The 72,089-nt window shown below is 39.3% G+C and overlaps 1 protein-coding gene across 1 annotated transcript; it reads left to right on the forward strand.

The window, feature by feature from the left end:
- The first annotated feature begins 19,970 nt into the window (after positions 1 to 19,970).
- On the forward strand, positions 19,971 to 40,490 carry ALX1 (ALX homeobox 1). Its single transcript, XM_083179662.1, has 4 exons — positions 19,971 to 20,202; positions 22,311 to 22,615; positions 30,609 to 30,737; positions 39,543 to 40,490. The coding sequence occupies exons 1-4, from the start codon at positions 19,971 to 19,973 to the stop codon at positions 39,861 to 39,863; spliced, it is 987 nt and encodes a 328-aa protein (XP_083035788.1). The 3' UTR covers positions 39,864 to 40,490.
- The last annotated feature ends 31,599 nt before the right edge of the window (positions 40,491 to 72,089 follow it).

The following is a 72,089-nucleotide window of genomic DNA, read 5'->3' on the forward strand; positions in this document are numbered from 1 at the left end:
CACAGTGCTCCCATATATCATAAGTAATCTAGGCTCAGTAGGCTGAGAATGTGTTACATACTGAGTATGACTTAGCACAGTGCTCCCATATATCATTAGTAACCTAGGCTCAGTAGGCTGAGAATGTGTTACATACTGAGTATGATTTACCACAGTACTCCCATATATCATTAGTGATCTAGGTTAAGAATGTGTTACATACTAAGTCTGACTGTAGTACTCTCAATTATCATTAGTAATCTAGGCTCAGTAGGCTGAGAATGTGTAACATACTATTGATTGTAAGCTTGCAGCAGGGCCCTCCTACCTCCAAGTCTGTCTGTTGTTACCCAGTTTATTTTATTACAGTCTACTATTGTAAAGTGCAATGGAATCTGCTGTGCTATATAAGAAACTGTAAATAAATAAACTGTAAAAAAAAAATACTGCGGACAAGATGTAATAGGGTGCAATTTTTTAGACAGCTGAAAAATTCCACCAAATCGTCTGGAAATCGCACATGTAATAGGATGCAATTTTCTTATTACAATTCTACTGGAGAAGATAGACCTGGGGACCCAGGAAAGGTGAGTTTTTGTATGTTTGCATGTGTGAATTTTTGCTTTAAGACCAGATTCAGTCATTGGATCTCGGTTTTCATTTTATTCTAATTTTAGTCATGAAATAAACTCATCGACTACTTTCAGTCATCATTTTTGTCGACCAAACACTGGAATGGAGATGGCTGAGAAGTGAGTTAGGAAGCCCAGTGTGTCGCTGATTACAGTATTCAAGGCAGGGAATGGTGGGGGCATGAGAATTAGAGAGAGAGATATATACACAGAAAGCCAGGGTGGGAGTAGAGCGGGCCTTGTCTGGGGGAAAAGAGTACTTTGTTTTTCTTAAATATTGAGTTTCAGGAAGACACAGGAGAACACAGATGGAGCAAGATCCAGAAAAGAGTGGTGAATACATTTCTGTATCATTAGCATGAACATGGAAGCAAAGACCAAAGTAATTTATAAGATGGCTAAGGAAGATACAGAAGGGTATCAAGGCCAGAACATTGAGAAAACCCTATGAGAAAAGGAAGGAAAAGGGAGGTGGAATGGATTTAAATTTGGGGAAAGAGTGGATGGACAAGAAGGAAGAGAACCATGAAAGGGTTCAGTTACAAATCACAGCTTTGGAGCAAAAGGGGGAGGTCAATGATGGCAGGTGACTTTGAAGCCAAAGATTATAAGAATAGAGATCTGGCCTTTGGATTTGGTCATGATGTCATCAGTGATCTTAATGAAGGCAGTTTCAGTGAAGTGAAAAGAGTGAAAGTCAGAGGAGTGTGGTGAGGAAGACGGTGAGGTTGTTAAGGGGTAAAAAAAGAGGTGAGGCAGTAGTTAGCAAGGAAGGATGGGTTAAGAGAGATGTTTTCTTAAGAAACATCAATGCAAATAAATACTTGTTTAAGTCTGAGTTGCATGTAAAACATAGGACCATCCACCTATATTCTGAATTTTCCACATAGCCACAAGCTTCTGTCTTGAGTGAGTAAACACCATCAGTACTAGCTGCATTTTCAGTAGCCCCATCCATGGTGCAGATCTAACTAAAATTGAATGTATATTTACATGAGCTCAGAGCTGCGTGGCTAACACTTTAATCAGCTGGCCATGTAGTAATTTATGTGGCCACAGATAGACTATGTAATTTGCTAGCCTGCTCCATGTCAGACAAGACATTACATTCACTGACCCACAGGTCTGAGCAGCAGGAAGAGGGGGCTCTACCACATATTCCTTCTGACTTTCCAGCTGCCTGAATAGATTGCAATGCTCACCTGCTGTTAGTGTTATGGATGCCAATGGCTCTCCCGGTCTCGCTTGCTTGATCTTAGTGGGCTGGAAAAGAGGAGACAGAAGAATAGGAGGTATAGAGAAAAGAACACCTTATGTAAATAAACTAGTAAACACCGGTGGAGTTTTTCCTCATGTGTGACAGGACATTTGGGAGGCAATTCCACTACAAAACCTATATAACTTAGTCATTACTTAGTAATAAGCTCCATATACATTGAATAACACACTGTTACATCCTACATAAGATGGTTCATGCAAAACCAAATATTAAAGCAGGATTGGATGAGATACATCGCATACGGTCCTTTGCCATGCAGTATATTGCATGCAATCCCAGCCAAACCTACCCGGCTTGGAAACAATCCTTCAGATTGCTTCTCCAGTTGGGACGACTTGGAGGCTCCAGTGTGATGCGCAGGGGACCGCACATCGAATTGGACCTCCTTTAATTCACCAGCAATGTTTCATGTGATTGATTGCTGCAACGTCAGAAAAAGAGCACAAATTGCAGGTGAATTGCATAGTGTATGGGGGCCTTCAGTGTTACTGCGTGGTAGTAGTGTTACTCACTTCCCTAAATCACAGCTGTATTGTGTACTAAGAATTGTGCTTTAATTGTGTTCTATCTAGTTCTGTGTACCTTGTACTGTTCTAATGTGTGGTATATGTACGGCGCTGCGTACCACTTGTGGCGCCTTATAAATAAAAATCTAATAATAATAGGTCAAATGCACATAGGTAGTGTTACATGAGTAAATTATTCTAGCTGATAACTGCGACTGCTAGCACTGGCTATTGGATAGTAACAGTGTAGTCAACTCTGAATACTGGTCAAAATATGCATTTATGGCCTGATTAAGAATTGCTGCAAAGCAAATAAGCAAAGCAAATAAGTACACAACAAAGTAAAACTGCTGCTGGTGGGGCTGATATAACATGTACATAGAGATTAGATTTGGGTGTGGGCTACATGCAAAAGCAGCCAGTATTTACCATGCACTGAAAAAATATAACAGACCCAGTGGGTCCCAGTTGTGTGCTTTCTTGCTTTGCTTGCAACTCTTACTGAAGCCTGTATTTCCTAACAAGTAAAGCATCTGCAATCGCTGCCGTTTTAAGTGCAAGTCTGAATCAGGCACATTGTCTTTTATGTATTTTTTCCTATTAAACTTAATCTGATTTTATACACTGTTTAGCACTAATATATATATATATTAGAGGCCTACATGTTTACTTTTAAGCTTTTAAGCTGTACATTTTATTGCCATGCCAACAATAATCACACAAAGTCATTCTGAAGCAATAGAGAAAAGCTGTAAAAGCGATTAAACGAAAAACAGAATGACATGTAAGTATGTCAGGAAACCATATGTGAGTATAATCTACATGTAGCAGGACAGCTTAAATGATGCATTTCATATTTTGTTCTAAGTGTTATTTAAGGTCTTTGATGTATAGCATGTGGCTGTTATGACATCAGTGGTTGCATGTCAACTAAGACCACATTGAAGACATGCAGATTTTTCTGTTCTCTATAGTTGTTGTTTGGTATCATTCTATCTTTTATGTAATTTCTGAGAGGATATCCTGGAAACCTAGACTCTAGATAGGGATTAATGAAATTAATTATTAACCCTTTGAGTGCCTTTGTCAAAATAGGTGTGAAAATTGCCAAGAAAACATTTTTATTCATCATAATGGCCTGCAATGTTCACCTTATGTAAAAAATGTAACCTAATTTTACACAACAATTTTTATTTGAATTTACATAATAAATGTCAGGGATGCTGGCATTTATAGTAGATATTTTGTGCATCTCTCACAGAGATGTTGACATTCAAAGGGTTAAAGCACATAAAAGCAGATCAGGTGTTCTTCCCATGCATGACAGGACAAGGGGGGGCTGCAATTTTCTGATCCTCGTGTATATTAGTAAATCACCCTGAATTTTGCCCAATATCGACTTTTTTTTTTCTGTCAAGACCAAAATCATTAGCTAGTACATTGTATCATATAAATGAAATGTGTTACATTTTATACATAAATACATGTCGTACTTACATTATAATCTACTGTAATCTAATCTATGTGTGTTTTATTTAACTATGAATCTCTGTCTATACATATAATTTACCACTTCACTCACTTCCTGTTCTGGATGTGACCACAGTTCACATGTTCAGGAGAAAGTTAAACAACACCACACAAAATACAGATGGAGCCGGCCTTATTCATCGCCGGCGCTCGCCAGATCCTCTCCTCTGGCGAGTGCCGGCGATAGGGACTAGGATGCGCGTGCATCTCACGCGCACGTGCATCCCAGTATTACAGTGGCTGGGCAGCATGTCCCTGCCCGTCTCCGCTTCAGGGAGACGGGCAGGGTTTGGGGGGGTCGGGGCGGCGAGGGGGAACGGCGGCGGCGGGGACCCGGGGCAAGCTTGTGTGCGCGCGCCCCTGGCGGGGGCTGGCGATACTTTGGCAAGCCCCTGCAAGAACTAGGCCGGCTCCATCTGTATATTAAAAGTATTTGGCTGTATATAACTAAAACTGGGTACATAGTATACAATTATCTGGTAGATAGCTGAGATCTTTATGATCAACCAGAGAATTTGTGTAATGTGTACACATGTACAATATAGATTTATCACAAATGTTTTAATCGCATGATTGGATGTTCAAACATCCAGGATGTTCCATGAGGAAAACTGTGAATAGCAGTTGAAACGTCCATTGGGTCCTGTGTGTATACCTTTCCATGCCTTAAATAAATCTACGTTGGACTACTACAGTGTGTGCTGGTTCTTCTATCCTTCTGCAAGGAGGGTGAGTGCTACTATGCTTCCACATTACAGGACTGTGCACCACAACCCGTGAGTTACATCTGCATTACCTATTATTCAAAAACTGAGTGCTGTCTTACATGATATATATATACATATGGTCAAATGGTGGGTGTGTTAGCGCTGAAGTGTCCGTATGTGCGAATGGATTCCAGTAATACACCTGCACACATGCAAGGGAGATGATTACACCAGAGTCTATAGTCAGACTGCAGCTTCCTTCTCATATATGAGGAATCCCGCGTCCAAGGGATTAGGCAAATCTGGGAGGAACAAGAAGAAATGGGAAGGAGCGCTTCCTGGTGTATTAAACAAGATTTTATTGTACATAAAGGAAAAACAGGACTCCACGGTACTTCACAGTAATGCTTGTACCTGTAAAAACAACTCTGTGGACTGGTTACCACACGGCTTGATAAAACCAAATCAGGCAAATACAGCTCACTCGTAAGGTCAGCTCCATGTCCAGAGCACCTCCGGTAGAACAAGCGCTGGGTTGCGCTGCAGAATTGGGATGATCCGGGGTCAGGAACTGCCAACAGGTGAGCAAGGCTGGTGAGCGTGTTAGGCCACGCCCTGGCGCGTTTCATCACTTGGACTTCATCAGAGGGCGTGGATACTACCAGCGCTGACCAGCATTAAATACTGTCCATCTGTCAATCAATCAGAGGGGCCGGGCACTATGGCTTAAAGCAATACTAACTATATCAGGGAAACTGCTATGATGCAGTACTCATAGTTACATAGTTACATAGTAGGTAAGGCTGAAAAAAGACTTGCGTCCATCTAGTTCAACCTGGTATAGATATCCATTGCTGATTTGGTAGGTTCTGGTATTTTACAGACAAATTATATTTCTTATTTGTACCCATGGATGTTTTTCTCCAGTAAATGTTTGTCCAACTTTGCCTTGAACGCATTTAATGAGCCAGCCGTAACCACCTCTCTGGGAAGAGAGTTCCAGAGTTTGACTGTTCTGACTGTAAAGAAATTCTTTCTACTAGCTGAATGAAATCTTTTTTCTTCTTATCTATACTCATGCCCTCGCGTCCTAGATTCCTTTCTAGTAGAAAAGAGGGTGCGTGACAGTTCCTTATATTGGCCCTTGATATACTTGTACATGTTGAGCATGTCCCCCCTTAAACGTCTCTTTTCTAATGTAAATAGTCCCAAATTGCTTAATCTCTCCCCGTAGCTTAAATTCTCCATTCCCCTAATAAGCTTTGTTGCTCGCCTTTGGACTTTTTCTAATTCTATGATGTCCTTTTTATAGTGTGGGGCCCAGAACTGTACTCCGTACTCTAGGTGAGGTCTCACCAATGCTTTATATAGTGGCATAATTACCCTTGAGTCCCTAGTTTCCATTCCCCTCTTAATACATGCCAGAATTTTGTTGGCCTTTTTTGTAGCTACATTACAATGGGCACTACATCCTAGTTTGCTGTCTATTTGGACTCCTAGATCCTTTTCATGTATGGAATTACCCAGTTCCTCTCCGCTAAGGTTGTAACTTGCACACTGGTTGTGTCTCCCAAGGTGCATAACCTTACATTTATCTACATTGAACCTCATCTTCCATTTTTTTGCCCACTCATCTAGAATTGCAAGATCATTTTGAAGCATGGTGACATCTTCTGATGATTTGATGACTTTGCTAAGTTTTGTATTGTCCGCAAAGATGGATACATTGCTGAGTAACCCTATCCCAATATCGTTAATAAAAATGTTAAACAAAATGGGCCCCAAAACCGAACCCTGGGGCACTCCACTTAGTACCGGTATCATATCTGATACGGCACGAGCTAAAAAATAACACGAGCTAAAAAATATATAAAAACACTGTAAAACACAAGGTACATGACCTCGGACTATACATGTCTGGCTAAATTACACATACCAATAGCCAGTGTTTAAGTATGTCACAAGTATGTCGTATTTTAAATACAAACAGAATGCGCGTTGATTATAGAAAAAAATCGACACAACCGATATTACTTATTTTTCCATATGAATACGGTATGTGTATATATAAAAATTTTATGTTAAAAAATAATTTATATCTAAATTCTGAAAAGGGATGGCCAATAGATTGATTGACACACAATACACAACAGTGTCACAATTAATGGTGACACAGTCGGGGGAAGATAAACAGTACTGATTATACGGAACCAGTCAATGCAAATGTTAAAAGAATATATATATATACATAATGAATCACCATTATATATATATATATATATATATATATATATATATAAATATATATATAGAGAGAGAGAGAATCGTAAGGAGGCACTCCGACAAATTGCTTGTGGTAAATGTAAGAAACACTTGTATCCTCCGGTGCCCTCCTGGCTGAGCCTTGGCTGAAATATGCAGAGGGGGGATGGCGGCACTCGGAAATAAATAGAGACCACACTGGTTTACCAGTATATATATATATATATATATATATATATATATATATATATATATATATATATATATATATATATATATATAGCACTAATCCATGGCACTCACATTCCTTGATTTGAGATGTAACAAGGTTTGTGACTGCATTGTTTAAATAGAAATCACAGGAGCTCTACACTCACTATATTAAATAACAATAATAAATAGGGTAGATTTAGTTCATGTATTGATCAATGAATTTTAAGCCCGCAGCCCTGCAAGGTACCCCACATAGTTTCCAGAGTGTCTGCACTCATGATAAAATGTTCAACGTTGCGTGGTGCACCCACTGGAGATGTAAACATCCAAATTGAAGAAATAGCAGGGATGGGCTCTAACCAAAGTATCCAAATTAAAAAAAGATTATTTTTTACGGCACAGTTGGTCGATGTTTCATTCCCCTTAGCGATTGCCTTCAGGACGAAGAGTTAACACCATGCGCTGCTATGTGGATATTAGTGATGAAATAGCACCTTGCTGAATCAAATGTACACTGGACACACTGTGTAATTTTCAATTTTTATGTATAAAATATTAGCAAATTATTGAAACAATAAGGCACATAAAATGTAGCACATATAAATCACAAATATGTCATGTAAAATCAATCATCTAATAAAGCACGTCTGTGGGATTACTCCGTTCAATAATCAAATTTGATGGTAGCTGGTAATGGTTAATAGTCGGGGTTAATGGTCAAACTGAGTGAATGGTAAACAAAAGTTACTCAAGCAGATTTAGGGTTAATAGAGCAGAGAGTTATTTCACGCACTGGGCCGGTTAGCATGTAAGCAGTCCACGCAAAGTAAGGAATTTTTCACGGCCAGTTAATGCAATGACATCACAATATAGTTGAATTAGATGTTTAGATATCTCACCCTCTGATAATTTGTAGAAGAGTGTAGGGGAGTCCAATGGAGTGCAGGTTCAGCTTTGTGCTAATAGCTGTAATGAGGATCCCGGAGGTGCTCACCTGTAATTATGTTTTCGGTGGCCGGGAAGCTTCCCTCCAATGTAGGGTTGTGGGGGGAGGCACGGGAGTTCCCGGAATGAGGGTGATCAAACCTGCAAGTCGGAGATGGTAGATTGCGGGGAGACTGGGAGAGATAGCCGGGTATATTCCTCCGGCCGTTTGGTAGTGTGGGAGCGTGGATGGTAGTCGGATCCAGTGGCTCACATGCACGAGGGAGCCGGGTGGCAATACCAACAGTATCAGCAATTGGATGGTGAACAGAGATCTTGACGTGCAGCAGAAGTGGGCGTCAACGTGTTTCGTTCCTATAACAACTGGGAACTTCAGGACAACAACATCATGAGCAGCAGAACATCAAAGAGCAGTCCAAAGAGAGGGATGTTTGATGTTCTGCTGCTCATTATGTAAGATCTGTAAATAAAAACCTTTCTTATTTGGATAATTTGGTGAGAGCCCATCCCTGATATATATATATATATATATATATATATATATATATGTAGCGAGTAGTCGGCACTTACTCTCTGTAGTAGTGTGAAGGTGCCCGGAGGGGGTATTGTAATAGGAAGCAGAACACCGGCACTCACTCCTTTCAAAAATAATTTCAAGGACACTCAGAGGTGCATTTTGCAACGTTTCCGGCTTTTTTATTCAGCCCGTCGTCAGGCAGTACAGAATCGATTCTGTACTGCCTGACGACGGGCTGAATAAAAAAGCCCGAAACGTTGCAAAATGCACCTCTGAGTGTCCTTGAAATTATTTTTGAAAGGAGTGAGTGCCGGTGTTCTGCTTCCTATATATATATATATATATATATATATATATATATATATATATATATATATATATATAGGAAGCAGAACACCGGCACTCACCGGCACTATATATATATAGTGTACGAAGTGCTGGCACTCTGTCCTTCCAAGGTCAATTACCGAGGTGCAGGAGAGGTAGGTATCATAGACAATGAATAACCTGCACCCATCGGGTTTCTTACTGGATCAATAATCACTCAGACGCAGAAGCTTTTAGGCTTAAAAGCTTCTGCGTCTGAGTGATTATTGATCCAGTAAGAAACCCGATGGGTGCAGGTTATTCATTGTCTATATATATATATATATATATATATATATATATATATATATATATATATATATATATATATATATATATATATATATATATATATATATATATATATATATATATATAATGTACAATACCCCTAAATGCACTATGGATAATAAACCAGACAATGTGGCAGCCTTACTCACTGGGATTCCCTATTGGATAAGAATCAAAAAAAGTAGTATACAGCAATAGTGAGTTGATGCCTCTGTGAAGGCCTGTATATCAGAACCAACACGCAGACACTGGAGACTGACACATCATTCGGCCTTGGGTGTACCTTGCAAAAGTGGACTTCCCACAACACAGACATTTTTTTCCATTTTTTAACCCATTGGACGTAATCTGAACGTCAATGGGTCAATAAAGGCTTATTTCCAAGCCCTTCTACTAAAGGTTTTGAACCATTACCCCTGAAGAAGTCATCTTTATGATGAAACGCGTTGGTTCTCTTTCCATCCTGTCCGAATTGAACAGAAGTTACAGTGTCTGATGTTTATTGATTTGAATATGTTTTAATAAAAAAAACTGGTACTTGTTTAGTTTCACGGCGGCAGCATGGCTGCGCGCTACTTTTGGGTTTGGCGCTCAACAAACTTTCTAAAATAAACTAAATAAACTCCATGCAAATGTGGATAGTTCATACCCCCACTATCCACGTTGGCATGGAGTTCATTGTAGATAGCGTGGCGAGCGTAGCGAGCCACCAAACCCGTAGCGTGGGCGAACGAAGTGATTTTTTCATTGGGTCAGAAAAATCTGTCGCATCGCATTGCATGCCACCAAATCGCATGCGATGCGATGCGACCAACCCGATTTTTACATTGGATCCAATGTTAAATGGTCCCTGAGACCCGATTTTACATTGGACCCAATGTTAAATGCCCCCCCCCAGACCCCATTTTTAATTGTATACCTACCCTGATGGGTAATTACTGTCAAATGGCCCCCCATTGTTAACGACACGCCACGATCAACGCCAACCCGAAGCGTGGCGAGCGCAGCGAGCCCGCGAGGGGCGGCGGAACAAGTCCTCCGACCTTTTCATACCCCCACTATCCACGTCGGCATGCAGTTGATTTTATATAGTGTGGAGAGCGCAGCGAGACACCGAGCCCGAAGCGTGGCGAGCAGACGCGGAATACGAACCCGAAGCATGGCGAGCACAAAGGATTACTTAATATGTATTCTGCGTCCCCTCGCGGAGCTCGCTGCGCTCGCCACGCTTTGGGCTCATATTCCGCGTCCCCTCACGGGGCTCGCTGTGCTCGCCACGCTTCGGGCTCGTTGGCTCGCTGCGCTTGCCACACTATATAGAATCAACTCCATGCTGACGTGGATAGTGGGGTTATGAAGAGGTCGGAGGACGCGTACCGCCGCCCCTCGTTGCCTCGCTACGCTCGCCACGCTTCGGGTTGATGTTGATCGTGGCGTTCCGTTAACAATGGGGGCATTTGACATAATAATTAACCATCAGGGGGAGTATACAATTAAAAATGGGGTCTGGGGGGCATTTAACATTGGACCCAATGTAAAATCGGGTCTGAGGGGCCATTTAACATTGGGTCCAATGTAAAAATCAGGTCGTTCGCGTCGCATCGCATGCGATGCGTTCGATTTTTTTTTTTAAATCGGTCGCATCGCGTTCCATCGCATGCCTTAAGTTAAGGCATGCGATAAAACCATCTGGCGCCCAGATATTACACAAGTACCAAAACTTTTTATATATTAATAAGTGTTTACACAGAAACAATCATCTATTAAGGTGGTGGTAGTGCACTTCTATTTCTATTTAACTTACCTTCCACTAACAGGGAGGGCTTTTAAAGTGCAGCTGTTCTATGTAGCGCAAACAACAGTCTATTTTTTTCCCATATCTATCTATCTATCCACATATATTTAGTTATTCATGTGGCACTGAGAGGTTTTAGTGAAAAACATGTCTTTATTGCATCAACGTTTCAGGATCCTGACACAGAAGACTGGATCCCCAAAACGTTAATGCAATAATGGATCCTGACGCAGGAGACTGGATCCCCGAAACCTTAATGAAATAAAGGATCCACACATAAAGGATCCTGACACAGTATGCGTAGTATAAAGGTGTTTGTACAGCTTTATCGTTTTGTGAGCAGGAGGTGAATATTGTAAAGCATTCTCACTTTTCGCATTTATGATTGTCCATAGGTACATTATTTACGGAATACATATAATGTTAGGTAATTATCTATGGGGTACCGTTAAATGACACATCCTATTTTGAAAAAAACTATATTAATATAAAAAAAAACTTTGGATATGAAATGAGCGCTTATGGAACCCCTGGGAGTTTATGGAATACATCTATGAAAGCAATGTGTAGATTATTCCTAAATTCAAATAGTGAGACATCAGGTTTGTGAACCCCAAGCGAGTCCCTTTGGTTGATTTCTACATATCAGATGGATGTCTGTATATTTATGTTCTACTGTAAGGTGCGCTCCTGCGTTATTATTCGCCTTCTGTGAGCTGTCTATTCAGATACTATTCATTCACATATAATTTGGGATATTTGCACGCTAAGCATGCGCATTGTTATCACCATAGCCACTGAAGGCCTCATATGTAGATATATAACCATACAAATATTAGGGATCATAATAGTGAATATGATATGAAACTATCGCTCAAAAGTCTACTTTGATGCTAGAGTTCTGCGGTTTGGCCACTGAGCCAGCAAACAAGTAACGTTACACGTTCATCAGTCATATAAGCGGTGCTTCGTCTCTCTCTAGAAAAGCCACCAGCAATCCCAGCACAGAAAACCAGTGACCACTTACCATACAGCGATGCAAGCAGAGAACCAGTGATGACAAGTTACCATACAGCGATAATACCAGCTCAGATAATCAGTGACAACTTACCAAACAGGGATACCAGCACAGACAGTCAGTGACAAAACCATGCAGCAATCCCAGCAGAGAACCAGTGACCACCTACCTTACAGCGGTACCAGCCAGGAGAACCAGTGACAACTTACTATACAGAGATCCAAGCACAGAGAACCAGTGACAACTACCATGCAGCGGTACCAGCTCAGAGAACCAGTGACAACTACCATATAAAGATCCCAGCATAGAGAACCAGTGACAACTTACCATACAGAGATCCCAGCCCAGAGAACCAGTGACAACTTACCATACAGAGATCCCAGTACAGAGAACCAGTGACAACTACCATTCAGCGGTACCAGCCCAGAGATCCCAGTACAGAGAACCAGTGACAACTTACCATACAGAGATCCCACACCAGAGAACCAGTGACAACTTACCATACAGAGATCCCAGTACAGAGAACCAGTGACAACTTACCATACAGAGATCCCAGTACAGAGAACCGGTGACAATTTACCAAGGAGCATTCCCAGCCCAGAGAACATAAAAACATGTAATCGTTTTTATAAGAAAGGAGCTTTCCAAGGCTAAATCTCAAATAAATGACAAAACAATTATATTTATATTTTATTTAACTTTAAGATAACTTTGATGTTATTTAACTGACACCAAGGCTACACTTACAGGAAACCGCTTACATATCAATGTGACAACAACAACACTACAACAAAATGGTTTATTAACTGAGGCTAAATTATAATGGCCATTTGTTGTATATTCGCTTCTTTCCCAGCATGCATTGTATCCACTTGAGTAACTAAGTAAAGGGGGCTAATATTTGCATTAGGAAATATTAAATGGAGTGTAAAATATATTTATTATTATTATTATTATATTATTATTATTATTATTATTATTATTATTATTATTATTATTATATAATTATTATTAAAAGTTAATTTGTGTGTTAATAAAGTGCTGTTTTAGTCCATTACGTCAAATACGTCAGCCCTATATTAGTCAACTATATGAGCTATAAATCATGCGAATACTTATCAACTCTTCTATTACGTACATTTGCCTTGGAGGCGTTAGTATACAGTTTTATCATTTTGAGAATTGATGATTTAAAGAAAATCCCTTTATTTGTATATGGAATATTTGAAAACATTTTAAATATAATTTTATAAAGATGTCTGAAAAAAAAAAAGAGTTTACGCTAATAATATTCATTTTGCAGTTATGAATATAGTACTACAGTATTTCAATTACCTATAATTAACAAACAGTTGCCAGAATGATTGTCTTTAGATAAGCAGTTATTCTGTATATGGTCATACACTAGTGGCCGCCTAACTGTAATGATTAGGTGAAAGGTAAATAAAAGGCGATTGAAAACTGATAAAAGTAAATGAAACGTATTCAATGTAGACCTAAAACGTAGTTCAACGTCTTGTAAGCATATTATTATTATACAAGGCAATGCTTTATTTAAATAACATATGACAAAGCTATAAGATTGAAGTCCCAAACTTATCCCATAAATTAGCTGGTGAATATGTACTGTACAGGTAACCCAGCTATAGCTTTAGCAGTGATGTCATTGAATTATACTGTGTAAGACAATGGTTACAACTTTAGTGTACCTGTAAATAACAGTTTCATGTATATATGTCATTTTCCTAATGCAAAATCTAAGTAAAGCAATGACAGTACTTACAGGGACACCGCTGTCACCATGCACAAGTCAATCGCTTTGTGCGTGAAAACAGAGATGTTTCTAATTTGCTCAGTCTGTCCCATCTCTCCGGATAAATTGATTTGTTATAGTTGTGCCAATTGTACTCTCCCTTGTGGTGGTAATGGCTGATGCTATTCTAGCAAAAGAGGGAATTTAATGACCATATCTTTTCCTGGTTTGTATAGGCATACTTGAGTCTATGTTACTGTTATAGAGCATTGTTTATTTCACTACTATTAAGTGTGCACTCTCTTTGCAATACCCGGTCACATAGCACTAACATGCCTCTATATGGTCACTCTCTTACATTTAACAAAATGAATGATGCAGTGTAATGGGCACATCTGATGCTTGCAGTAAGTTAGCAGAACATGACTGCTGTGCCTTCTTGTCCAGCCTAGATGGACGTGTTATCACCCCTGTGCAGGCAGTCAGTGGAGACTTCCCAGCAGTGTGCTATGGTTTGTGCAACCTCTAGTAGTCCCGTCACTAAATAATAATAACTCACTAAGTAGCATCTCAGTGGAAATCTACGTTTATTTTGCCAGACCAATATCGCAGAAAGAACGCTCTATTGAGCCATGGATCTGGGGATTTCTCTTGTTTGCCAACATCAACATTTACATGGAAAGCTTAAAATGTGTTGTTTTCCTAAGAGTGCAGGGAAAGCAGTGTGGATGGGACTGTAGCTTCAGAATAGAGCAGTCAGGGTTCCGCTATTGCTGGGACCTTGTTCACAAAGAGACAAAGTGGGAAATTTACTAAGATGAGACTTCTATTTCACGTGGGTTGTTGCTATGGGCAACCAGATACTATACATTAACTTCTAGAAGGTGCTAAATAAATAATTAGATTCTGATTGGTTACCCATAGCAACATCCAATGTGAAATAGAACTCCAATTTTAGTAAATTTCCCCCAATATAACTGACTGGCTTCTCTCATATCTAACAAATGTATTTAGATCTGTTGCTACAATGTGTTGTATATCAGTACTGCGATTATATGAGATCAGATCCTTACATGGCACATACATCAAAATAAGATAAAATGTAGAAGGACATTTTTAACATTGAATTAATTTGTTGCAAATGATATATATTGACCTATGACACCCAAAATTACCTTCCTAGTAGAACATCATTAGGACTCTTCCCATATTGTAGCTGGTAAGCAGATAGTGCGCTGTCCACGTCTTGCCGACCGCAGATGTCCTCTGGCAGAATGGTACAAGACAGTTATCCTCTTTTGGAAACTGAGGGGAGCCTTTATATTGAATAAGGTCTTTTTCACAGGCTCATCCCAGAGGAAACGCAGGGATTTCTACAGACCTCATCAAGGATAAGGCGCATACCACAGAGAACAACATCAAAAAGTTCCAGCCCTATCTGGAAAAGGGTGACAGGAAGATGAAATGGTTGGAGATAAATGGCTTCAGCGACTGTGCCATGTGTGGTTGGAATTAGGGGAAATGACTAGAGCTCAGTTTACCTGTTCCTTTTTTACAAGAGCAAATTACTCCTTAACAAGTCCTGCTTGTGATATATAGGGCTGTAATATTTTATAAGGGAAATGAAGAGATCACTTTGTATTTATTGTCTGAGTAAGCTGTATTTTATTAGAAACACTATTTAATGCCCCACATCACAGCGTCTCATTGCTTATACTAACAGTTTTATAGCATTTACACTTAAGCAGCTAATAGTTTGGGAACTTCCACATAAATACAATTTACAAAGAACCCAGAATTACTTGCCGTGAGTGCACAATGAAACGTTATACATGGTCTATGTACTGTATATACAGATTTGCACCAAACTTTAAAACAATGTGGTATTTTTATTACAAAAACAGTATTGAATGATATATGTTTTACAACTGTCAGTAACAATACTACAGTATACTCCAGTTTGTAGTGGTATGTACAAACTGGGGGCAATTCTTAACATCCACCGTCGGCATTAATAATATAATGCGGATATTTATGGTCGTTTATGAGTTATAGGGATACAGAACATGAAAAATGAGTTACTTGGCTATAGTATTTGGATTAAATAATGTAACTCGTTTTATATGGTTAATTAAAATCCATTTTTGTATTTGTTGACCGATAAAAATGTACTCAAATAAATAAAAAAACACCTTTAACATGCTAAAAGAGTAATAGAACATTCGTTATTTTGTTTCTAGATATTTCAATACTTGTTACATACTACTTGCAAGCATGTATATTTATTTAATTAGACTAATCGTGTAATTATTTAAAAATAATAATAATCTGCATAAGTGCGGCACAACATTCCCAGCTACACGTGCTGAACGCTCCAGACCTTTAATACTGTAATCATAAACCTGTGGTCTTACCGTGCTGTTATCACATCATCTATGTACACAATGATAAAATAATATTACATTAAGATAGTTAATTAACTGATAATGATTCTGCAAAGCATGAGTGGTAGCTTGATTTAGATCCAAAAGACACATCCTATTGTTATGCATGATGTACGCTGTAGTTCAGTAGAACTCTCTGTTCTGTGATTGTAGGCTGTATTTCAATGGAGAGGGAGAAAGCTACATAACAGTATATTGCATGGGTCTTCAAACTGTGGCCCTCCAGATGTTGTGAAACTACAAATCCCAGCATGCCTTGCCACAGTTTTAACACTCCCTTATAGCAAAACTGTGGCAAGGCATGCTGGGATTTGTAGTTTCACAACATCTGGATGGCCACAGTTTGAAGACCCATGTAATGTATAATAGTATTGCTAGGAGGTGTATGCTCCCAGACAACTTTCCAATGACAAAGCAATAGAAATGCGTGTGTGTGTGTGTGTTCAGCAGGTTACTGCTCTTAAGGGGCTATGCATTAATACAGTGGTTCCCAAACTTTTTTGAATCACAGCACCCTAGAGTATCAGAATGTTGTTTTCGGCACCCCCAGGCCAAAAGTTTATTATTGCCAAATTTAGAAATAAATATTAAATTAAGTAATTTGTGTTTTTAGTTCATCTGAAGTTTTAATTATGGGGTGAATAACAAGATTTGCCTCTGTTTCTTCACATATGACTTGCAGCCAATAGCACTAGTTTTGCTTTTTGCGTTGACCATAAATAATTTGAATTGGTCCTGGACCACCAACCCAAGGCTCCCCTGTAAGTGTCCCGAGGCACGCCAATGGGGCAGGGGGCACAGATTGGGAACCACTGCATTAATGGTTTTATGTCCAGTTTTCTCAGCCTATAACTGGGGATTTAATATCTAGAAGTGGCAGTTTTGCCTTCATAAATCTCATTTCTAGAAGTGAGTGGTTAACTATAGCGGTTTATGATGTACACATTTGCCAGTTTATCCTACTTTTACATACTGTATCATATCCTATTTCCAGAAATTCAAGGATTTCACACTCATTGATAGAACTGGGAGATCATTTGGATATTACTGTTTGATCTCCAAAATGTAGTCACCGCGTTTTAACCGTATGTCTAACCGTATGTGTAGGGCGATCCCTCAGATTGAATCAATACAGTTCCAAAATTGTACAAAATTGGACATTTATTTAATTATTTTTAAAATAAAATTAAAAGTCTGAAGCTTCTGTCCCTCCTAATAATCTCAGTACCAGAACTGGAATTTCCATTAAAGACCACTAGAATTATTTAACAGTCTCCCCGCTCTATTCTTTTCCCATCTTTTCTGCTAGATTACCTAATTTCAAATAACGGCGATGTACCAAGGATGGCGAGTTCCGCTGAACATTCTGTTACATTGTACAATTGGGTAGCACTCACTGTGGTTAGATTAGTCCTGTTATCATGTACAATGAGGTGAGAAGGGAAAGGGCAGGGAACTCTCTATTTTTCATTGACAGTGGCACTGATAGGTTTTCATCTTAACCCGATTAATCATTCCAATGATTAATTACTGTCTGATCCTAGAACTGGATCTATACTTTGTCAAATGCTTATTCCTAAAGCCAATAAATCATAATGATTGAATATTTTCCACAGTGAGCAGAAGCACTATCATATGAGATCACATACTGTATGTGCGAGTGTGTATACAGTACAGTATGTGTGTGTGTGTGTGTGTGTGTGTGTGTGTGTGTGTGTGTGTGTGTGTGTTTGTGTGTCTGTGCCACAACGGACTGTAGCAACAAGCTTGTCGGTGCTGCGGTCCCTTAGCATCCCAAAGTGTGTGCTGCATCTTGGTTCCACTTGAGTACCCTGCATCGATTAGAAAGATTTGCTCTTCGAGATAATCATTCAAGAACACTATATGTAACGTTACATTGTAATCGGTTGGATACAATTTCCTAAAAACAAAAACAAAACAGTGAAACACTAGTTGATCAATAATATAAATATACTGTTAAATATATTGTTTATAAATCGTTTGGTTCAGAAAATCCACTCGTATTAAGCACTAAACTTCTCATTTCTAGAATGTTATTCCTTGGACAGGAATACTCACAACTATCAAAGGTAAAGTGGGGTCTGGGCATCAGCTTCCTGCAGTTTACTGGATCCCTTGTAAATCTTGTGGCCTTATTGCGATAAAAAGTCACTGTTGTGCTTCACACGTGAAATGCCTTGTAAATGACACCCCGCCTTTCAAGGGAGAGATTTATTTAGCTCTCAGGGGGCAGCGACTGTTATACCAGTCTGACAGCACCAGGAGTTCAGGATAACTCAGTATTTGCGTATAAGAAGTACTGTATCCATAGTAAGGATGGTCCCAGATCCTAGATCATATATATTGTATAAGGTCGTACTGTAAAATGTTCATCAAGCCACCGATATATTATTCTGCATTATACAAAAAATTCCAAGTTGATCAGTTCTTTTGAATACTGCAGTTCCACTACACAGATATCACAGAATTCTCTACAATAAATACATTAAAGTGATTATTTAATAAATGTATCTAGCGATATTTAAACTACAATGATGGATCACAGTAAAGTCTGTATACCCGGATTATTCATCCCATTGGCAAATATACTGTTCACTCCAATGATATGCATCGTACATCGTATATTGGCTCAATACTACAGTGACAAATAGCAGAAAAGTATACTAACAAACAACAACAAACAATATTTACATGGAGTTTAATGGTGATGTGTGAAGTTCTGCAAAGTCTTCAGCATATCGACAGACAGGCAGATGCACCGATATTCAGACGTGCTGACCTGTTTCAGTGAATACAGCGATACATATGTATGTCTTACCATAACAATCCAGAGCTGATTTTCTCGGGTTCGAGGAGGATGACAAAGCAGCATTAACTAAAGTAATATCTGGATTTTGTAAAAAATGAATGAAGCACATAACAGCAAATATATATAATATAAAGCCAGATTGCTACAGTATGTGTTGGCATAACAATGTGGGTGCAGATCTGATCGTCAGAGACGTTTACCAATAGTAAATATACATTTGGTTTGACCACAAAACGTAAAATATCGTTTCAAATATTGTAGGCGATGTCATTGTGGTGCTGTCTGGGGATTATGCTCATTACTGATAACTAGGACTGAACAATAATGCATGTCCAGTAATGAGCTGTCTGATTTAAATGACATGCTGGAAAATAGGAATGATTTTAGTAATAAAGGTTTCCTTTTTTTTTTTTCCAGAACAGCTTTTGGCTGATAGAAGATCAGACTGCCCTGGGATAGCAGCCTTGAATCATCCCCTTGTTTGGATTCCAGTTAGGGCAGGGCTGGGCAATTGCGGCCCTCCAAATGTTAGTTAACTACACATCCCAGGATGCTTTGCATTAGTTTTGCTATGTGACCATGCTGAAACTGATGCAAGGCATGCTGGGATGTGTGTTCATCAACATCTGGAGGGCCGCAATTGCCCAGCCCTGAGTTAGGGGGTAGGGGAGGGGTGGAGCTATACATCTGCCTCTTTCCATATTCATTAGCAATGGGAGGCTGCTCCAATGCCCCTGCAGCGGTGCAGGCTATAAAAGCACCTTCTAATCCCCCCTCTTAGTCAACTACAAATTAGCAGGCTCAGAGGCTCAGGCGTCTCCCCAGTCTCCATCCCATTATATATATTATATATATATATATATAGTACCTATGCTGTAAGCGGAGCCTGCACAACAAGCTTAGATGATTATGGATTTTCTGAGTGAAAAGTTTGCCCTGAAGAACCAGAGCAGCAAGAACACAGACTTTTACATGGGAGCTGGGGGCACATTGGAGCACGTTATGGAAACGTTGGACAATGACTCCTTTTATAGCAAGAACTCAGCCAGTAAGTGTGTGCAGGCCTTCAGTGCCATACAGAGGAATGAGCATCATGTGCGGATAGAGCGGAGTTCCCCTTGCCAGGACAGCAATGGTAAGGGTTCACCCTCCTTTCTCCAATGTGACTGCTACACCTACTGCCACAGCCTAATGGGAGCTGGCAGTTAACGGGTCACACTGAAATGTATGCTAGTCTTATCAACTAACTGTGACTGTCCATAATCAAGAAATAATATATATATATATATATATATATATATATATATATATATATATATATATATATATACCCATATCATGTATATCATAGCTATATCTATAATCTATCTATCTATCTATCTATCTATCTATCTATCTATCTACCTACCTATATATCATGTTAATTGTCTAGCCTTCACTTTTACGGTTCTACGTGTAATAAACCTGTAACGAGAACCAGCAGATAGTGGCTGTGTACAGTCTGTAGCGTACCAGGCAGCAGGACGGCTGCATGTCATTAAGAAGACACTAGCCAGGTAATGGATTCATGTGTCTTTGTATACAGTATATTCAGAAAGGCTTACCGGGGTAGGAATATTGCCAGGTCAGAATGGTGGTAAAATATAGGCCTCCATCACAATGAGCACAAAGCATCCCTGCTGGTTGATGTATAATAGTCCAGATTCTTAAAACAACAATATATCCCATTAATGGTAAACTGATGCACTGACACCGTATAGCAATTTACCATTGTTCCTACCTAATAGTATAGTAATATGGGAGCATTATACAGTGTCAGCTAGGTAATCTAACGCACCACGGAGACAGAGAGGGGCGCAAATGTCTGTACATAAAGAAATAAGTGTATTGTCCTACTGATGCTGATCATTGTGCATACTTGTAATGCATTGATCATTTTCTTTGGAACTCCTTATAATCGTTAATGCTGTATCTCCAATGTCTAGTACATGTAACTACATATTAAGGATTTGGTAGGCAGAGCTACTTTGCGGATAATTAGAGGATAATCTTCTCATCTTCTCATCCACTTTATTATATTAATATGGATCTCTGTGTCTTATCCGATTTCTGCTGCACCCATACTGTACCAGCTGGAGACTGGTCAAAGCACCGAGTACTCCACCAGCATTGTTCTTTACACAGTATGGTCGGGGTCGCTTGTCCAGAAGCTCGGGATGTACAGTATATTGTGTTTCCATCTCCCCCCCCCCCCCCCCCCCCCCCATTAATACAGGCCTAGTATATATACTGTATACTGCTACCTCCACCTGGATTGTTACAGTTCATCTGTTAGTTCTCTCTACATTGTATTCATTTAATATGTTAGCATTCAATAGAACTTCTTGTATCCCCACATTAATAAGCGCACGCCCACTGATTTACAGTATAAGAAGCATTATTTATATTTGTTCATATCAACTCTACAGGTAAATGAAAGCTGTACACATAACTACAGTATACTCAGCTGTACACATACTACAGTATACTCAGCTGTATACAAAGGCTAGGAAGAACAGTATTACTAGAACAATCAATCACATATACAGAAGATATCTTCCATATCGAGCAAATCAGCCTGGATTGAGATTGAAGATCAAGTTTGAGCATCACATCTTATCTACATAATAATTCAGTGCACAGCTACAGACCCTCTCCACTATTGTAGAACTGCAAGTCCCAGCCTAGCGGCTACAATTCCCAGTCCTACTAGTCACAAGGTCCCAGGCTGTCTGTAGCTGATGCTGTAGCTGTTCCCTGATTATTTTCACTCAGGCTACAAGGGATCATTGGTAGCTTGTACCATGCTGTATCAGTTACCCAGCGGCCTGACATACCAGGGAGAGTGGGGCTTGTTATTCTTACTGTACTGTACCCCCATGTGCCCATCAGCAGCCCTCTGCGGGCACACACGCTACACAGAACACTGTATAGCAGGCAGCATACTCTCCCCCTGGTTAGTTTATTAGCATTGGTGATGTTTGGAGGGTTGTGCATTACATAAAGTGATACAGGAATAACTTTTATATTAATAACACTTAACAATTCGCAAATAGTACTTGTAAGTGAAAGCGGCTAGGGGTATAGGATGCCGGTGGGCCTTATATATAGATGTGCAGCAATAATGTATAGATAGTTTGGTACAGTATGTTAGTAATAACATCGAGTCTGCTTAATGTATACCGGGCTCCCTTTCCTTTCTAGTGAATTATGGTATCACCAAAGGGGAAGGCCAGCCTCTCCACACAGAGCTCAGCCGGCCCATAGAGACCTGCTGCAGTCTGCGAGTGTCCCCAGTGAAGGGAATGCAGGAGAAGGGGGAGCTGGAGGAGCTGGCAGATAAGTGTGACAGCAACGTGTCCAGCAGCAAGAAGAGGCGACACCGAACCACATTCACCAGCCTGCAGCTGGAGGAGCTGGAGAAGGTCTTTCAGAAGACACACTACCCTGATGTCTATGTGAGGGAGCAGCTGGCATTAAGGACGGAACTCACAGAGGCGAGAGTACAGGTGGGGGACACATTGTGGATATACTCTATCTTCTATAAACATATAATTACTGTATATATATATATATATATATATATATATATATATATATATATATATATATATATATATATATATATATATATATATCACTAAGGACGGAACTTACAGAGGCGAGAGTACAGGTGGTGGACAGTCTGTGGATTAATTCTATCTATCTAGCACATATATACTGTGTGTGTATATACAATATACAACTGTATCTATCTATCTATCTATCTATCTATCTATCTATCTATCTAGCACATACATACAATATACAACTGCACATATATATATATATATATATATATATATATATATATATATATCAACATCTATTTAATGTGTGTATATATATATAGAGAGAGAGATAGAGAGAGAGAGAGAGAGAGATGTATAAATATTGGAGTATAAATATATATATATATATATATATATATATATATATATATATATATACATATATATATATATATATATATATATATATATATATATATAATTAAGGGCAGAACTCACGGAGGCGAGCCTACAGATGGGGGTTAGATTTGGGACTGATTTATTTTATCTATCTACTGTATATATGTTTATATAAATAAGTATATATATATATATATATATATATACATATACAGCATGTGTGTGTGTTTACTGTAGGTTCAATAATGACAGCCTGTTGTTATCTGTAAATGAGAAGCCTTTCTTTCATGTACCTGTGTGTAAGTACACATATATTAACTGATTTGGACTCTAATGCTATCTATGTATACAGTAGTGTTATTGCCAGTTAGATGTTAGTACATGACGTACCCGGGTTACGGGGTTAAGCAGTGGAGCAGTATCACCTCGGTGCCCGGCCTGCCTTTGTGTGCACACTAATGCAGAGCAATAAACATGACACATATGAGCCGGCAGCTAATCTCCCACTAATAGTAATCACAAACCCGAGCAGCTCAGTGTAATGGGGGATTTAACTGACTACATGTTTTCCTGTTTTTAATTTTATATTAAAGGCCATAAGGTGGAACATGTGGTAAAAGTTCATTCCCGATTTGCCTTGAAAATAATGATCATTAAAGATAAAACAGAGCCGTGGCCAGCGTTGGGGCCAGCGTTGGGGCCAGCGGTGTACTCGGGTTATAGGGCTGTTACTAATGGTTATTGTTCATTTGATGGTAGAATTATTTATGGGACACGAATCTTTCATGATAGAAAGTTTATTTAGCGCTTCAGTCCCCCAGCACTGACAGCATTTCGGGGATAATTGGTTCCATACTTTTAAGTGAATATTTTACACTTTTCCTATAAAGAATACAAAAGTAAATGTAATAATAGCTATATAATACTCTCTGGTGTCTCCGGAATAGAAAGACAAATAAAACAATTGATACAGTACAGATAAAAAACACAGGGCATGGGTAAATCATTAATCGTATAGGAAGAAAAGTGAAAGCAAACACAGGGAATGAACTTTATATGGGATATGGTTGCTGTGTGCTTTGTTTTATTCCCTAACACACAAGTGGGGTCACTCAGGAATGAAGGGCATGGTGTACCGATGGAGAAGATGTACACGAAGTAGCTTTCCCAGTATCGGTATAGAAAATGTTCCACTCACAGTACTACAAAGAAGTAAAATCTCGAACTCCGCCCTTACAGTCCAGGAATTAAGGATATCTATGCTTAAGCAAAGGGGATTTCATTAGTACATGCGTCAGTTGGATTTAACTATCTGTACTCAAGCATGTATATGCTTATAATTGGGACTGTATTGGGGGAGTTTGGGAAACTCTGGCATAGGCAATAAATAAGATTACAATTTAAAAAAAAAACTTTTTAATTTTATAGTTTCGTTCCTGGCTAAAGCATCATAGATTATAGGATAATAATGACAAACCTGTATTGTGGGGGGTCATGAAGCTTAAAACATTGGTGCTCTATCTATCTATCTATCTATCTATCTATCTATCTATCTATCTATCTATCTATCTATCTATCTATTTATCTGTCTGTCTGTCTGTCTATCATTGCTTACATATCTATCTATCTATCTATCTATCTATCTATCTATCTATCTATCTATCTATCTATCTATCTATCTCTCTCTCTCTCTCTCTCTCTCTCTCTCTCTCTCTCTCTATCTATCTATTTATACATACATACATACATACATACATACATACATCCACACACACACACACACACACACACACAGTGGTGCAGTTTGGTTACCGAGGGTAAGTCCCATGATTAAATATCCATGATGATAGCAAGGTCCTGTTATATTTTCCAGCTTTTCCATTTTGCACAATTGCACTGTCAATGCTGAACCCTTGAAATATAAAACTGGAACTACAGAAGACCATGATTCCTACATGTGGAATGTATTTTTAGTTCCCATAGATTGATGATGTAGTATGTTTTCATATTATAGATTCTGAAATTGTTCAGTCATCTAAAAGGAATGTCTTTGTGTTAAACTAGAGAAACATACTGGCATAAAAAATGCAGACATTTAGACCAGGAGTGGGCACTCATGCAGTTGGGAAGCCTTATACCCAGGGTGCCCTGCTGGTTTCTGATTGACATATATATAATGTTGGGATAGGTTCCATAAGCAGTGGTCTCCATAGTAATACAATGTACTGTATAACATATACCTGCACCAGACTAGATTACCCATAAAAGTGCCCGTTTCTTTTGCAGCATATCATTAGATTTAATAGTACCCTCCCATGCATGCACTGAGAGTAAACCTGAACCTAATTTATCTCACTAGCTGCCTTTCCTGCTTCACATCAGTGTAGTAATTGGCACCCATTTAAAGGAGATTGTCAAGGTCTTTTACCCCCAGAGAAAGAGCCTCATTACTAAATTCTCCTCACTTGTTCTATCCCCAGGGGAGACTGCAGGAAATATTTTTTTCCACCCACAGACATGATGAATACATTTACCGAGCTGATATTTCCCCTTCTATATCTACTAGGCATGTATTTCCATTTGCCAACACATGTATTGTCTCGTGGTAGCAGTAAATGTGCTTATTAAGCTGTTTGAAGGGGGAATATTGCTACAGTACCTGCCTGGCTAACTGTGAGAGCTGATGCTGGAAATGGCCCACATGGTATTACCATGCTGTGCTATGTGTACCTTAAGGGGAGATTTTTTTTTATTATAGTTTACAGTTTTGGGCTTTGAACTTAATTGAGTTATTTCCTACAAACTTTTTCAACAGCAATTCTTCCAGATTTATAGTTGTTGTAGGTAAATACATCATACCAATAAACCAAATTCAAATGGAAGAAATCTGGATTCTATTTATTTAGCATGATGCAGGCTGTGACAGCTCCACATGTAGGGCCAGAATGACTAACTCACTACCACGGTGGTGCTAAGGGGACACAATTGGCCATATTACTGCTATATTAGTCCATTGACTACATATAATGTCTAGGCACAGGTTCTGCTCCAAAAATAGATTTTCCTATATAACCTTGGTTGATTTTTTCTCCTGGTTGATTTATGGGTATTCAGTGTCCCTAAGCTATGTCCCTGTTTTTAAATGTGTATCTAATGCATTGTGTTGTATCAGTGAAGCTGGCCATACATCTGAAAGACCTGCACATGCTCTGATCGTATGCAGGTCTTAAGCGCGGTCTAATGAGCTATTGTATCTGTTTACAACCACAAGCCATCCTGACTGATCATATGTACAGCACATATGATCAGTGGAGCGACCTCTCCACCCGCGGACTGTGCATCGTATCGATATTCCACATGATGTGCACACAATCGATCGCACAACCCCTCAGAATTGTACGTTCGGGCCTGAGATTGTTCAGGTGTATGGCCAGCTTAAGATGCACTTTCTTTGTGTGCCTGGGCTACTTGATTCCACATATTAGAGTTTTGGATTGCTGATTTGCACAGAACATGTATGAACTTAATACAGGTTGAGTATCCCTTATCCAAAATGCTCGGGACCAGGAGTATTTTGGATAAGGGATTATTCCGTATTTTGGAATATTTGAATATTTCAATTATGTATTTTGAAGTATCTTGCATTTATGCTGCATAAACAACCACATGAATTACACACAAATATATTTTATTTGTTCAAAAATCAAGGTTTCAAAACATGAAACAAGTTTGTGTACTATCTCAGGCACTGAATTTGAATGCCAAGCAATAATTGTCTTGTACATATATAGTGCCAGTTACATATCATTCCCTCAGTAGTGCTGTTACAAATGTCCCCAGTGATTTTTAGCGAAAAATTTTATTTCACTTTCTGGAATGTATGGTTTTCGTAATAATTTGGATAACGGATATTTGGATACGGGATACTCAACCTGTATAGGCACCCAGCAATTTCTGTATTATTATTTTTTATTTAACTTAATTTTAGTTTTCATAGACTCGGTGCCTTCAAGAGGTAGAATATAAATAAATAAGTGCACTATATGATACGTAAAAAACATAATTACAGCATATGACTTGCTTGGACTACAATAATGTTGCTATCGCTGTAGAATGGCATGTACAGTATAGTAACCTTTAGTTGGCTTGCCAGCTATGCCCGCTTGGTCTTGTCGCTCCAAACTTTTAATTCTATTACAATATTTTGTTTACAATTATAACATTCCAACCGAATAGCCTGCCCCAGAATAATATAATAATAATAATAATAATAATAATAATAATATCAATACTACATCTACTAATAATTAATAACTATAATTTATTAATCATGTTGACTTATTGTAAACGGTCTTTGGTAATCTTGTTAGGGTGCTTGGTAATATTATCTGGTCATTTGCGATTTCATGATAATTTAATAGATTTCAGCAATAAAATTGTGCTACTACAGTGCCTAAATGCTTGTTGCAAAATTCTAATTATATAAAAATGCAAGGATGAATATTGCAAATTATATGAAAAAGATAATGAAGCGAAAATTGTGATTTTTTTAAAATAAAAATGTATTTATTAACAGTTTCTTATATAGCGCAACATATTCCACAGTGATACAACAAACTGGGTATTTACAGTCAAAAGGTATGAGGGCCCTGCTCGCAAGCTTACATTCTATAAAAATGGCAATGACATGAAAATAACATCTGCTTTTCACGTCTATAACATCCTCTTTCTCTTTGCACATTTAGGGTGGATCTTATAAAATATTCTAAGTATATTTGCTTTGCAAAATTATTCCAATACAATTCTTGTCCCAAGCTTTATGTCAGTTTTGCTGCCAAGTTATTATTAAAAACGTATCATTGGTTCTGGAGTGCAGCAAGGTGTAAAAACTCAACACGTTTTCTTAATAAAAATTCCATTTATATCAATATTTTTTTATTTGATACATTGACCTTATCAGCCCATTGTTACATTAAAAAAGGGTACAGAGGTAGACTCCACTCAGAGACATTATTTGAGATAGATTATATGTTACTGTAACACAATCATTTTGCTACGAGAACTCATTGTTGTGTAGAATGTTTGTTAGACAGACATTTCGTTTCTGAACATGGAATGTTCTGTTTTCATATGAAGCAGACGTAGCACAGATTTCTCTCGTATGCTGGCACAGCAGGGGACCTAAGGAGACGTTATGAATTTAAGAGGGCAAAGGAAAATCATTTTTTTAACAATATATACATTGTTAGATATCATTAGGGGGTGATTTACTAAAGTGCCTAAAATTTGCCAGCATTATGTATTTATGTTAGCTTTTATCCTGTCCAACCTTGTTTAAGAAAAAATAAAACAGCCCCTGTTGTCCCCAAACATATACTTATGTCCGGCAAGCTGGGAAAATAATGTGTTTTACTAAGCCACTTCCAATTCTTGGAAGGTAGATGAAGTTACTGTATATACTCTATAGGAGAAGCCAATTATTGCAATTTCATTTTAAATTTAAACAGACTTTTCACCCAGCAGTTCACATGTAAAGGAGGAGATATATCAAACCTTGTACAGACATAAAGTGGAGAGACTAGGGCCAGATGCACTAATCTTCAACAGTGATAAAGTGGAGCGTGACAACCAACTAACCAATCAGCTGCTACCTGTCAATATTCAAACCTAGCCTGTGACATGGAAGGTAGAAGCTGATTGGCTGGCTGTTTATCACTCTCCTTTTTTTAAAAATCACTTTTGAAGCTTAGCGCATCTAGCACTTAGTGAGGGTCTATGTACTAAGCCTTAGAGAGAGGTAATGCAGAGAGAAATAAAGCAGACAAAGATAAAGGCACAGCCAATCAGCCCCTAACTGTCACTTAAAACACAGCATGTAACATAACTGTTTGGAGCTTATATATTATCTCTGTCCATAGTATTTCTTGCCAAGGCTTAGTAAATAGACCGAAAAAGTACCGGCTAATCAGCTGTGTTTTGAACATGACAGTTAGGAGCTGGCTGGCTGGCTGGTACTTTTTCTCCTGACACTTTCTCTCTCTCCAAGGTATATTTCCAAAATCCCACAGTACCAACTACTCAGCTTCTGTCATATTTTAAACACAGCCTGTGAAAAGGCAGCTAGAAGCTGACAGGGTTGGTAGGTTATCTCTCTCTCTTAAATTTGATACAACTCCCCATGCATTCGTAAGATGACAGCTGCTGATTGGTTGGTACATTAGCTTTCTCCCTTAGGGACAGATGTATCAAGCTTCAAAAAGAGATAAAGCGAAGAGTGATAAACAGCCAGCCAATCAGCTTCTATCTGACATGTTACAAGCTGGGTTTGAGAAATGACAGATAGGAGCTGATTGGCTGGTTGTTTATCACTCTCCACTTTATCACTTTTTGAAGCTTGATACATCTGGCCTTTTATCTCACTGAAACCTTTAATAAATCGCCCCCAAAGTCACATAGTAAAACAATTCATGGTGAGAGAAAATATGGTCTATTTGGATGATATCTAGTTTTCCAGTATCCATGCTCTTCCATGTCTCCTGATGCCATTGTAATTCAAATTAAATTGGTTTTGTTATCCATTGTACCTCTTCCAGGACTCCTGTGAGAGATGCAGGGAGTACTGTACGTCATCTATGTGCCATTTTGGTTGCTTCCATGACTTTGTCACATGGGAACATGGCACTTGGACACAGTCCTTTGATGTGGTTTTTGGTGGAGGTAGACATGAAGGAAAACAAAGAAAATGTAATGTTTAAAATAAAACAGATATTGAAAATCAACAGGACAAAAGGACAAAAACAGAACCTGGTTTTGGTTCTGTTTGACAGCATGTGGTTTGGAGAGTGGTCACCCGGGTAATTGGCCAGAGGTTAAAAAAATCACTGGTTGACAGGATGAATACATGCAGTAAATTCAGTCATCATCTGCAATTTCCTCCTTTTTTGTTGAGTGGATATTATAAAAAAAAGTTTTGAAACGGTTTTCACTATCAGTATTTGTCATTTCCAGATATTATGTAGGAAATATAGGGTGAAATTTAGTAGGGTGAGAGATTCAGAAAGTGAGAGATTCGGTAAGAAATCTCCAGTTTTTTTTACAGTGGCAATCATTTACACTGCAAAACCAGTTTGAGTTTGCAGTGTAAATGATTGCCGCTTTAGTGTAATTGTCATTTCCATTGAGCTGCTAACGTAATAACTTCATAATTCTTAACTGCAAAGAACTGCATATACTATATATATGTTATTTAGCTAGAATAATTGAAACATACCGTCATATCTTGCCTGAGGGTACAGCTTTACCAAATTGTCCAAGAAGTTTTATTTTCACAAGGCACCGTTTGTGGGAGCTGTGGTTGTACATATAAGATTGCCAGCCACAGCCAGCCACCTGAAAACTCTTGGAGAAACACATTTTGCCACAACTTATGTTGTCCTATGGTTTAGCTGTGAAAAGGTAAATTCTCCAGTTGGATTCAGTTGTAAGTTAGTGGTTAATATATATTACATTTATCATGCATGATCTTAGTGAGACTTTTGTGTATCTTTTTCAGGTTTGGTTCCAAAACCGCAGAGCTAAGTGGAGAAAGAGAGAACGCTATGGTCAGATACAGCAAGCCAAAACCCACTTTGCTGCCACTTATGATATCTCAGTGTTACCCAGGAGTGAGAGTTACCCACAGGTAATCAAAAATAATAATAATAATAATAATAATAATAATAATAATAATAGTATGAAGGAATGCATGTACTTTATATGCTACAGAACTACTATGTAAACTATGTGAAATAATAATTTAAATATAAGGCTCCAAAATGGAAAACAGCAGAGTATAAACTGGTATAATCTGTGCTTTATTCTATTAAAGCTCATCAACATTTATTATAAAAAGTACACAATTAAAATGTAAAAAGGTTACAATTTTTTTTTAAATTGTCAGCACAGTGGAATGCAGTATTTTTGTTATTAGACTGAAGGGAATGCTTAGGGTTTTTTTTTTTTAAATGTAAAATGTGATTTCATCCTAGTGATTAGGATTTAGTCAAACAACTGTGAGGTAAATTTACTAAGGCTTCAAAAAATAAAAAGACGCAATGTTTCCCCGAAGTGACCAATCAAATTATGATTATCATTTCTGTATTGCATCCTAGAAAATTATAGACAGAAATTTTCCCCATGAGTCTAAATTCAGATTTTGACACAACGGGGCAGATTCAATTGATGGAGGAAAATCTAAAAAAACTCTGAGAGATAGTCTTGCTCTGGGAGCCTGATAGCACCCAATAATGATTAATTAAGCAATTGGAAACCTCCAATTAGCTTAATTAGTCTGTAATTACTCATCTTCCAAAGCGGTGTTTTCTGCATCCACTGTTGGGTGCCTGGTCTACTGCAGCAGTAGTGATTATGTATTTGTGTACAGTATGTGTGTGTGTTTGCAAGTGAGAAGTTTCAGCAAGTGTGTATCATACTGCTTTCACATTGCAGAAATGGGTAATGACACGGTATTCTTAAATGGGACTTTAAAACGGGTCTGAGCCTTGAGACCTTTCACATTGCAGGTGAAAACCGTATTCAAAATAATTTAATACCATTCAAAATTCAACCCGTTTAACCCCCAAGGGACACGTTTCAAGCCATTGAAATAGAGCCATTCACACTGCCTAAAAAACAGCTTTAAAACGTGTAGGACTCTGCTTTTTAACTGTGTTGAAATACCGGTTATCTTTAACCGGTAAATCAACTTTGGCACTTTCACATTGCAGCCTTAAACGTTTTAAAATGGGAAAAAAACGGCAATATACCGTTTTAAAAGTGCAATGTGAAAGGGGTATCAGTGTGTACGAGTCAGTGTGTGAATGTGTGTGTGTGGTTTCCCATTAATAGTGTACTACACCCCCCTTCAAGATGTAGTAGCTCGGAGACCTACATTTCACAGAAGCACTTGCGCCTCCCAGCAGCCCAGTTTTGGATTACCGTCGGGATGCATGCATCTGATACCTGTGATTTCCTGTATTTAGCTCTGTTGCTGGATGCAGAAGACACCACTTCGGAAGGTGAATCATTTCAGACTAATTAAGCTAATTGGAAACTCTATAGGAGACCACAGGGGTCTTAAAACAAGTCCCAGTGATGTTTCCTAAAACTAACAATTTTAAGGAAACACCAGACTTGATCTGGAGGCGCAAAAAAAGAAAACGCTTTGATTTCGATAGAGATTACAGCATCCCATTTTCAGTTCTGCAATTGAATACCAAAACCCAGCTTCTGTTGGATAAACTCTGCACAACAACGTTTTTCAGTTTCTCTCTGATAATTAAAGCCCCTTTCACATTGCAGTTTTAACTCTGCATATTGCCGATTTTTAACTGCTTTAAAAGCAGCTGCAATATGAAAGCTCCACAATCAATTTACCTGTTACAAAATACCGGTATTTTGAAACGTATTAAAAGCAGGATCTTACACATTTCAGAGCCGTTTTCCCTGCAGTCTGAACAGCTCAGAAACAGTATTAACTACAAATGATAACCACACTTGATCCCTGCCCACAAGCAGGAAAAAAACATTTAAAATGACATTGTATGGCTTTCTATGGGTGAAACGGGTTGACTCTGAAGGTACAAAAACTGTATTGAAACTGCAATATACCAGTTACAACATGCAATATGAAAGGGTTTTAACTGGCTTTTGACCCGTTTTAAGACCCGTTTACAAAAACGGGGTGAAAGCAGGTTTTTGCAATGTGAAACCAGCTTTAATCTACTACATAGGTAATACTTCTGGCTGCAAAAGGAATTAACATGATTTAATCAGTCAGGCCGCTGTTAACTCTTAAGTGTAAATTTACCAAAGCTTCTAAAAACAAGTAGAGATGATGTTGCCTGTAGCAACCACTCAGATTCTCGCTGATCACTTCTCTCTTGCATCCTATAAAATGATAGACAGCATCTGAATGGTTGCTATGGGCAACATCCCCCCTTTTCATTTGTAGAAGCTTTAGTAAATTAACCCCTTAGTTAGTTCATTAGGACTGAGACACACTTCAGTATTGGATTGCTCCATGCTCATTTACTTACACATGGAACAAAACTGATTGTATTTACTCTTTAGCACTCCAGTGCTCCATACCTACCTCTCTTGTGGAAATGGACAACTGCAATACAGTAATAGCAGCAAAATATCTTAGCACCTGTACAATGCCAGTGACTCAGGGCCTGGTTCGGAGGTGGGCCCAGGTGCTTTTGCAACTGTGTCTTTGTACATAGCGGTACTGCAAAAACAATCTAGTAACGCAGCCTCTGGATTATTTGCAGTGATGCCCACTAGCTACATCTTGAATCCACTGCTCGCTTACAAAGACACAACATCAGTTGCACATCAGTCACACCATCGAACCTCTGAGCAACCCTATGGTTGCTTAGTATATCTGTCAGAATTAAGTCAATGCATGTTCATTTTCTTACAAAGATGCTTTTGTTGGCTGTGGCATGCCCACAAAACTGTTGCGACACACCTGTGTCTAACTAACCCTCTCCAGTTATCACTCACTGCTGCATCAAACTTCACTTTCCATCCACCATCATCTGTCATTTAGGTACTCTTTACCTAGAAGGGCGCCCATCGTGGCCATCTCGGGCATTGAATGCACTAAAAAATCGGGTGCGATGCGACCGACGAGATGCCCGCGATTTCCCATAGGGAACAATGTTAAATGTCTCAATTGATTCAATTTTCCTGTTCAATGCCTCAATTGACCCGATTTTTCCATAGGAAACAATGTTAAATGGGCCACAGAGGCCAAATAGGCACCCTGAAGTGTGAAATGGCCACCCCAATTGTTAACGCCACCCCACGGTCAACGTCAACCCGAAGCGTGGCGAGCGCAGCGAGCCCGCGAGGGGCGGCGGTACGCGTCCTACGACCTTTTCATACCCCCACTATCCACGTCGGCGTGGAGTTGAGAATAGAAAGTGTGGCGAGCGCAGCGAGCCACCGAGCCCGAAGCGTGGCGAGGGGACGCGGATACCTTTACAGGTATCCGCGTCCCCTCGCGGGCTTCACAGCTGTCCGCGTCCCCTCGCGGGCTTCACAGCTGTCCGCGTCCCCCCGCGGGGCTCGCGGGGCTCGCTGCGCTCGCCACGCTTCGGGCTCGGTGGCTCGCTGCGCTCGCCACACTTTCTATTCTCATCTCCACGCCGACGTGGATAGTGGGGGTATGAAACGGTCGTAGGACGCGTACTGCCGCCCCTCGCGGGCTCGCTGCGCTCGGGTTCGGGTTCACGTTGATCGTGGGGTGGCGTTAACAATTGTGGGGGCCATTTCACACTTCAGGGTGCCTATTTGGCCTCTATGGGCCATTTAACATTGTTTCCGATGGAAAAATCGGGTCAATTGAGGCATTGAACAGGAAAATTGGGTCAATTGAGACATTTAACATTGTTCCCTATGGGAAATCGCGGGCATCGCGTCGGTCGCATCGCACCCGATTTTTTAGAGCATTCAATGCCCGAGATGGCCAAGATTTTTTACTAACGATGCCCACGATCAAAATCGTGGGCGCCGTTCTAAGTAAAGAGTACCGTCATTTATTTATTTATATAGTTTCTTATATAGCGCAGCATATTCTGTTGCTCTTTGCAATAGGATACAGTGATAAAACAAACCGACATAGAGGTAGGAGGGCCCTGCTTACAATCTATAGGAATCAATCAGGGCTCAAGGGAGGGAGCGCAACAAATCTCCTTGCGTGCTTGCGCCGCTCGTCATGCTGCGGGCACAGTGACGCTCTGCGCTCTCCACCTATTCTATTCTCCCTCTATGGGGGTCGTGGACCCCCATGAGGGAGAATAGCCGCTGCCGTCTATCAGACTTTTAGCAGTAGGGATTCCGACGTTGGTGTAATGACTGTCGGAATCCCGACTGCTGGTCAGTCATCCGGCACCCCTGTAGTGTGACAGAATGCACAAACTGTACTGGCATCTGCAAAGCAACCACCCGTGAATAAGCCCTTATTCATATAGTTCTCCTGCTAGGAGGAGCCTATCAAGCTTATGGCCTAGTGTTGTACTGTATGTTGCAGGGGCTGGTAATAGTCATTTATGAATGGATGTTTTTTAGTTTAACAATTTTAAACCTATTTGTATTTCTAACAAATAGGGTATATAAGGATTCTTTTTCGCATTTCAATGCATGTTTACAAGTATTGGAAATGTATATATCATATAACTAGAATAGTTTATTGTTGTGTACTGTACACAGTAACACACTGATCTGTGTAGACTAAATCTTGCAGCGTTGCGTGAGAACTGCCCAGCCACAACTATGTTCACATCCCTGTGTTTAAAAATGCATTTATCTTTTGATGTTTTTTCTGTGCCCTTTACAGGTGGTTTTCATTGGCCTCATAGACATTTTCTAAAATCTTAGCTATAATATAGCAAAAACAAAAATACAGATTAACCCATTCACTGCCATGGGTCAATGTTATTTAAAGAGAAAATAAGATACAATCTCACCCTAAATCCCCCTGTGACAAGGGAACAGTTTAGTTTCTGGCTTATGGTGTAACTACAGTCAGGGTCCCCTGTGGAGGAACTAGTGGGTGGTAAGCCCAGGTGCAAAAATATATTTTGAGCCCCCCTCCACCACCCTAAACCAAGCTCACAATATGCAACTTGGCAGTGGGTGTCAGGTAGAGGCAGGGGGAGGCAGAGTGTGACAGGAAAAATAGTGGGCAACAGGAAGAGAGGGACAGGGGCAGCGGTGGGACCCTTAGTCCTCAGGGGCCCCGGTGCACTGCTCATGCTGCACCAATGGTAGTTCTGCCTCTACAGACCGCATATCATCTTAATTCACCATTGCCAGATGTCACATCACTGATGCTTCCGTAATATCACTAGGGGCACTGTGAGAACTTTGATGCATGGGAATTGTTTACCCTGATTGTGCCTTTTTAAATGTTTGGGTGTTCAGAAGTTGCCAATGGGTATAGCTAAAGCAGTAATGACATGTGATATACTGTAGATGGGAGCACACAGAGTATGGGGCATAGATTTTGCCATAAATGATGAACGTCAGTTAAAAGAAGTCATAATATTGACATAATCTTCAAAGTTTATATTAGCAAGATTCAAATAGTTCTGTATTCTGGAGCTCACACCAGCCAATCAGAGATTATTTTTGATTAGAAAGCCCGCTCAAAGCAAATGCTCCGAAAGTCAGTCTGCTACCTTGTGATTGCCTTTGTATTAGTGCATGTGTCAGAGAGAAAGATGTAGTTTCACTCGCTGCCAACAGATGGCAGTGTTTCGGAGACACACAAATGGACACTAGACATAAATAAAGATGATTAGTTCACAAAATTGACTGAAAATGAAAAGAGGATATTTTGCCCATATCAATCAATCAATCAATCAATCAATCAATCAATCAAACAAATTTAGGATGCAGGAGAGAAATGATAGACATAATCTTATTGGTTGCTATGGGCAACATCACTTTTTTCATTTTTTAAAGCTATAGTGAATTTATCCTTAAATCCCGGATAAACTGCTATGACTTACAACACATTCTTCCATTTTGCACTGTTACTACTAAAATTATTATTATTCCTTAAAGCGAGTGGCATATAAAGAATACTACAACTATAGAAGTGTTATACAGACCTTTCAATCGTGGTGTTTTTTATTTTATTTGACTTGGTCTGTGCTTATGTTTTTATTTTCGTTCAGCAATTTTCTCCTGTAAGAACTGGCCTTAATGTATGAGCACATTAGAGGGAAAACAAGATGACTGTTGCCAAATCTTGAGGCACAGCAACCGAAATTCTTTGAGCTCTGAAGTATTTTACTGTAGGTCCTTTTGGCTTTGTTGACTGTTGAATAAATAAACAGCACGATATAAGATAGTATTTTACCTTTGGGGACTTTTTAGGTGAACCTTGGCACCCAGTGGTAAAGTATTGCTTGAAATAACCTTTTCCAGCCAGTACATCTGTTTTCATTTTTTTGTTTCACTGTTTAAATGACTTTTCTTTATCTACCCCTTTTTCAAATGTAAGATAAACCTTTCGTATGCTTCAAAGAGATGATGCTAAAAGCGGTACATGTTTTCTTAGTTGTATTATATGAATTTTCGGTATATTCTCTTTATAGTGAGTGTTCAAAGCAAAATGTGCCGTGTTTAACCCTTTGAGTACCAACATCTCTGTGAGAGATGTTCAATATATTCGCTAAAAGTGCCACCGTCGCTCACATTTGTTATATAAATTCAAATAAAAAATGTTGGGTAAAAAAAGATTATATTTCATATACAAGGTAAACATTACAGGTCATTATGATTAATAAAAATGTTTGCTTGGCAATTTTCACACCTATTTTGACAAATTCACTTGGCACTCAAAGGGTTAAAAACACATTTTGGAGATACTGTAAGATTAAATGAATTGAAAAACAAGTTTGTTACTGATACCATAACAGAAAATGAACAGTATATACTATATAAGATATTGTGTAGTAAAGTGACAAAAGATATATGCTTAGATGGGTTACGGACAATCATGTATACTGTAGAAAGGAACCTTTGGCTATGGAAGAGGTGGACTGGGTCTGGCAGTATTTTTTAGGTCTTCAGCAGCTGAATACAAATTGCCTAAGCTTGATGTAGTGTATTAGCATATTGTTATCTTAATCTCATAGCTACACCCCTTGCTAGGTGAAAAGTTAAAGTGTAGGTCATTTTATTCAAATACTAAAAAAATAAAAAATAAAAAATGGGTATGCATCTCCAAAATTGTTATTCATTGTGTTAAATTAAGTTAACAACAATAACTGGGTGAAGAATCAGATGAGTAAATAAAACAAGTGTGTTATGCTTAATAATAATAATAATAATAATAATAATAATAATAATCATCACAATAATAGTAATAATTGGACCCTTTTTCCTAAGTTCTCCTACATCACAGTATCTGATACTGACATAATAGAATGCTTTCTTATATCATATATATTATTTCTATAAGGTGATTTTTGGTAACACTCCCTTTCCCCCCCTTCATACTCACTAGTATTATTACTCATATTTTATTCCCATGCGAAACTGTCACACCGGGCACCTAGTATTCTTTATTTAAAATTTTACTACATACCAAATGATGAAGTAGAAAAACCATAATAAGGGCCAGTGAAAGATTTTATCATATACTCATAATAGAAATTCTTTATATGTACAGTACAGTTACAAAGTGATAAATGATCTTTTCAAAGTGATAATATAATATACAATAGTAGTTACCAGCTAAAGGAGCAGCCAAATGCCGGGGTTCTGCCATAACAGTGTTTGTGTGTGTGTACAGGTGTAGGTGTGTGTATGAGTGTAGGCGTGTGTGTGTGCAGGCCTGAACGGAACTCTCTAGTGGCTGCTAGTGTACCATAGAGGTGAGAAGTACTGAGGGGTTTCATATAAGTCAACATGACAATTTTGCTGTTAGCACAAGTTAACCTGTCAAGGCATGCTGGACTGTGCCTACCGTGAAGTAGAATATCAGCAATAGTAGAAGGTACACCATATGATTTGCAAGATATAATACAGAAAAATTCATTACCCCACTCTATTATTGTGTTGCTCCATTATTTGCTGCCCTATGACTAAAAAATGCCTCATTTTGAAGTCTGTTTCTGATAGGGAGACATGGTTGTCAAATGTGATAAGGTCTCAGTGTACCCGTGTGCCATGCCGGATGATCTCAGATGTATTTTTGAAGTGACAATCATTCACAGTGATTGGTGCTTTAAAAACTGTCCAAGATCGGCTAACATTCCGCGGTGGCAACTCGGACACTATTACATAAGCCTCATTGAGTCTAATGGGAATTACATTGCTAATTGAACTACAATTAGGTGACTGTGTTTCTCAAATCATGATACCTTCAATGTACACAGATGAATAGAGACAGTTTTAGTGATTCATTGGCAGAATAAAATTCGATAAACAGTACTTTCACGCACTTAGCAGCCATTCACCTGCAGTTCTACACTTGTCTACGATTGTTTTGAGCCGCAAAATATTGTGTTTCTTTCTATTGCAGATTATTCATTGAAATAATAGCTCCCCGTAAAATACTTAGACCGTTGTTTGCTTGTACAAAAATAAAATTTTAAAAATTTTGTGCAAGAATCTCAAAAATATTTTTAAAATAGTCAGTGCAACAGTTGCATAAGTTATTGTCTTGCTCATATTCCACGCTACAATTTCTCTATATCCCCTACAAGCCCCATGCCCACATATGTCACTGTATGGATTTCCATTCACATGGGCTGTCGACAGTCTCCTGTAATCTATTCTTATATTTATTCAAGAACTTTTTTTCTGCTGGGGTTCACAGTATGTTTAGAAATGTTTTATTACTGCCCCCCCATCTTCAATGTATCTTTATTGAAACAGTCCTGATTGGTTATTCTTAATTATTATGTTTTTCTATCTGTAGATACAGAACAATTTGTGGACGGGGAGCCCAGCTGGAGGATCTGTAGTCCCTTCCTGCATGCTGCCTCGGGAACCTTCTTCTTGCATGTCACCTTATACTCACTCTTCCCGCAATGATTCGTCATATGCCGGCTTCCCAAATCATCAGAACCAATTTAGCCATATGCCACTTAACAATTTCTTCACTGAATCATTATTATCAGGATCTACAAATGGACATTCATTTGAAACTAAACCTGAGTTTGAACGGCGGTCATCTAGTATTGCAGTTCTGCGAATGAAAGCCAAAGAACACACAGCAAATATCTCATGGGCTATGTAAACTTTTTTTGTTTAGTAAATAAAGTGGATACACTCTATTTTGAAATATTTAACAATATATAAAATAAGGGCCTGATCCTGAGTTGCAGTTCCAGCAGCCTGCAGCAAATGGAATGTTAATGCAGTTACACTCCAGTATTCTGAGTTCCTCGTCTATATAGGAACATACCACCTCATTCCTCCATTCACAAGAGCAGCTGTTACCATCGGAACTTATACTTGCCCCTTGCTGTGTGGAAAAGATCTGTCTGAGTTTTATGTCTACTTTCAATACAAACAACTCAGAATAGGGAACAACTCTGACGACATACCCACAACACACCAATAGAACAGTGCAAAGAACCATCAGAGATGCCTACTGCTCTGTATTGCTTGCAATGCAATCACCGTTTGTTTGAAAATCGCCAGATGCAGCAACTTTCAGACTAGCATGCAACACAGAATCAAGCCCTAAGGGGGAGGTGTATCAAAAATTGGAAAGAGTTAAAGTGGAAAGAGACAAATTATCCTCCACTCAGATCATATCTGCCATTCTACAGCCTGTTTATGAAAAATAACAGTGTCGATTGGTTGTTTTTTTTGTTTTTTTTAGCCCTCTTCACTTTATCTCTATCAAAAGTTTGATTCATTTGCCCCCAAAATGTTCAGATATGTTCAAAAAGTAAAAATCCTGTTTATTTTGTCAATACAACCTTGTAAAATATTTCCTTTGTAAGAAATAAATATAACATGCTGTGGTCTTACAGTGTATATCTCAATTACATTTTAAAATACACATGGAAAATAGATTACCAGATCTGTGTACTGCATACATTATATTTCTTCCCTACGCATGACAGTGCCCCTATTTACAGTCATGAAGTAGATTCTCTCCCATGTGACTTCCACAATTACCACACTTTCCCTGGCTTTGCTGCTGTAATTCTATGGATTGGACAAGTGCCCATGCCATCAGCACATGTTGTGCTATCTCTAGTCCCCTAAACTGAGTTTATATCCTCTAGCCATCAAACAATCTCCAGTGGTGATTATGGGATAATGATGGACAGGCACATTAATCCTTCTGACTGCTACACAGGTTGGTGGCACCTAACCTTGCACATCCTCTGGATTGCATTATCAGATAGCACAGAGGGAGCAACAGTGGTCTGTAAGTGCTCAAAGGCATGTCCAGGCTGCTAATCAGCTGTTGTCAGCAATTTAAGAGACAGAAGAGTATAATTACAATCAAATGTTCTTGTAATGTGCAACTTGTAAGTATTGGAAGCCGATCTTTGTAAATAACAACGTTTTAGCATAAAGCAATGATGTATCAGTTTAATTCAATAAGGAATATGCTCCTAAAGGGATTATCCAGCATAAGATGTACTTGCTCCTGTTTCTTTTAAAAGCACAGTCACATCATATACCCTAATAAAAGTTAGACCAGTATATGAATATTTCTCTGGTACTATTACAGGTTGAGTATCCCTTATCCAAAATGCTTGGGAAAAGAAGAATTTTGGATAACGGATTATTCCGTATTTCAGAAAAAAATAATATTTCAATGATGTATCTTGAGGTATCTTGCTTTTATGTTGTACATATACATCAAACACATAAAATGCACACACATATATTTTATTTGTGCATAAAACAAGGTTTTAAAACATGAAACAAAGTTTGTGTACTATCTCAGGCAATTAATTTGAATTGCAAGCAATCATTTTATTGCACATATTTAGTGCCAATTACATATCATGTCCTCGGTAGTGCTATTACAGATGTCCCGAGTAGTGCTTTTAGCAACAAAAAGAAAAAAATCAGTTTCTGGAATGTATGGTTTTCGGAATAATTTGGATAAGGGATACTCAACCTGCACTACATAATAGCTGGGTCTGCACTTATTACAGTCACCCTCAGTGTTCTGGCCAGTGGCTTTGGCTGATTTAAAAACTATCTTGGGCGGTACTGTATATGTGGCTTCCACAAGGTGTGGCTGATTAATCACTGTAACAAATGACAATCATTTAAAAATATTCTTTATTGAACACTATTGGCCTAAAATGTAATTAAAATGCACATGTGGCATTATTGTTTTTAATATATCCAGAACACATGATAGAAAAACACAACAGAAGAACCCCCTGCTATTTTATGTCTCTAAATGTATTGGAATATGAAGCAAGTTTTTCCCCCCGCCCCACTACCACTTTTTTTTTCTTTTTCAGGAACTGTTTTATTAGGGCCCCGCAACACAGTTTTAATGGGATAAACTGTGCTAGTAATGTGAAATACAGAATTTGTATTTGTCACAAAAAAAAACAATTCATATTTCTGGTTATATAACTTGCAAATGCTAATGATAATGACAAAGAATTGTCTTTTAATTTACAAATAGTGACATATTTTGGTACTTGTGTACTAGCACGGCGCCCCGATAATTAGTCGCCCGATTTTTTAATCGAATCGCATCGCATGCCATACACCCGATGGCATGTGATGCGATGCGACGCGATTTTAACTCATATTCGATATTAAATTGTATAAGCACCCTAATTGGTGCTTACAATGCTTAAATGCACCCCCACGCCACCCCCCAAGTATAACCGTGAACCCAAAGCGTGGCGAGGGGCGGCGGTACGGGTCCTACGACCTTTTCATACCCCCACTATCCACGTCAGCGTTGAGAATAGAAAGTGTGGCGAGCGCAGCGAGCCACCGAGCCCGAAGTGTGGCGAGCGGACGCGTATACCTGTGAAGCCCGCGAGGGGACGCGGATACCTGTGAAGGTATCCGCGTCCCCTCGTGGGGCACGCTGCGCTCGCCACCAGTGTTCCCTCTAAGCTGTGCGCGTGTGCGCGCGCACACAACTCACCGAGCCCGCGCACAGACATTACAACTGAGCGCACAAAGGTTAAAATCTTGTTTTAGTGTGCCACGAGTTTAATAAGGTTGAAAATCACTGCTATAGTCTATATGTGTGGTGTGTGAAGTCTGTAAACATTCAAATTGCTTTATTAACTCAACAGAACTCGAAACCTAGGCCTGTATACCTTATGTGATGCACAAAAATGTACATTTCCTTCCAAAGTTGCACAGCCAATATCTTTTTCTGCACAAAGCCTTCGTAAAATTAGAGGGAACATTGCTCGCCACGCTTCGGGCTCGGTGGCTCGCTGCGCTCGCCACACTTTCTATTCTCAACTCCACGCCGACGTGGATAGTGGGGGTATGAAAAGGTCGTAGGACGCGGCGTACCGGCGCCCCTCGCGGACTCGCTGCGCTCTCCACGCTTCGGGTTCACGTTTATACTTGGGGGTGGCGTGGGGGGTGCATTTAACCATTGTAACCACCCATTAGGGTGCTTATACAATTTATAATCGCATCGCATAGTATGGCATTGTATGCCATATACAATGGCATACAATTTTTTAATTGTATGCCATTGTACAACATCGGCCGATATCGCGTCGCATCGCATACCATCGCATGCGATATGGTCTGCGATGCGATGGGCGCCGTGCTAGTACACAAGTACCCATATTTTTAAACTGTATCCTTCAATAATTGGAAATAGAAGAACAGCCAATATATGTTAATATTGGTGTACATTGCCACCTAATTTAACAACTCTTTTCAATTAGCTTAGCATACCACTGACAAATGTTGGGAATATGATCATATTATGATTTACCTGGAATTTGTGCTGGGTAATTCAGAGTAGAATATCTAATCATTTAAAGTGTTTAATGCTATGCTCATTTAAATAAATAAACAAATAAACCAACCAACAAACAATCAATAAAATACAGTATAAAAATAAAAATGGGCTTTGTAAACACATCTTTTAACATTTTTAGCAGTGAGTACACCTTCTTCTTATTCACAGACTTTACTGAAATAAATGTACCTCTAGGAGCCCATACACGGTCCGTTGTGTAGGGCTCCGTTCTGTACTATGCGACGCGCGCTCCCGCGCATCACATAGTACGGTACAAAAAGTATGTGCTGCACATACTTTTTGTACTAGGTACACATCGGATCGGATCGCAGTGCATGCACACTGCATGCACTAGGGATGCGATCCGATGTGTGCTAATTAAGTCCCAAACGGATCCGTTAAACGGACCGTGTATGGGCTGCTTAATTGTACTACTGAGATCTCTCTCTCTCTATGTATATATTCCTTCAATGCTAAACAATCAAAGCATAAATATACAATAAACATTTCCATATATTTATACATGCATTTCTTTTAAATATAATCATAATCCATATTTATTTGCAATTCTACTGAACGACAGCTGTCAAAAACATAGAAGAAACAAAACAAATGCTTCCAAGTTAAATTATTAGTTTGTTTTCTAAATATAGATAACACATGGGGAGATCAAACCAACTTCTAGTTGAATTAGGTCTGTAGTCATAAGACAATTTGAAGGCCAAACTTGTAATTATAAAAATGCATAATCATGAGAATATGATGATTTCATTTAAGTATTTGTGGTGTGCTTTATAGGACTTTAATAACGAAAACCTTTTGCCCAACCATGCAGCAAATACAATTTCCTTCTTGGCAAATAGATGTTAATATAATTGATGCCCTTTTCTACATATAGTGTTCGTCACCTTTATCAGGCTGCATGCTACCATTTCCACTCTGTGCTTTGATATTCCCCTTGACAGTACGTGTTGTAAAGGCCTCAACTGTAGCAGTTTATTTTCTCTTTGATTACAGCACTGTCCACAAGAATTATACAGAAAATAACCTCTCTTACTTAACTACGTGCAGAAAGCAATTTATGTCAAATGGAATTTCCTCAAACTGTAATAAGAAAAAGCAGTGGTAGCCTGGTAGACGGAAAGCACACATAAGAAGAAGTAAGAAACATATTGAAATAGTTCACGTTAAAAGATTTTTCCTTGGACTCTTGCAAACTACAAAAAAATGTTTAAAAATGTATTTCCCAACATTTCTTTAGAGCAGTGAATAGTATATAAAATGGAAAATGTTTACAAATGGCTTTTCTCTAATTTACATTTTATGGCATATTAAGTGTATGTGTGTGTGTGTGTGTGTGTGTGTGTGTGTGTGTGTGTGGTGGGGGTGTGTGTGGTAAGTTGTCGATGGACAGGATACCGACATATACACAATACCCAACACAACACCGACAACATCAAAATATTGACAATAAAAACACTGACAGGAAGAAAACACCAACATAACCACAATGCCGACAGAGAAAATAATGACAGAAATAATACCGAATACAGTTTTTCACATTTTTTTTTTCAAAAACTGACTTGTTCATACTTTAGCATCCCAGTGGGCATAGAGGGAGAATATAAAAGTGTGCCCAGTGCATTGAGACACCGTGCCCTAAGCATGAAGAATGCAGCGAGCCATGCAAGGGGATGCGGTACACTATTATAGCGTCAACATTATAACTGTGTCGGAACTTTAACATGTTCGGCATTATGATCATATCCATATATAGACTGTAGGCATTTCAACAGTCGGTATTATGTATGTCTGGATATTGACCATAGGTATTTACACCATGCCAGTATAACAGTGTCGGTCAAGTAATTGTTGGTAATTCAGTTGTAGGTAAATCATACTGATCCTGTCTGTGTGTGTGTGTGTGTTATATGTATATATTTTACACACACACATAACAATCAAAACATTGTCCTTCACATATCACTATAGACATTTTTGAAAGGCTGAATTAGTTTGTCACATTTTTTTCTAAATCAGAGCATAATCATATTTTTGCACAAAAGAGCAAGTTACATGTTCTCTGTCATAATTCCATTAATGTTTCCTCAGAAGGGATTAAAATGTCAAAAATGTACTAAGAATCTTTGTGGAAAAAAAAAAGAAAGGAAAAATATGTTGCATCTGGAGAATTGCCTTATGCTTTGATTTACTTCTCCTCCCCTTTCCCAGTCACATTCCAGACTGCTGTGGATGAGTGAGAAAGCAGCCTTCTTCCAACTGAGTCAGTCACGGAGTTCATAGTACTAAATACATGGATTGCATTGAATGTGCTTGATATGATACTATATTCTACAACCAGTATTTAAGGAGAAAGAAGAGGGGTGGGTGAAAACCGGACCAGGACAATACCCCCGGCCTGCCGGACCGGACATCAAACTCTGCATTTTGTAGCTTGTAGCCTCCGGTCCTCTGTAAAGCGCTGCGGAATATGTGTGCGCTATATAAGAAACTGTTAATTAATAATAAATAAACAAATATACATTTATTTATCAAGGGGCTAGGACCATGCATAGGCAGAAGTTAGCCAAGCCTCTAAGCATGGGCCCCTAATACTGCAGTTTCCCAGTGGGCCCTTCAAGCCTTAGCCTGCCACTGGTAGAGTTACCCGATGGTTGGGAGACAGAGGAAAGGGGGTGAACAGCTAGAAACCTGGCAAATGATGGATCTGTAATATAAGTAAAAAAAAATATTTGTAGAAGTTCGATACCATAATCATCGCACAGCAAAATGTGGAATTTGAGTTAAGATTTCCGAGCGCTGCAAATCAGTTCACTGAAAAGTAACTTAAATACAGTACACAAACTTCTCTTTTTTCTACATTGCAAATATTGTAGATTTTGAACGCATTTGATATTTTCTACATACTTTTTAGATATTTGAGCATATTGTGGCACAGATAGGCAGATATTAGATTTTGAGATACAATTTGAAGTACTGTAAGTGGAGATGAATAGGTTTTAATTCTTTGAATTTAAATATCACTGAATATGTAGGTAGGAATTTTTAGAATATCAGGATCAGGATGTAATGCGGCTGAGTTGGGACGGGAGGGGCAGTCACAAGTCATGCTTTAGCCTTGTAAGCAATTGCCTCTTTAAATAATGTCCAAGTTTGTCCACTATCCCACACGACCACCCATTACATCCCGCTACAAGTGTTCAACTTTTATTTCTTATTTCTTTATATTCAGATTTTTGAAAATGCATTTTTTTTAGTAAATATGAATATTTGGCACTTGTTGATAAATCAGTTATTTTTATAAAATAAAATGACAATGACAAATAAATAAATAAATAATAACCATTTATACAGAGTCAAAAACAGTACATAAGTGATGCAAGTATTGTTTCTGTGAAACATATTGTACGTGGCAGCTTAATTATATTAATAATAGCAGTGCCTCCATTTGTTAGAAATATTGCCATTTTCTGTATATGTTGCCGATCCCCAGGGTAAGGCAGCCATCAGATATATTAAATACAACATTACATATATGTTTATATGTGATAACTGTCTACCACCTACAATGGCCCTTATTCTGATTGATGCGGACTTTACCGCGTTCTTACGGATCGCGTCTTTACGGCGTCTGCGCATGCGTGGAGAACGCTACGCGCATGTGCCACGCCTTGACTCGGTACCAGTTCGGACAAAGCCCGTCCAAAACTGGTCACCGCAATCAGTCGGGAAATAGGGGCGTATTATGGGCGTCATGCGGAATGACACATGGGCGTAGTTTCAAAGTGGGCAAAACGGGGCGGAAACATGGGCGGACACGGGGGAGTACACTTATGTTGGGGGGCGTACATTCGGAAACCACTCCGAATGCACGCGAGCAAAAAGGGCTGAAATGTGCGGTGTCCACAAGTGTACTATTGCTTTGCGGACACCACTCGTTCATGCGGTAGGCGAACGTACGCCTAATGACTACAACCATTAACACCTGAACCCAATAACAATCTACTCCTTTACTCATTACTCACTAATAGGACGCTTGTCAGTGCTTTAATTGAAACCATTGCACTTCAATTGCTGTAAGGGTTAATGTGTGCTATGCATGTGTTAGGCATGCTTGTAAGGATATATTGGAATCTAATTGATTCCAATTCCAAATAAGCAGTTTTTTATGAGGATAGGTAATTGAATAAGTGGGTCATGTGATGTCTTGCAGAAGATACTTCATAGTGGGTTGTTTGGCGTAAATCCTCCGCTTACGTGCGGTAGCACCGCTTGGCTCCCGTTCGGATGCGGTATTCCCGAGCATACTCTGTAATACTCTGTAATACCGTGCCGAATCGGAGTGTTTCTCCCGCACACGCATGGTTTGTATGTCGTCCGTAAACACGCCCTGTTCTTAAAGAGTGAGTCCGTCCGAATGCGGAGGACACGTGGGCGTTTCTACGGACGATGGCCGCATGCGGCAAAACACCGTGGCGTGCGGACCGCTCCGTAAGAATGCGGGAATATCCGCACAGATCAGAATAAGGGCCAATGTGTGGTTTGTGCTGCAGCCCATGTGCAGCTGACGACACTGATTTTGGGGCAGAACTAGGTTTAATTGAGGGTTAGGATTTCAAGACTGAGTTAAAGTTCATAAATGTTCATTTATGGCTGCAAAATACTTACCTTGCATGAACTATTTTAAGTTGTCCCTATTTTGACATATGATCACCTCAAAATAGGCATACAGTATGTCCAACAAAATACACACGTCTAGTACATATGTCATGTATCTCAAAATACATATGTAAGATAAGATACATTTAATTCAAAGCTTACATAGATGCAGCCAGAATAAAAACAAGTATTCATCATAATGTTAAGTTAATGTTGTGTAAAAAACAAACTAACCTTCTCCTCATCTGGGAGAACACTAAATGTTAAGGCCCCCATCCCCTAGGGCGAGGTATCGCATGTGGTACCTCACGTGCGATACCCGACCATCTCACCGGCGGCTCCCAGGGGACAGGATCACATGAGATACATTGTATGCAGTCCTTTTGCATACAGTGTATCATATGCAATCTAGCAGGGGCTACGTGCTTCAAAACATATTACTGCAGCCTGTAGGATCTGAGATTGCATTGCCAGATGCATGGGAATATGCCTCACGTTGCAATTGTAGGTAAATGACATGCGATGTGTCACTTTTTATGAGATCCATTGCAGCAATGCGATCTGACGCAGCAAGGCATTGAAATCACATAAAAAGGCCATATTGCACTAGTGGATGGCCGCCAATACTTTATTTGCATCAAAATAACTGTAGATGGGGCTGTAACACAGTCCAACATTTGAATAGGGGAGACACAAACTTTCACCCCAAACACTACTAAATATCATGGACCATTGCTCACTGGCATTTCATGTGGCTCCCCTATTTGAATTGTGGATTGAACCGCAGCCCCACCTCTGGACCCTCTACTGGATGTATTTAAACAGATTTAAAAAAGATTCATTCAAGACCCATCAGACAGTTATTAGAGAGGCTGACCCTTGGAGAGCAGGATTCTATAAGTCTGGTAGAACTATCAAGAATTTAATGATTTCAGGTTGGATGTTGTTCTCTAAACTGTTATCCCCATAGCTCACAAGTTATTTTACCTTCCTTTTTACATATAAATATCATCTTTATCATCAAAACAAATGTATACATGTGTACATCACATACTGTCTACTTCCATATACCAGATAAGAGCTGAATAAAATAAGTGCAACCCCTCTCATGTCAATCTGCTATCAACCAAATGTGACATGTTCAGTGCATGGGGTAGATGACTAGTATTATCACAAGCTATTAGAATTTGCTCATTGGCAAAGTGCAATAGTAAGAAGAGACATTCTACTAGCTTGGAATTAGGTTGACATATCAGTACACCTAGACTGGCGTCAATTGTCATTTACTGTGGTATTTGGATTCTGCTTGGTGTGGGTTATTAGTTTTCTGTTCCCTGGCAGGAGCTAGATTTTCTATACACTCCTTGATTTTGTTTTTATCCATAAAACCCATTTTACGATGGGAATGGACATATTAACAAGTTAAAAAAAGATCTACACCAATGCTGTAAGCTGAGTTGGTTAGTGATATAGCTGAATGGCAAACGGTCACACACTGGTGAGAAGACCAGTGTCGGAAGTCTAACACCATCACAATGCTGATACTGGTATCCCAGCTGTCTTCATTCTGAACATAAGTATGCTGGGAAGGATTAGGATTAGGCTGCATGCAGGGCGTGGGGGGAGGATAGGCTGCAGGGGGCAGTTAGGGTTGGGCTGCAGAAGAGTTAGGTTCAGGGAATTATGGGTAGAAGGTTATTATACTTACCTACATGGTGTCGGGATCCTGACCATAGGCATGCCGCCGTCATTTTCCTTACCACCGGCATGCTAATAGCTGGAATCCCTTTCTAGTTCAACTCGGGCTATGTGACTGCCAATTCCCATAGTAGGCTTCATTTCATTTACTACATAATTAACAACTGTATTGTGGATCTAAGCATATTAAGTTATTTAAAACATTATAAAGTAATACTTTTTAAATATTAAGTACAAAACCTGCTAGTAAATTGAAAAAATAAAGAAGAATGCTTTATTAATGCCAAAAATCTTTGGATTAAATGTGGTGGAGTCAGATGTGAAAGGGTGATCTTAGCTGTCATTATCCTTATAAAAAAAAAAAAAAAAAATATTTTGTAAATTTCCCCAATGGCTTTGACAAAGTACTTTAAGTGTTTCTTTTGGCAAATCTTTTTTTTTTTTCTTATAAAAATATAATCTGTTCTATGAACAGTAACCTTAAGAAGATGATCCAGAAAAAGTAATTCTGTAAGAAGTTCCATAAAGGGGATCATGCTGAGAGGAGCCATAACCTTGTAAATAGAGTCCAATACTTGTGCCTTTCTGCCAGAGGTCTCATAGCTAATGGTATGGACAGCCAGAGTTAAAAGACTCAGCGGCATATTGATAATGATGTTTTATTGTGTTTTCCCTATTGCTTCTGTTTTTTATTGTAAAGAAATGAATAGTGTGGACTCGGCGTGATTTCATTTTCTGGTAATATTCAGATTCCTTGTAATTGTATTGTTAAAGAGTCTTTATTTATATTTTATTACATTTTCTGTGTCCTAGAATGACATAATAATGACATCATAAATAGGTGGTCATATACACATATTCAAAATGCAGGCTATAATGTAATGGTGGTGACTTATGATGAGCAGACAGGTATGTCTTTTTACTGCATAAATATGGCATTGCGTAATTTCATTTTAAACTTAAAAAAAATCTATATTGTGACTTGCATTAGTGCTGTGGTTACCATACTTAGATTAGATCACCTATAATTCTTTATATTATATTCTTTATTTGACCTTATTTAATGTATGGAGAAAAGGAAAAAGTAATATTTATCTCCTCACATCAATCATGGTGGGGGACTTAACCCTCCCAGCAAGGGCGTAACTACCATAGGTGCAAGGGGTGCAGCTGCTATGGGGCCCATAGCTGAAGGGGGCCCATCTTTGCTGTGTAAGTAATATGTTTTACATACATTTATCACCATCAGTTGCTAAATAGGGGGCCCTTACAAACTTTTGCTATGGGGCCTACAGATATCTAGGTACGCCACTGCCTCCCAGTCAATAATCTCATTGACACTGCAACCGCCCAACATTTCTTCCTCTCCATCTTGTTTGGCCTCTCACAGTGGACTTCCTCCCCCTCTCACATTAACTATTACTACCTTGATTTGCCTTTTCTCATCACTTAAAAATAAATTGTATTATGCAATACACCAGTGCTTTCCCAATTAACATGTCCGCTGACAAACAGGTGAACAGTTGATACAGGGGCTAATTCAGCAGTGGACGCTAAAGTGTGGAAATCGCTAATTGGCCCTTAAACTGCGGTCACATTCTGGAAAATGTCACCATAGTCTAAGAGACAGGCAGGGGCTACATTACTTATGAGTGTTCTTTGCAATCACATCGCTGCAAAGAATCAAGCATGTGGGGTGGCCCAGCCTGCATGCTAGTGAAAGCAGTTGTAGTAATGTGATTACTCTCAAAACTACAACTGTTACTGATTTAGACCAACAAAATGGGGCCATTCACAACATCAATAGGTCCACTAAGGAATAATCACACTTGCAATGTATTATAGATGTACTGTAGTCCAATAAGGAAATCCCTTCTAATGCAATTCCCTATGGCTGGTTTCACACACTCCGGCTCCTGCCGGACGGCGAAAGCCCGCACAGCAGGTAAGAGAAGTGTGGATTATTTTTCAAAAATCATGATAATGGTAATACATACTGTAGGAATATCAAAAAACAGTAATAAATACTTCCATTACATAAAATCTAAAATTCATAAAAGTATAAAAAGGTTAAGCAAAAATAAATAAATAAGAGATTAAACTATTCATTAAAACATATGGGCATAATAGTTTTTAACTCATAGCATGCCCCAACCTCGTGGAGAATTTTTGTTCTAGAACTGTCTAATTTCCTCATTGACCTATCGCCAAATTGCCAAATCTTGTTCAATAACTATCACCAAATCTTGTTCAATAGTTTAAAACTCTTTCTAAAACCTATGTCTATCCCTTGCTCTTTATATGCTTTACCTTCATGAGGTCTTTTCTCTCAATCTTATCTACTCTTTTTTTTATTATTTGTTTTCTTAAAGTGTATCTCTTAAGGTACATACACATGGTGCAATTTGGCTATGCCCAATTTTGACTCTGCAATTTTCCTTGAACTCCCCAGACCCCAGAACCATCCAAAATTGACTATACTATTGAGATATTGACTATGAAAGATTTTTTTGACTATACTTACACTGGATGTTTGTGTTGAACTTTTGCTTCATTAATATTACCTATTTTCTTCTTTTGCTTATATGAGCAAATTACCATTGGAGAAACACCACTACTAGGAAGAGTGAACAACACGCCTCTGTTAAAGAGACAGCGCATCATTGTCCACCATTTTTGTGTATTGTGATCCCACAGGAGGTATGTGTTGTCATTGCAAGCTACATACTACATAAAAGTTACGTTTGTGCTAACTTTTCTGGAGACATAGGGGCTGGGGTCATGGCCAGCAACTGAAAGAGCCACTGACCATGCCCCCACAGTGGCAAAAATGGGGGTATGGCCTTACCAGAGCATCACAAGTATATGCCACGCTCCCATTAGCCACTAGTCACACATCTAAATTTCTGGCCGGCTCCTTCAGCTTGAGCGAGGGTTTCAAGTCTAGAGCTTCACAAGTTGGGAGGTATGGGTAAAGCAGTGCTGCATTTCTGCTTTCTGTTTTATATTTGAGGTCACTTCCAGGCAGCAGCTTTTTACTCAACATCTGGTTCACTTTATAATTTTACTGTGGGCTGTATTGGAATAGATCTGAATAGAATAGAGCTCTGCAACAAGACGCAGTTAAGCCCAGCAGCTAATTGAATGTGTCCTTGTGTGTGTTTTCTTGACAAAAAGATATAATAAGCATCTACTCAACTTTCATCTGTATAAAACGTTTGTGTATATTACATTTGCATAAATTCCCATACACACTCAGAAAAGGGGCATATAAACGATATCATTCACAATATTGTCTAATCTGTGTACACTCCGTATAGAGCTACGTGTTCAGTGGGACCCGTGACATCGGTGACCGATATTATTCACTGTGTACACAACTTTTCAGGACCCACTCCCATGGCCAATATTGTTTATTATATCGACCATGGCCCTGGTCATTTAGTGTGTATGGGGCTTAACGCTTTCTCTTAAAGAGACACAGGTCTGTATGTTAATGCATAGTGCAAGGTGCAAGCAAAATACACATACGTGCAATGCATATATTCTTGTGTTACAAGTATCCTGTAATACTGTACGTTATGTAAAATACATAAATCTTGTATCTATGTTCAAGATGTTCATATACCTTTATATTCATGAAATTCAAAACACTGATCTGGAAACGCAAGTGGATTATATATTAGCCTGGGCATCTACATTTATAACTCTAGCTGAGGTCTATAGTTCAGATTTTTTAAATATAATGCAACATATTTACTTATCATTTAATTGTTTTCTTTCTTGTTTTTACCATCCCAGTTCTGTATATTGTAGCTGATACTGTCATTTAAAAAAAAAAAAATCCCTAGGCCTGTATCAGGGCTGCTTTCTATCACTTGTTACCATTTGAAAGTGAACGCAATGTATCATACTGGCCATCAGCTGCCCTCAAAATACTCCTTTCCTCTGTAGCCAGATCACTCTTGGAACTCTGAGATGGATGAGCTTCTAGCACTGTCACAAGAGAAGGAAAACATCTCTTTATGTACTGCAACAGATGAGGCCCATCAAGATGGGGAATGGATTTGACCTTGTCAAGTGAACTAAAGTAATTAATTTAAAGAACTCCTACAGGGAGGCTGTTTTCACAGATCACCAGATTGAACGTGTTCATGCTATGATCACTGCTTCCTTGCAATAACTTCATTCAGACACTTTGTAGTGATGTGGTGAAGTGAGAGTCATTTTACAGCAAACACAGTAATGAAAGACTTTAGAAAAAGTTGTTTTTTTCTCAAAAAGTTTCTTTCAAATGGAACAGAGGCCAAAGTCTTGTCTGCTTTTATTAATTCTTCTTCTTCTTCTTCTTCTTCTTCTTATTATTAATAATATTATTATTATTATTATTAATAATATTATTGCTACTACTTCTATAAAGAAGAAAAGTATTATTATTTTTATTATAATTTGTGTTACTACTTCTACTACTATAATGAATAATGAATAATAATAATATTATTATTATTAATTATTATTATTATTATTATTATTATTATATTGCAGTTACATTTATGGAATAGCTTTTTGGTGTATTTTTTTCATGTTTTAATATTGAATATTGATTAAAAAACATTTGTTTCCACCACTGTGAGCCTGACTTTACAGTATAAAGAATAATTTTATTAAAACATTGCAAGAGCCTTGGTTTGTATTTGTATGGCTCGGCAGTTGGATTGATAATGAAAACCTAACATCAAAGCGAATGAGGCAGACTTTACTGGCCTTTCCTCACGACTCCTCTCACTCTTTTTTTCTGTGGGTAGGAGTAAAATGAGTCCTGGCGGACACATGTAAGATCAGATGTTGGCGAACTAAAGGTAAGTCATCTGTCATTTTTTTTATTTTACATATGTTTTAAAACACAAAACTAAACTTTTTTCACGTTATTACCCTTACTCTATTATCTTGATGTTATTAATACGTTTTCCTCACTACATCATTGTAGCTGGGTTCCCACCATCATGGGACAGTTGCACTAAGCCTTGAAAAGCGATAAAAGGGAGAGTGATAAACCACCAGCCAGTCAGCTCTAAAGGTGCCCATACACGTTACAATTATTGTATACAATATTGCATCTCATCGCATCTCGGTTTTGCGATGAGATGAGATGAGATCAGATGTAGTACAAAAATTATGTGCTGCACATACTTTTTGTACTAGATCTCATCTCATCACAAAACCAAGATGCAATGAGATGCGATATTGTATACAATATTGTATACAATAATTGTAATGTGTATGGGCACCTTTAACTCTCATTTTTCAAAACCAGCCTGTAACATGGCAGTTAGCAGCTGATTGGCTGGTGGTTTATTACTCACCATTTTATCACTTTTTCAAGCTTAGTACCTCTGGCCCCTTATGATGTAACTGTTCACCCACCAAACCACTTTCATTAAATCCTATTAGTTTTTTCCCCCAAACAGTACACTACTACAATAAGGTGGGCATATGATATGCATTTTTCTTTAACATGAAATCCAAAGATTTGTACTGTGCAGCATTAGTATTCAGATTTGTTACCTGTGCTTCATTACAATTGATTAAGGTGTAAGTAATGGTGGAGGGAAGGGGAAAATGTAAATGGTGTACAAGAAGGCAATGGTTGTGTCATTGTATGCTGAATCAGACCTGCAAGGTGAAGCAAATTCCAGTTAGTAGCCACATCACTTAAACTTTGATGTTGGGATAGCCGAAGGGCCTAGGTACTGACGTGGGCATGACCAAATCCAGGAGGCATGTTTGCTGGTATTCTCATTCTGTTACAAATTATTTAACATTACCAAGCATTACTTATTGTACACAATAAATATTTCACATTGTTTGTTTTCATTTCTTAAATGTAAAATGTGGACACATTTGTTTACTGTGTGTGTACTGTATGTGAGTAGATGTGCATGTGAGTTTAGGCAAGAGGTTTGTGGATAAAGATGTTCCTTTAGAGATGTTAGAGTAATGGAGATAACTGTATCAACTCTATAAACAGAAACTTTTCAGTGGTGATTTAACATAATACAGATACTTACTTGTGACTAATATAAGGGGAATATAGTTTTCACCAACTACACTAATTTATTTATTTGAGAACTGCAAAATAGCTGTTCATATCTTTAAGCGGTCCAACAGTTGGGATTCCGATGATCAGTATTCCGACATCGGAATCCCAACTGTTTAAATGCCCGACAGTCGGGATCCCGACTGACAGGGGCTATTCTCCCTTGTGGGGTCCTTGACCCCCATAGAGGGAGAATAGAAGAGAGCCACCAAGCCTACAATGGGATTCTTTTCGCTCACCCCCCCTGTTGGAGCACCAGCAGTTTGGGATTCCAATGTCGGAGTACTGACCATCGGAATCCCGACCGTTGGGCAGTTATCCGGCACTCATTGTAAAGCTAGCCATGCTAAAACACTGGTAACGTAATAAGTTCCCCAGTCAGTTTGATTATACCATCTGTGTAAATACATGTATATCCTTAAAACCTGGACTTTTAGGGTGCCTTGAAGACCACATAAGGGTACCACTGTTCTGAATGTATATGGTCATATTGGCATTTCCAATACTAGTTCAGGTCTGGTTTTCAATCTCTCTGGATGGTGTGGTTATTGTGGAAGAACAGTCCATATTGTAGTCAGTACAGATGGTGTAGTGATTAGTATTACTACCTCATGGTGTTCAATTCTAAGTATTTTTGTCGTCATCATCATCATCATGATGATCATCATTTAATGTATGGAGGTTACCGCAAATATACAAAGTGTAGATTGTAATACACTTTGTATATAAGCATATTTAATATTCATATGCTGCAATATAGCAAAATATGTTAATAATGTATTAAATTAGCATCGTGTGATGAAAATATCTATTTCCTGTGTTTTCATAACTTTGAAGAACATGAGGGAACATACAAAATTTGACCTAGTTGTTTTCTTTTAAAGCGTCTATATATTTATATAACCCACTGTTTGCATCTTCCTTTTGAATATGCCGTAAGTAGTTTAGAGGATTTATGAACCATGAAGAATGTCCGATTGAGCTGTAATTTTTCTCAAGTATTATGCAATGTGTGAGCTCAAAGGGCATCAGGGCAACTTGACAAAGAAAACCATGGAAACAAAATAAACTGCACTAGAAAGAATATTTTTTTCTGATTCCTTTACTACTCTAGAATTTATACAGCCTACCCTTTAAAGATCTCTCTCAAATTTACACAATTAATACATTCTAACTACCTGTAAAGCACCAATGAACATCTTTGCATTGCTTGTGTGTTGTTATATTGCCTTCTTAAGTCACTATAGAAACTGTGCTCTCATCGGTTATGTCAGAATCCACAGAAATATAATACATTTTTTTCCGCAGTAAAGCCACCTGGTGTGGCCAAAAGGGAGTAGTAAATCATTATCCATAATTCGACTTATTTAAATGCAGCATGTGTTTTGAATAAATATTATATTTACTATATACAATAAGCAATAAAAATGAACAAAACACAAAATTGTCATTCCATGCTTCCTCTTGGAGAGGTAATTGTAAGTGAGTCTGATGTGCAAAAACTGCACTGGTTCTGAAGTGATGTGCCCAACGTCAGAAGACTCTGACCAGGAAACACTATAAATGTTACATTAAATTAAATCCTCTATCATATTAATAAGAAAAATTGGTTATATTTTCACCAAAATTACTGTTTTTAATTGACTATGGCTTACTTATATTAAGAGATTGAGAGGATATGTCAGTCTGTACTATATTTGTCAGTCCGGATTGTCTGAAAACATTTAAAATTGTGCTTTTCTGCCATCTTGGAGGTGAAAATGGGTCCCATTAAAAGTATATGACCCACAACCTTGAAGTCTATTTGTAGCAATGGTCAGGGAACAGGGGTAAATTACCCCAAATGGGGTAAAAATGAAATTCCTGGTGGTAATGGACGGTTGCACTGCTGAGGCACAGCTGGGCATGCATATGAATGTATATGGATGCTCGGCTGTGTCTTGGCAGTTCGACCATCCATTACCCCCAGGAATGTCATTTGATTACATATAGAATCTATATAAATATTTATATGTCTGATTTAAATCTATACAGGCTGTGTACCGTACTAGCAGGATATATCATCAATTTCACAGGGCGTACAGTGTGTATTACAATTATATGATTTCTTTCCTTTCAAATCAAAAGGGTAACATTGGCGTATCTAAATATATTTTGGGGTAAAATGTACAAAAAAGTTCCCTGGCCCCTGATTTATAGGGACATATGTAAGAATGTGCGAGTTTGCCAGCTGATCTCCATTTACCAGGCAAAATAATTCCTAACATATTGTCACTATAAAAATGTCCAAGATTGGCCAGCATCCCGCATCTCCAGCCAACTCTGACCCTATTACTTATTCCCCATAATCTGTTAATTGAATTTAGAACATTCAGCACAAACTTGATTTTGCGTGGCAGATCAGTTACTTTGTTAGATCCTGGATGTTACTTTAGGAGATCTCTGTCCTCAGCCTTGTTCTTCTTCTCACACTTTACAACTTATTGTTAAAGGGTGAGTCTTAACCTCTGAGCCAGAACATTCTTGTCTTTCACAAAATCAGGCAGAATGAATATATGCTATACGATAAATGACTAATGCTCCTCCTCACCTTTATGTAAGTGTTTTGCACTCTGGAAGCCACTAGATGGTGCCCAATGGAGCAATTCATATGTTGCTTCATTAGGCCAACACTGAAATTACAGTTATGATGTTCCATCATTTTAATAAGCTGGTAACTAGTGATTTATATAAGCTTCAGTGTAATATTCTAATAGAAACTAAATAGCATTAAATGCTATATGTATTTCCATTGAACCACAATTCACAGAATAATCAGCAGTAGGCAGCAGTGAAGACCTTGTGGGAGAATGGGGGTGATACAGGTAGGTTTGCAAAAATAAATTCCTTCTTTAATGGACAAAACCATCTGCACTGCTGGTGGGGCAGATGTAAAATGTGCAGAGAGAGTTAGATTTGGGTGAGTTATTTTGTTTCTGTGCAGGGTAAATACTGGCTGCTTTATTTTTACACTGCAATTTAGATATCAGTTTGAAGTACAAACCTCACCCAAATCTATCTCTCTCTCTGCACATGTTACATCAGCCCCACCTGCAGCGCTCATGGTTTCGTCCATTAAAAAAGGAGTTTGCAAACCAACCCGAATTACCGCCATATCCTTTGACAATAGAAGCCCCTTTGATATAGAGGTGAAATGTGTCAGTGGATCCGTGGTTGCTGGTTTCCAGAATCTTTTACAGCCCTTTGGAGTGTTCCCCACTTTCTCAATGTTTCCTTGTACCCAAGTGTTCTCGATCAGTGGTTCCCAACCCTGGTCCTCAAGTACCCCCAACAGTACACGTTTTCCAGGTCACCCAGCAAGTGCACAAATTATTCAGGCACATTTTAAAAGATCCACAGGTGGAGCTAATTATTTCACTGATTCTGTGTGGAGTCCTGCAAAACGTGCACTGTTGGGGGTACTTGAGGACCAGGGTTGGGAACCACTGTTCTAGATGAATAAGGTTCTTTGGATACACAGGTATTAATTAGACTCCCAACACAAGGAGACACTAGTCCCAGCAAATTCAGTTTATTGAACAAATTATTTATATATGCTTACCTTGGTTTAATATTCAGTCTGTTTATCCCAGAGTGCCCTGATCACTTGCTTCAGAGTCTTGAATCAGGTGGGTCTTTTTTATGTAGGCAGACTGTAGACTTTGCCCCAACATAGATGATAAAATTATGCTTACACACAGAAGGCTTGTATACTATGCTCAGAGACGGAAATACCATTGGTGCAGCAGGTGCAGTGCCAGGGGCCCCTGAGGACTAAAGGGCCCACTGATGTCCCTGTCACCCTCTTCCTGTCACCCACTGTTTTTCCCTGTCACACTCTGCCTTCCTCTGCATCTCTCTGTCACCTGCTGCCATTTTGCATGTTGTGAACTTGGGTTGTGGTGGAGGAAAAACTCCTGAACAAGCATTTTATAAGGTGCAGAGGTCACCTAGATAAAAATACATGATTGTTGCTATTGATCTATTCCACATTTTTCTGTAATTAAATAGTGACAGACAGGGGACACCATCATATATAGTAAAAGGCTAACACTGCTCCTCACCTCTTTGGGGAGAATTTAAGTGTTTTTGCACAGGAAGCTACTAGATGGTGCCTGGCAGAGCAATTCAAGTGATGCTCTCTTGAGTTATGCGCAGGCGCCCACACCGACATAACTGTCACACCAACATAACTGTTCTGTTTTTTCTTAATTTTGTGAACTAGTTTATGCATAAAGTTACAAAAGGATTGGGTCCATAAAAAATAAAACATTGTATCACATAAATTGCTGTATTGAAGAAGTTTAACCTTTTGAGTGCCAAGTGAATTTGTCAAAATAGGTGTGAAATTTGCCAAACAAATTTTTTTTTGATCATAATGACCTGTAGTATTTGCCTTATATAGGAAATATAATCTTTTATACACAAAAATGTTTATTTAAATTTATATAACAAATGTGAGCGGTGCTGGAGTTTTTAGCGGATATTTTGCACACCTCTCTCAAAGGGTTAATTATACCTACACATCATCCTTATGTGGGGTACACACCAGAACGACCACGACAGTCCGCAACCGATAGACGAACATGGAACGATTTCCCTTGGACTGCCCGGGAGCTCCCGGGAAGGGGTGTAGTACAAGGTGTGTTACAGGGGTCCGACAGTCGAGATCCTGACAGTCATTAGCCCGGCATCGGGATCCCAACTGGCTGGACTCAGACAGCATGGCGAGCACAACAAAGCCCCTTGCGGGCACCCTGCACTCACCATGCTGCGGGCACGGTGGCTCGCTACGCTTGCCACCTATTCTATTCTCCCTCTATGGGGGCCGTGGACCCCCACAAGGGAAAATAGCAGGTGCCCGTCGGGAACCCGGCTGTCGGTGTTTTTACAGTTGGGATCCCAACATCGGGTAAATGCCTGTCGGGATCCCGACTGTCGGGACCCTGTCCGACACCCCCGGGCAGTCCCCAGCAAACGATTTGCAAAAAGTGTGTTTTTTTGCGAAACTATCTTGATTCGATCCTGACGCGATGGTATTGGACTGTTCGCAACGGACAGTTGGTCCAACTGGTATTGATGGATCCTACCTGCAGCACGTAGCACCCACGTCGTGACCAAACGAGCGGTGGATACGTGCATCGGATTGGAATCGGATCAATGAAATTACAAAAAAGCACAAAAGTACATACAATTTACATACAATTGGTAGGTATTGTTTCAGGGTTGACGGGATTGAGGGAAAATTGTCCTGGTGTGTACCCAGCATTAGGGTCTGATATGTGGTGGTTTACAGAGCTTTGTATCTAAATGTCCACATGATTTATAGCCAATAGCACTGGTTTTGTCTATCACTTTGACAATAAATAATTTGATTTGGTCCTGGATCACCAACCTGAGGCACCCCTGCAAATGCCACATGGTGCCTAGGCACACAGTTTGGTAACCACTGCCTTAAATTATGTACTGTACCTTAAATGGGAATTATAATTATAGTGGAAAAGGATGCTATGTAACATACCAAGTCTTCACAACTTTATATCCACTTCTGCATGTATACAGTGTAATGGACCTCCATGACAGCTATTCACAGTACTATCATTGAGGTGACGTCAATAAATAAAGCAACACTCAATAAATGTGCATCGAATAGAATAGAATAGAATCAACTTTATTGTCCATGTGTGCTTGCGCACACTAGGAATTTTTTGCGGATTACAGTGCAGCATCAAGCAGGGGATGAAGGGGGGGGGGGGAGGACATTACATACATTACATGCAGGGGGCACATGCCCGCCGAGCTGCGCAGCACCTAGGCAGCCATCAGCGGCGCCACTGGTCATTGCAGCAGCCAGGTGGGTAACAATATGAGCAGGGACAGTACAGTTGTCGCACAGGGAACACATACCCGCCGAGCTGCACAGCGCCTAGGCAGCCATCCGCGGCGCCACTGGTCGTTGCAGCAGCCAGGTGGGTAACAGTATGAGCACGGTCTGAGGAATAGTATGAGCAAAGACAGCACAGTTACAGCAGAGACAGTACTGTTATCACACGGGAGACACGGGATACATATGGCTGAGTGCACAGTTCCTAGGCAGCCATTACTGCGCCATCTTGAATCTTCCTGTAGGGCAGCGTGGGTGGTGGAGGGGGCGGGGGAAGAAAGAGTCAGTCAGCGAGGCCAGGGGACAGTCAGTGGGGGGGTGGGTGCAGCGCCGCCGCAGAGTTACACAGGGCTGATGTGGCCTGCTGGGGGGGGGGGGGGATTTGTCCTACCGGCCTCTGGGTGAATGCTGAGGGTCCCCCTGGCTGATGTGCCTTCAGTCCCCCTCCTGTCCTAGCCGGGGGGAGGGATGGGTCGCCAAGTGAGCTGGGGCCCTTCTCACCGGGTCTACTGGTCTGCTTGTGCCCGGCCGATGGAGTTGCCAGGGGCTGCAGCGCACTCCTTCCCTGGCTGGGTGCCTCTCTGGTGTCCTGGGTGTCCCCTGGCTGATGGTTTTTCCGGGGGCTGCGGCGCACTGCTTTACACGGCCGGGTGCCTCTCTGGAGTCCTGAGTGTCCCCCGGCTGATGGTGTTGCCGGGGGCTGCGGCGCATTGCTTTACACGACCGGGTTCCTCTCTGGCGTCCTGGGTGTCCCCCGGCTGATGGTGTTTCCGGGGGCTGCGGCGCACTGCTTTACACGGCCGGGTGCCTCCCAGCGTCCACGGCGCTCAGCCTGGACCTTTGAAGCATATTGTTCTAATACAACACATTACTGATAATTAGTTATCCATTACCAACATGCTCAGAAGATTGCTTTAAAATTGGTGAACCACAATTTGGACTTTTAGCCTGGTAGACTGAACTCTAGGTGGAAATGTAAAAGTAATTGACAGTCAGGTGCAGGCATTGGTGTGGTTTTGGCATAGCTACCATAAGTTCATGTAAATTGGATGTACTGTATATTGGCTGCCCCAAGATGTGATGTGACATAATGTGAACTACTACTATGGGGAATAACATAAACTACGGCTTATATGGTCAGGAAATGAATACGGGAACTATTATGGTGTATACAATTAACAACTACTGCAGAGAGGTTCAACAGGTATGTTGAATTGGCAAATCCTGGTTTTCATCTGTAAATATGAGCTGGGCAGGTTAGTCTTGTAGATGAAGGAGCTTAGGCGGCAAGATCTACGATCTACACATGAAGGAGTATACTCCATACTTGAATCATTCAGATTTATGACTCAGGCTGAAGAACTCCTGTACTGCAGAACTGCTGCGTGTTATAGCTCAGAGAGCAGTCATGGAGAATACTGAATAGCATGGAAGCATGGATAGCAGGAGGCAGCTTGAGAACCAGATCAGTGGAACCGGGATGAATTGCATGTGCACGTATTGTGCTTACAACCTGCTGAGGCTCCGAACACTGGTGTCTAAAGGTGAAACAGCAATGGATCGAATGATGATAGCATGAGACCTCAGTCTGTCTCTGGATTGTCTGGAGACCAATCAGGTGATGTTGTACAATATGGCAGCACTCATAGAATGACAGGGGCCAAGAGTTTTACGCCTTAACAAGTGATAAAGTGGAGGGTGATAAAGTACCAACCAATCAGCTCCTAACTATCACTTCTCAAACACAGCCTGTAACATGGCAGTTAGAAGCTGATTGGCTTGTACTTAATCACTTTATTACTTTTAAGTATTAATACCTTCTGCCCAGAAAGACAACTCGAGGGCCATGTGCTGCATGGGCCGTGCAGCACAGGAACAGCAAGAGGAGTCCCCACATAGCTCTGAAAAGCACATGGAGACAGCATGGTGGTAAATGCCGAAATGCAAGACACTTAGGGGTATATTTATTATTGGTTGATTTTCAGTTTTAGTCCATTTTGAGGTGATTTGGTGGTTCATTTGACAATCAGCTATTTACTAAAGGCAAAATCAATTCAAAATCCCTAGAAATTTGACTTCACACACAAATAGAACTTCAAATTGACCATCAGCACTTCTCCATAGACATCAATAGGAATAGCGCATTTACTAAGAGTCAATTAGAAAATAAAACTTTAAAAGAACCAAAATTTAAGAAAAATTATAATTTTTTATAGAACCATCAGAAACAGTTCAATTTGATTTTGATTCATTTGCAATCATCTGAAACCTCAATACGATGGAAAAAAAAAACATGAGAGAGAAGCATGTGGGGTACTCTGGCTGCATAAATCATGGCTTCTAAAGGCACAGCATTGAGTAAAAAAATGTGGATATGCAAAGTTGCCCATGAAGGAAAGTGTTTACGGGTAAAATACTGCATGTGACTTTGGACAATAGAAATGCATTTGTATAATTTTATAAATACATAAGTCCATTTTAATTTGATTTCTAGTTCTACTATGCGTGAACAACACATTTAGAACTTCAAATAGAAACCAATGAACCATCGAAAAAGGAATGGAATTATTTGGAACAGAAACACTGTAGTCGACTTTTAGCCTGGTAGACTGAACTCTAGGTGGAAATGTAACAGTAATTGACAGTCAGGTGCAGGCATTGGTGTGGTTTTGGCATAGCTACCATAAGTTCATGTAAATTGGATGTACTGTATATTGGCTGCCCCAAGATGTGATGTGACATAATGTGAACTACTACTATGGGGAATAACATAAACTACGGCTTATATGGTCAGGAAATGAATACGGGAACTATTATGGTGTATACAATTAACAACTACTGCAGAGAGGTTCAACAGGTATGTTGAATTGGCAAATCCTGGTTTTCATCTGTAAATATGAGCTGGGCAGGTTAGTCTTGTAGATGAAGGAGCTTAGGCGGCAAGATCTACGATCTACACATGAAGGAGTATACTCCATACTTGAATCATTCAGATTTATGACTCAGGCTGAAGAACTCCTGTACTGCAGAACTGCTGCATGTTATAGCTCAGAGAGCAGTCATGGAGAATACTGAATAGCATGGAAGCATGGATAGCAGGAGGCAGCTTGAGAACCAGATCAGTGGAACCGGGATGAATTGCATGTGCACGTATTGTGCTTACAACCTGCTGAGGCTCCGAACACTGGTGTCTAAAGGTGAAACAGCAGTGGATCGAATGATGATAGCATGAGACCTGAGTCTGTCTCTGGATTGTCTGGAGACCAATCAGGTGATGTTGTACAATATAGCAGCACTCATAGAATGACAGGGGCCAAGAGTTTTACGCCTTAACAAGTGATAAAGTGGAGGGTGATAAAGTACCAACCAATCAGCTCCTAACTATCACTTCTCAAACACAGCCTGTGACATGGCAGTTAGAAGCTGATTGGCTTGTACTTAATCACTTTATTACCTTTAAGTATTAATACCTTCTGCCCAGAAAGACAACTCGAGGGCCATGTGCTGCATGGGCCGTGCAGCACAGGAACAGCAAGAGGAGTCCCCACATAGCTCTGAAAAGCACATGGAGACAGCATGGTAGTAAATGCTGAAATGCAAGACACTTGGGGGTATATTTATTATTGGTTGATTTTCAGTTTTAGTCCATCTTGAGGTGATTTGGTGGTTCATTTGACAATCAGCTATTTACTAAAGGCAAAATCAATTCAAAATCCCTAGAAATTTGACTTCACACAGAAATAGAACTTCAAATTGACCATCATCACTTCTCCATAGACATCAATAGGAATAGCGCATTTACTAAGAGTCAATTAGAAAATAAAACTTTAATAGAACCAAAATTTAACAAAAATTATAATTTTTTATAGAACCATCAGAAACAGTTCAATTTGATTTTGATTCATTTGCAATCATCTGAAACCTCAATACGATGGAAAAAAAAAATGAGAGAGAAGCATGTGGGGTACTCTGGCTGCATAAATCATGGCTTCTAAAGGCACAGCATTGAGTAAAAAAATGTGGATATGCAAAGTTGCCCATGAAGGAAAGTGTTTATGGGTAAAACACTGCATGTGACTTTGGACAATAGAAATGCATTTGTATAATTTAATAAATACATAAGTCCATTTTAATTTGATTTCCAGTTCTACTATGCATGAACAACACATTTAGAACTTCAAATAGAAACCAATGAACCACCGAAAAAAGGAATGGAATTATTTGGAACAGAAACACTGAAGTCGATTTTGTGGGGATGTTTGTTCCATACTGTAAATATACAGTTTCCCCTAGTTTCTGACTCTATGGAAGCATTGGGTCAGGGGACCTTTCAAAATGTTACTATGTGGGGCCCACAAAGTAGTGTCTACACCTATAAGTCTGAAGGACATTGGGCCTTATTCTGGTTGGTGTGGCCAGGCTGTACGCGTACGTCCCGGGGATTTTTATGATCTGCGCATGCGTACATTCGCTAATGCGCAGGCGCGAACACTCCACAACGCTTACGGACGGGTCTCTACGTGCGAAAAAACCTATACGCGAGTGTACAGGCATTGGGGGCGGCATAGGGGCGTGATGAGGGGAGCGGCCGAAATAATGAGGGAAAATGGGCTTAAATATGGGCGTACACGGGGGTGTGCACCAAAAATGAGCGGTGCTACTACCGCACGATCGACTAAGGCACCGTTCATTTCGGACACAAAACAGGCGGCCGCCAACCGCCATCTCAAACCACCCCTACAGATACCGCATGCCAGCGTGCGCCTGGGTTTGCTAATTAACGCTGATTACTACTCAAACACATACACCTGAATGTAATAAGCAATGCTGCAGTCTATTAAGTCCAAACCATGATTTCACTACCTGCAAGCCACACACAGCACTCAAACACATTGGAAGCTTATCTTTCTATACTTCTCGACCTTTAAAGGTTTGTTTAATTTAAGGTAAGAATCTTTTTAAGACCTGCTTATATATGCTAAGGTAGCTATTTGCTAAACAGTTAGACACATTCACTACGTGCTTTCATAGACTTTACACAGTAGCACACTCAATCTACACAAGTCGACATGTGTCAACGTGTTCACTCTAATACAAACATAGGTTTTGTATTTATGATACAATAACATAAACCACATCTAACACCTACAAAGGATGTTTCAGCAATGTTTTAAGCCCATGCCCACTATTTTGCACATTAATTAATTCAATCAACTAATTAATTTTCATAATTATAGTTGAAAGGCAAGATTTGCAGGTCAATATATGTGAAGGGTATGCCAGCGTGCACGGACGAACGCTCACTCTCACGAGCGGTGACATAAGCATAGTTTTCTATTGAAAACAATAGGGACCCGTCCGTGCAAGCTGGCGTACGCTCAGATTTCCGTAAGAAGTCGGCGGGAAGACGGACGAGAGACGTCCGTAAACGGTGGCGTACGCTCAGTTGTATGCCAGTTGTCGGAGTGTAAGGGCTGGTCCGTCCGTGTACGTTGGCGTACGCTAAATTGTACGCCACTCCCCTTTGACGTTGTTTCTGGCCGTACGTATGCGGCTGACTTGTGGGTGGACTTAACCCCAACGGCCGCGTACGGATAGCGTACGTTAATATGGAACGTACGCACGTTTGGCCGCTACGATCAGAATAACCTCCATTGTTAGGTATTTAAATCTTTTTAACTTATTTCAAGACAAATAAACAGCAAAACTTAAATGACAAGATTGTGCAGTAATACAGAAAAGGAGCCTAATGAAATTCAGAGGAATTTTTCCCACTTCCTAAACATAACACGTACAAAACTACAGAAAAGTATGGTCTGAGTATGGTGCTAATTGGTTTAACAAGGATTGTGAAATGCCCAAACAACTATGATATGATATAGTATAGTATCCAAAAAGTGAATTTCGAAAGCTGGCCATACACTACTGTGATCTCTCGCAGCAGTGTATGGTCAGCTGATCCCCTGCAAGCACCACAATTCAATACACATTACAGCTTAAATGTAAGTAGTGAGGACTTGATCAACCTACTACTAGGGGCTGGTGGACAAAGATGGAGAAGACTATGTGGACGAAGATGGTCGCTGAGTGTTTGAGTATGGGAGAGCTGTGAGTGAAATGTGAAAAGAAGAGGGCTTTGACAATAGGAGGGAAGAGGGCCCTGCTCTGAGGAGCTTACAATCTAGTATTACAAACAATACATATATTAGCAGCAAGAAGATGGGATCCATCAGTGTTGTTCCACTATCTTCCAAGAATAGAACTGTACTGTAGCTTCAGATACCAGTAGAGGCAGCACTTGGGTAAAACAAGGAGACTGAACAGGCCTGTTATACTGCCAATGAGTGTAAGAAAGAATGCACAACACATAGCAACATGGAAGTGTAGAAATAATATCACCATGGTTTAACAATGTTTCAGTATCGTTTTCATATTGTTATCAGGTTAACATGATGACAATATGATAAAGATATTGTTATTAAACCATGTTGGTATTATTTCTATGCTTCCATAATATTCCATAATTCACTATCTGTATCCCAGCGCTGTGAGGATATCGGCATCAGCCACTTTTGAACATTTCATTTCCTGGCCAGGGAAAAAACATATATATAGTATTTTAAGACATCTTTTCACTGCATTCACAGGTTAACTATAGAAATGTCCATTTATGTGATTTATGCAGATGTCTCATGTCAACTTCTAATCTTATACCAAGCTTTAGTGTTGGAGAGTAGGTACTTGATCCCAGGTTAGAGGTCAGTTGGTTATTGACTAATGTACCTCATTAGAAGAAAAAAGAAAAATGTCTCCCGCAATCCTGAGACTGTGAAACATAACAGAGCTGTCTTTTAATCACTTTGAACAGTTTTCACAAACTGAAGGAAACACAAGGTTTCCAAACCATTTCAAGCAAAAGGCAATTATTGTGGAAACCTTTTCTAATTGCTAACCATAATTAGCTTGCTATTGCTTCTGTTTATTCTGACACATTGCAACGGATTTCTATGAAGAATCTGTAATTCAATTTGAAGGGATGCTGATTTACTGCATGATATCATTTTCCAACCCATGAATGCAGATTTGTGTTGTGAGTTACACAGCATTCATACAAAGAGCTAATTCACAGAACCCAGACAAACACACACGCTTTACATTTTACAACACAATACATTTTATTAATCAAGGACTTATATGATGAATTAGTCTTTGTTTTGTTCTCTACCATACTCTTACATATTTTGTCATAGAAGAATAAGCCAATAACAACAGTATAGGAATTATTTAGTAGGATGGGTGTCCTTTTGGAGATGGGATATCGCTATGGGCAACCAATCAAATTCTATCTATTATATTATAGAAAATAATTAATAAATATATAAGTAGATTCTGATTGGTTGCTATGGGTAACATCCCATCTTCAATAGAACTCCCATCCTAGTAAATAAAAGTATATATCTTTGGATTGCGCTAGGAAATCAGAGCAAATCTAAGAAGAGAAGCAATACAGCAGTGCCAATCATTTTGCAACTGTTTTGTCTTAGAAAATATTTAAAATCACATTCAGATCTTTATCTCAATTACAGGTTGAGTATTCCGTATCCGAATATCCGTTATCCGAATTATTCCGAAAACCATACATTCCAGAATGTGGAAAAAAAATAGTTTTTGGCTAAAAACTTACTGGGGACATTTGCAATAGCACTACTGATGACATGATATGTATCTGACACTATATATGTACAAGAAAATGAGGTACTTGTGTAATATCTGGGCGCCCGATTTTTTGATTGCATGCCTTAACTTAAGGCATGCAATCAGATGCGATGGGACCCGATTTTTTCATCGGGTCGGAAAAATCGGTCGCATCGCATGCGATGCGATCGACCCGATCTTTACATTGGATCCAATGTTAAATGGTCCTTGAGACCTGATTTTACATTGGGTCCAATGTTAAATGCCCCCCAGACCCCATTTTTAATTGTATAACCACCCTGATGGGTAATTATGTGAAATGCCCCCTCATTGTTAACGCCACGCCACTATCAATGCCAACCCGAAGTGTGGCGAGCGCAGCGAGCCCAAGATGGGCGACGTTAAGCGTCCTCCGACCTTTTCATACCCCCACTATCCACGTTGGCATGTATTCCGTGTCCCCGCACGGGGCTCGCTGCGCTTGCCATGCTTCGGGCTCGTATTCCGCGTCCCCTCACGGGGCTCGCTGCGCTCGCCACGCTTCCGGCTCGGTGGCTCGCTGCGCTCGCCACACTGTATATAATCAACTCCACGCCAACGTGGATAGTGGGGGTATGAAAAGGTCGGAGGACGCGTAACGCCACCCCTCGCGGGCTTGCTGTGCTCACCACGCTTTGGGTTGGCGTTGATCTTGGCATGGCGTTAACAATGGGGTGGGTATTTCACATAGTAATTACCCGTCAGGGTGGGTATACAATTAAAAATGGGGTCTGGGTGGCATTTAACATTGGACCCAATGTAAAATCGGGTCTCAGGGACCATTTAGCATTGGATCCAATGTAAAAATCGGGTCGATCACATCGCATCGGGCGCCCAGATATTACACAAGTACCGAAAATGATTGCTTAGCCTTCAAATTCAATATCTGAGATAGTACACACGATTTGTTTCATGTTTTGAAACCTTGTTTTTTGGACAAATAAAATATATTTGTGTGCATTTCATGTGTTTGATATGTTTATACAGCATAAATGCAAGATACTTCAAAATACATAATTGAAATATTAAAATATTCCGAAATGCGGAATAATCTGTTATCCAAAATTCTCCTGGTCCCGAGCATTTTGGATACGGGATACTCAACCTGTATCTTCAGTTTTAACAAAAATAATCTAGAAATTTGTACATTGAAAATTTAGTGAATTTAGTTTGGAAGATCCACTTGGGCCAGGAGTGAAATAAATCATTAAATATGGTCTTTTTGTACAGCATTAAGTAATATATTGGCACTATATAAAATGAATAATACCACTAATATTAAAAGAATATGTAGTTTTGCTTCCTTGGCAAGAAGCAAAATAAATGTTCTATATTGGCACTTTGATGCATAAAGACTGTGAAACAACAAAACATTGTTCTAGTAAGTATAACATACTTTCTAATGAATAAAGGATAAATAATACTATATACTTATAAACTTTGCACTTCATAGGTGTCATTAAAAGGTATTATATTTGTTAATTGAGAAAGCTGACTTTAGAAAAATAAATAGAATTATATATATACAGTACATATATATATATGTTAAGAAGGAGTATAAAACTGTATTTTAATAACACATAAAAAGTGCTGACCGAGTACAATAAATGAGGACTCGTACCAAATAGGTAACCACTGTGGGTTGGTTAACACAATATTTCACAATGAAACAACTGGGCAAAGCTCATACCACCATCCAGGGCACTGCAGGATCACAGACCCACGACGTTCACACTAGGAATGGAAACGGCGTGTTGGATACTCCAAGCAGGAACAGACGCGGTAGCGAGAGCCAGACAAGGTAGAGCTGCAGTCACTTATATATATATATATATATATATATATATATATATATATATATATATATATATATAGTAAACGATCTGGCGTGCACACACTCTCAGTGTCAATCGCCGGGGTGCCCGCTCCAATAGAGAAATTATGCAGTTGCGATAAGAAGCTGCACACCCAAAAGCAACCCAAATATATAAATACAGAAGTACTAACACACTCGCTATTCCTATGAATAAAAAGCCAGAAGGTACTTGGCAGGTGAGCTTTAACCCAAGAACATCCCATGTGAAATAGAACTCCCATCTTAGTAAATTTCTCCCTAAGTGTAAATGGCATGTACTAAGTGAAAAACCTTGTACAGCATTTATAGTAAGCAGATACAGATTTCTATAAACAACTTGTTCTTTAAATGTAACTGATTGCGATCTATTTTTATGTTTCACAATATTCTTAACTTATGTAAATCCAAGCTGCTGTGCCTACTCGGGGCTGGCAACAGAAATCTTGGGGCCCGTTATACTGCTATTTTGGGCCCCCCCAACCTCCAAAACATTTTTGAGCCCCCTCCCTCCTGAACCCTTCCGCTAATACTAATAAG

Source organism: Crinia signifera, chromosome 4 (assembly GCF_055691185.1).
Source record: "Crinia signifera chromosome 4, ASM5569118v1, whole genome shotgun sequence".
In the NCBI taxonomy this organism is placed as follows: Eukaryota; Metazoa; Chordata; class Amphibia; order Anura; family Myobatrachidae; genus Crinia; species Crinia signifera.

What these genes read in the sequence shown, in the direction of transcription:
- ALX1 (XM_083179662.1), top strand. Translation starts at nt 19,971, where the DNA reads ATGATTATGGATTTTCTGAGTGAAAAGTTTGCCCTGAAGAACCAGAGC. An exon ending in TCACAGAGGCGAGAGTACAG is followed by an intron (nt 22,616 to 30,608) that starts GTGGGGGACACA and finishes TATCTTTTTCAG; the next exon opens with GTTTGGTTCCAAAACCGCAG. An exon ending in GGAGTGAGAGTTACCCACAG is followed by an intron (nt 30,738 to 39,542) that starts GTAATCAAAAAT and finishes TTCTATCTGTAG; the next exon opens with ATACAGAACAATTTGTGGAC.